The sequence below is a fragment of the Anser brachyrhynchus genome, assembly GCF_964034855.1.
Source record: "Anser brachyrhynchus genome assembly, chromosome: 1".
Lineage (NCBI taxonomy): Eukaryota > Metazoa > Chordata > Aves > Anseriformes > Anatidae > Anser > Anser brachyrhynchus.
In genome coordinates, this window is record NC_137694.1 from 118327371 (window position 1) to 118387068 (window position 59698).

Here is a 59698-nt window from a genome sequence, read left to right on the forward strand (position 1 = left end):
TTTTTGCTGTCTGGATAAGCTAGTTTATTTTTAAAACAGAAATCGAAGGGCAGACTCTTACCGGTGTGAGGTTCTGATCATTACACATCTCAGTAAGTGCCATCAAACCCTGCAGTGGATTTGTGACCTTGTCTGACCGCCCCCAAATAGCCGAGGGGATGCTGGCAGGGTAGCCTACGATATAGCTGATGGGATAGTAAATGGGATAATTAATGGGATAGTCTGTGAGATAGCTGATGGGATAGTCAGTGGGATAGCTGGTGGGGTAGTCTGTGGGATAGCCTACAGCCGTACAGGACTCTCTCCTGAAAGGGCTGCCACATGCTGGGGAGCCTGCAGAACCTCGCTGGTCTCCTCCATGGGTTGGGTGGTGCCAGGCTTCAGTTTGGGCAGGGAAGGCGACCCTGAGCCCCCGTCGAACCCGCTCCCACAAGCCGAGCTCTGCCAGGCTCTGGCACAAAGGACATCAGGACACCTTCTTGCAGCTCCTCCATCGGCAGCCTCGGAAAACACCGCTAACAGTGCCAGAACGAGCTGGTCACAGCACTCAACACAGCCTGTGCCGTGCGAGGGCGGAGGAGCCGCTCCCCTCCGTGACCCAGCCTCACCCGGTGCTGCTCTTTCAGCTCCCGGCAGGCGCGGGCACTGCGGAGTAGCACAGACACGCAGCAGATGGCACCTGGCACCCGCTCGGAGAGTCAGCCATCGGGTGCTTTCCTCCCTCCTCGTTTTTTAGCTACACCTTCAAACGGGGGACAGGCTTGCCAGGATGCTTCACATTCCCCTCAGCAGCACATGCCTTCACTCTGGGGGTGGCATGGGACGAGAGCCTGGGCTTTGCGTGTCCTTTGTGCTTCTGGTGCTCGTGGCTTTACGGCTGCTGCTTTTTCTTCCCAGCTCACGATAACAGGAGGGATGTGGAAACCAAGCTGCCGGGTTTGGGCAGAGACAGCCCCCAGCCCTGGCTGCAGTGGGTGTCCGAGGGCATCTCCAGCGCACGGCACAGCTGGGAGCCTGCTGGCAGCCTGCGGGAAGCTCACCAAAAGGGTCGGCACCAATTTAGCAATCCCGCTCCTGTTTCAGGGTAAAAACGGTGGGGGAGGTTTCCCCCCATCCGTGAGTGCCGCTTGGCGCTGTGTGCGTGTGCCCGCGAGCCCGCAGCTCCCAGCCCGAGAGCAGAAGGGGGCTGTTGCCATGGGAATGGAGAGGGCACTTACGGAGAGCATCTGGAGGCGCATCCCTGCCTGCCCAAGGCAGCTGGATTCGGAGGGGAGCACAACTAGAAGGAGGTGGCAGAGAGACAGAGACACAGCAAAATGCGCGCACGTTAGAGGAGGGACCTCCCCAGAATGAGAGTGCAGTGGGACACAGAGGAGCAGGGACACCAAACTGCCAGGCAGCGGTGGCTCGGCTTGGTGGGATAAGCCTTGTTTTCCGCTCTGTTTGACGCTGGGGAAAGGCCCAGTAAAAGCCCGGCTGTAGCAAGATGGGATCTGCCTCCTCAACTTACCGGCCCAAGTGTATTTATTTGGATGTTGATGGAAGAATTCAAAAGGTACTTGTGCTGTTTTCTCGCAAAGTGGCGTCTCCGGACGCAGCGGCGGCTGCAGGCTGTGCTAGCTGGGTGCCCTCTTTCTGTAAGGCGAGTGAGACGCGTGCCTGCATTCAGCACCGCTGCGGGCTTCAAGCCTCTTTTGAAAGGGAGGGGGGTCTCCAGCAGCTTCTGCTTTTGTACACAGATTTTAATTTAATGGGGAAGGGGCTGCTGGCAGCCTGCGAGCGCCCGGTGCTGCCGGCACTCGCTGCCTGCGCGGGAGTTTCTTAGCGTTGCAGGACCCCTCTCCGAGAGCAGCCTCTTGACGTGTTTGCAAAGTTTTGCTGGCGGAGAGGTATTCCCCGGGCTTTCAGCCCGGCCGCCGCAGCTGGAGAGCACGGAGCTGTTTTGGGATTGCCTACCAGTGGGCTTGTAGGACGGGTGCTTTCCTAGCGGGAAGTTACAGGGCGGGCAGGTGCCGGGTGCTGCTGTGCGGCTGCGGTGCTGCGGGGCCCCGCCGCCCTTGTGAAGCCGGTTGTAAATGTCGATGGATGTTAATCAAATCTTGAACTCCTGTTAGTCTGCCTTGTTTGCTTAGCCACGGTTCACAGCACAGGGGAAACTGCAGGGAAAAATGTGTTCTGGCTGAAGGGGAGAGCTCACACCGTAGAGCAGAGAGCCCACAGCTTTTAAACAGGGAAACGCCTCCGTGTTTTTGTAAGTCAGTCCTCTTTTTCTTCTTTCTGTCGGCAGTTCCTTGGCCACAGACCGAGTGCCTTTTATGAAACAGAGCGAAAGCCACCGAGAGGCTCACAAGTAAGCTCTGACTTGCAAAATCCAAATATCCATCCTTTGTGCTCCGGCTCTAAGTTGTCATTTCACCCAGCCGCGCCTTGTCTTTCTCCTTTAAAAAGAAACCAGCAGAGATGTCCTTCCCCTTCCCTTCTCTCTCGTGTATGAATGGCCACAGGAACAGGGCAAAGGCAGAGCTCACGCTCGGCCGTGCTCTACCCCGCGTGCCTCCACTGCCCACGGTCCCCTCTGTCACTGCCCGGGGGACCCCCGCCACCAGCAGCCTCGCTGCGCACTGCCGTGGAGCCGGCCGTCGGAAACAGGACCCGGGGGAGTTTGCTCTTTTGAGAGAGTACGGAGCATTTCTGTAGGTGTTAGTAAATCACATCGTTTGTCATCTCCACTGGGTTTTGGCTGGTTTTTTTTTATTCATCTGTGTTTTTTTTGTTTTCTTTTGTTTTGTTTTAAAAAGAACATTTTCACAGAGCCAGTCTCTGGAGAGCACTTTTGTCACTGAAAGCACAGAAGAGGCACAATCGCATGAACAAGCAAATGCAAACTCAGGCGGCATTAAGTATTTTTTTGCTCGATAAATGTTATCTGTTTCTTTTGTCAGATGTGAAATTCCATCTGTGCAATGTTTGGAAGGATTCCTGCTATAAAAATACCGAGTAAATGGGGTTCACCCAGGGGTAAGCAGGGCATATCTCAGATCCTCATGCCTCCTCAGTAACAACATCCCTTGGAGAGAAAAAAAGCAGCCCTTAATCTTCTGAGGAATGCAATATTTGAGGCTTCTACAGGGAACTCATTAAATCAATGCTGAGCCGGTAATGAGGTATGAGCTTCATTATAGCAGAGCTTGCTGAGTTTGAAAGGGCTCAGCTCCAACTTGCAACTGGCTTGCTGGACATGGCAGAGCTGTGTGATGGCCAGGACTGGCCATGCTACAAGGACGATTAGTCATGGTGGCAATTACTAATAGTCAGTTTTGTGTTTCCACCGCACCTTAAACCAGTGCGACCTCGGAGTGTGCTGCTGGTTTTGGAAGATGCGATTTCCCCTCTGCGCTGGAGCGAATGAAGGGACAACGCAGGCCCAGCGGGCTGCATGCCACCACTCCTGGGAGCCCACATGTTGCAGATGAGCACTTGAAAACGCTCTGCAGCAAGAGCTGAACTAAGCAAAGTAGGTTTGTGTGTCATCAGGTCCAGAGAGGCACAAGTGGGGAGGGCGAAGGGACGTGGCTCGGTGGTTTGTAGCAATGGCTGGAGCTGGAGGAGAGTTTGCTGGTGTTGAATGGACACATGGAAGGGAATGACTCCAGCACGAATGTCGCTGTGGGTGCTCACAACCAAAAGCCTGGCTTCTGTGTCCTCCAGGAGAAGGTTTTGGCCTGCTGATAGCTGTGTCCCAGCCAAGGAACAGGGGACCAAGGTGCCCGTAGGGTGACCACCTGCTGACCTGGTGGAGGCAGAGACGCAAGCGAAGCACGAGGTGGAGGGGACAGCCCTGCCGAGGCTGCTGGAGAAGGAAGATCAAAGGCTTCACAGCACTACAGCTGCGTGCTGAAGCAGTGCCCTGCGCAGACCCGCTTCAAAGAGGCCATTTGTTCTTGGGGCTGATTGAAAAATGGTGTTTTGGCATAAGGCCCCTCCTTATCAGTGCCTACATGATGTGGATGCACACCTGGGGAAATCAGCACCGCTGGATTTATCTGTTTCTAAAGGATGCTCTTGCCCAGAGACATTCAGAAGTTCATAAGCCACTTGCCTGGTCACCCACCTCCCTCTGCACTTTGCATTAATGTCCAGGGCTTCACACATCTGAGAGACATGTCCGTGCCCCACTTGTACACAGCTGGGCTTGCTGCCAGACGAAGGAGAAGACAGTGGAGTGGGGAACAGTGCCCTTGTTTCATGGAAGATAAGGAGACCTCACAGCACCATGGTGGGCAGGCATTTCTCCTCAATCCTGGAGTGCCACTAGATGGGGTCAAGCACCCACGCCCCCCAGCCTGCCAGTGGAGAAGCGAGGTTTGCCTTGAAAAACTTGAGCAAGCCACCAACAGCATCTCTGTGGTATTATTTGCCTTCATAATGTCATTAACCCTTTGGCTGCTTTTTTAAGAAAAATTCCTGTCGAGTCTGTTTCGAATTAAAAGTCCACCAGCATGGAGCTCACAGTCATTTTTAATTTTTTTTCCACACAGAAACTACTGGGGAACATTTGGTTTTGACCTTTGAGATTAAAGCGGTGAGAAAGCAGAACCAGCCAGTGGCCACATTCCCAGGTGGGTGGCTTCATGGCTCTTGTTTTCAAATGTCACAGGGTGGTGGCTTTGTTCACACAGTTGTAAGGAGTTCTTCTGAGAAAATGCTTGTCTTGAGAGGATTTCTGTTTCCAGTGTCTTAATCAACATCATATTTGTAACAAGGATGGAAAGTCAGAAGCCTACAGAGCCTGAATGAACTGGAAAAATGAGGAGGACTGCTGCTTTTGTCAGAGATTCAAGGAGATCACTCAGGGTGATATTTCTTCCCCTTCAGAAAGCAAATCAAGAATTTTGGAGTCATTTTGCTGGTTTACTGAGTCATTCTGGATGCTGAGCAGAGAAATTAGCTTTCTTTTCCTCTGAGAAATGTATTGACTCCAACCTTTCTCAGTGTCTACTGTGCTGGCCCATCAAGCAGGACGAGATACCCACAGCTCTTGCTCCCCTTGGCCTGAGGTCCACGAAGAGCAGAACAAAGTGAAGATTGCGTTTTGGTGCTGCGGTTATTGCACTGAAATGTCAGGGCATAGGAATAGTTTCTGTCATGTGAGCTTTTCTTTTTAATTAGAGCAACAGCCACTGTGGTATAAATGCCTAGACTCCAGCAAACCCAACAGATTTTTCCAAAGCTCGCCGTGCTATTTTTAACACGCCGAAATGGATTCAGATTAAAAACAAAACACAGCAGAAAAATAGTGGCATGATGATCAGTTCAAGGCCATTAAACATCTTTGCACCCCTAATTGCTGCAAGACAGTCCCCGTGACTCTCTTGGCACAGGGGACAAGCATGCTCTGCACTGCCCACATCTTCGTCCCGTGTCTGTTTAGATGAAGGATTTACCACAATACACATTGGTTTTCAGGGTGATACACCGGGGTGTGCAGAGGAGGAGGTCACGGGCAGTTGGGACGTGGACACCTCTTGGGGCTGCTCTGCCTGGCCACCGTTCGCAGGTTCCTCCAATGCCCAAATCCTCCTTGGCCTCCTTAGTGAGGCATAAATACGTTTTTGTGGGACCAAGGCCATTTTCTTGTTACTGGCAGCTCTCTGTGGGTGATTCAGGGTGCAAGGTGGCGCAGCTGGAGTCTGGCCAACCCCAGCTCTGGCTCTGCAACTGTAGTTGGCCCCGGTGAGCTCAAGGCGGCTGCTGGATGTCCTCATTGTAAAGCAGCAAAAAATAAACAGCAGGTTCTGTCAGACTCCTTCATGTTACAGCACCTAAAGAGTATGTAAACATGTGAGGGAGTAACAATGGCTTCAAAACAGGCTTTTAAAAACTGAGAGAAAATGTTGTACTTGAGGCCTCTCTCACCTTTCCTCCCGCCTTTCCTCCCCAATGAGCGTCCTCTGAGCACGTAGGAGGCCAAGCCACAATTCCAGCACAGCTCCATAATTCCAGCGTAGCTCCATCACCCTTCCACGCCCATCCACCAGGAAGTCTTCTTTACCCGTGCTGAGCTTTCTGTGGTCACATGTAGTCTGTTGTACCTATTGCAGACCATGCTCACTTTAGCCAAGACAAAGTGTAAGTTTAACACCCTCCTGCTAACACTACTTAAGGATTTAGACAAGCAAACCATAGAAACTCACATTATTTATGTGAGACTCTTTTGGTAGTACAAACAAGACAAAGCCATTTTGTTTCTAGCACCTTTCTGGTTAACTTCTACAGCTGCAAACCGGCCTTTCACCTCTCGCTGCTTTTCCTTACTCTGTTGACTAACATCACGCTTCTACCAGCCCTACATTATCAAGCATGTTGGAACATCAGGCATCATTATTTTTGTTAGTATTTTTGAAACAAGCAGCCTAGCATAGCTCACATTTAGCGAGGACATTTGGTCCTAAAGCATCTTTGTCACCCAGTTTATGAAACATTTCAAACCTAATGCATTAATGTGCTACAGGGTTAATTGCATTTAGTACTCCATTAGAAGCAATTCTGTGCCCTTTCTGTGTTAATAGAAGCTAGACTATAAACATTTTAGTTAATTGTCAAAGGTTGAAATATTTCTGTATCTTCTGTAGAAACTAAGAAACTTTCAGCTCAGCATCACAAAATCTCCCTTGCTGGTTCCCGCTTGTATTCTTCCTTTAGTCATTATTGCTGAAAGACTGAATACTGTCAATATGTCCTTTGGTGGAGTCAGTAGGGTGTACAAGGTTCTCTTTAATGTAACCTCTTTCCTCTACAGCCCCAACAACTCTATAAAGTGATGAGATCCTTACTTATAGTGCCAGAGACCACCTCTGTCATACTGTCCCTCTCAATGGATGTCCAAGATTGCCCTAGGGGAGTCACACATATCATTGCATCATGGACATTTTCCTAAAAAAGAGAAAAATCTCCTTTCTCGTAGCTTTCTGTTCAGGAGTGTTATAAAGGATGGGAGCTGCAGCTTGCCATACAACCACATGCCTCAGGATCCTGATGCATCAGCTCTGTCTGGCTCCTGTTTCTCTTTTCAGGGTAGCGTACATAATTAGGGAACTAACGGGATTCACCCCACTTAAACATAAACCACAGTCATCTAAAAGTCAGTGGTGACTGCTCCAAGCTAGTCATGTAGGTTCCCCCACAGGCACTGGGGAGGCAGGCGGTATCTCCAGAGGATGATTCAACCCATCTTAGACTGGATTTTGGAGACGCGTGGGCTGACTTTCCCTTTGAAAGTGGTCCTCTACCAGCAATAGCAGGTGCCTAGCTGAGCAACATGGATGAGACATCTAGCACGTAGACGTTTTGAGCTACGTCAGACGAATCCCACTGGTACGTTTCATGTAGGTGCCATGTTGAAACAAATGTTGCCCAGCCGCGCCACGGCTCGAAGGTAAGTGTGAACCAGCAGGGCTGCAGCATTCTGGCCATTGAAAGTGAAAAATCTGTCCTGTTCCTCACTGCCTAACACAGGCAGGGTCTGGAGAGCTCAGGCAGTTTTAATTTCTGTTAGGATTCTTTGTCGAGGGCACTCGCTTGTTCTTTCCCACACAGGCCTATGCACACACACACACATTTATTTTCTTTTCCCCTCTTAGCGAAGCTCCTACCACATCAAACAGATGGCAAAGGTGGCAAACTATTTTTAATACTGTTTAATGTTTGAAGCTCAGAAAAATGGAGTGGTTTTCCAAGTATCTACTGTTAATTAGTGCAAGAAATAAAGAATGGACAGTTTGGAGATAGCTGGGCTCGTGCTATAATACTTGTATCTGAATTCAATGAATGAGAAGCCTGGGAGATGTTTAGATGTGGGGTGTTAGGTAAGGCTTCTGTTGAATATCAAGAGCCATGCCTGATAAGGTAGGTACTCGTGACTGTTTTTTGAGGAAGATCTATTTGCTTACTTGCCTAGAAAAATGAGTTCCTTCCAGTGATTTCTACAGAGTTATCTAAGAGCTCTGTATCCTGCTTCATTTTGACATGGACAACACAGACTGCTGTAGAGAAAGGGAAAATCACCATGAAAATTTCACATCAGCCGTCTGCCTCATTCAGAAATCCTCCATGTGAAAACTACTATTACAGAAGCAGTAACAGCTTCCCTGATCCATGAGAGATACATAACTGAGTTTTACCAGAGTCTTTTCTGACGCACTATCCTTCAGTCTCGTTAGTCAAAGATCATCATTTGAGATTGCTTTACCTCCACACTTTAAGGCCTGACTCTGAACATTGCTCACTGAGCTGAATGAAAAACACCAGCAAGTGCTAAAAGTCTTGAATACAGCAGGCAAAAGGAAGTAGGACTGCAAACTGAGCATAGGCTGGCTTTGAAAATATTCCTGCATTATTCATCTACGAGTTTCACTAGGGTAAAAAAAAGAAGCCAGTTAAATACTTGGAAGGAAACCCAATTACCAACAACAGATCAGGAGAGGATAACGTTATGGACGGGGTTTGCAGTGTACAGAGAAGATTGGTTGTTCTGAGGATCAAATATAGAACAGAAATTGGATTTGTAGGCCGTGTGTTTACCCATCCTATCTCAAAGCGAAATATAATGCAATTAGTTGTAAACTGGTAGGTCACAGAGTATGCGCACTGTGGTCCCTTAGTAACATCTCCATCATGGTCCTTAATGCTAAACTGCTCCTCTAAGTGAGGACACCAGCCAGACACCAGGACTCTCAATCCCTGCTCTTTCTGAGAGGGGCTTTAAAATCCTTGTCCCATACCAGAGGTGGATACTGTGGATTAAGAGAGAATGACCCCTTATTTCAGAGGAAGACCAAAAAAATATAAATATATATATATATATATTCCAAAAAAATGCAGAAAGGACTGCAGAAGAGAAAGCAGCTGCAGTTTCAGCCCCACAGAAGTGAGCTCTGGGCCAGGAACCAGGCATCCGACTTGAGTCACGCTGTCCTACTTCACAGTCACTGCATGCTTCATCAACATCTTATTTCCACTCCAAAAAGCCTGAGTTATTATTCATTCTGCTTTTCCCCTCTTTGCTTTGCGTTTGCGTTACTCTCCCAGGCAGGAAGACAGAGTTCCCTGCTTAAATCAAATGACTACTTCTTGGTCTTGATGGAGTGTTATTAAAATGACCCAACTAAGCATTCAGGGAAGACTAGTTTTCCAGTAATTTTTCTGCACATGGTAGAAGTTATTCTAACAGGGAAAAAAAAAAAAAAGGCAGAAATATGAAATAATGTTAACTCTCTAACAGAAGAAACTAATTGTTTGCAGATGTTGCATCATTTTGGAGGAACATCTTTCCCTCCTGGCACAAATCCAAGGGAGATGCGATTAACGGGGTTTACACAGGGCTGATTTTCTTAGTGGCATTTAAGTCATCAATCTGCAAGCTGAAGCAGAAGCCTCATTTTTCCTTCCCCATGCAGTGTATCACTTCTGTGAGACCACTTACATGATTTTGGCTCTGTCTTTTCCTCAGAAGGGACTCTGACAACTGAGTGTCTTGTGCTGTTCATGGAAGACCTTAGCCTGCTACTGCAGCTCTAGAAACTGCCGTGGTCTCCTGCCTTTGGCTTCTATTTGCTCCATAGCAAGGTCTCATTCCCGTCCAAATCAGTGCTGTCTTCCAGCCCCAGGCGATACTGCAGGGAGTGAGGTGCTGGGACACGTCGTGGCAGTGCCTGGCTTGCCACCAGGATAGGAAGGGGGGTCTAAGCAAGGTGATGACTGGGTCAGAGACCGCTGAGACATCTGAGGTTTGAAGGGCAGTGAAATCCCTCGGTGCTGGCTGTGGGTCTGGATCAGACCTACAAGTGGTGCCAGAAAAGTATCGTCATGGAGACCTGGGCCAAACACCAATGGATTCAGGACATCTGCCCTGCCAATTGCATCTTCACGGGAGCGTGGAAGGTGCTCATTTCTCCACCCAGTGGCAGCAGGACTGGCTATCCTCAAAGCTGCAGGTCAGCCACCTTCCCTGGTCATGGGAGAAGCCATACGTCCCAGCTGGCTGAAGTATGGCTACAAGCCAAATGTCACTGTATCAGCTTGGTGGTGCTAATGTCCCTGCAACGAACATGGACTTGAGGCAAATAGGATTCCTTTACTGGGCTGGAGCCGTCGATAGTACACAGCACTGTCCTCCTGTCTCTCCAAAATGCATTCCAGTTGTATTCCATCAGCACAACTGACATTGGCTTTATTGGGAACATAAACCTGCAGGCAATAACAGGAACAATTACATAGTCCTGGGAAACGCTGGAGGCTGTCTGCTTTGTTTTAAAAGAGAAGGAAGTTGGTTAGAAAAGCTCAGCAGGTTGCAAAAGCAGAGAACTTTAGTAGCATATGCTCTTTGATTAGGAAAAAAGAGAAGGAAAAAGAAAAAAAAAAGAAACACAAGAGCTGGGAACAACCATTTACATCCTGAGACGAGTATCAAAGTGCAGTGGGTGATTCACAAATCCACTTTTAGTAAACCTAAATAAAAATGCCAAGTATGGAAAGATAAATAACATGTATGGAGATAGCTCATAAGCTAGAAAATAATATCTACAGTCTTTGTTTATCTTCCCACTCTTTCACTATTGCGTGGAGTAATGGAATTATTAACGTTCATCCTCAATGAAATGAAAGCTCCTGCTGCTTTCTGAGTCAGGCAGCTTTCTTACCTTTAATGTCTTTTAAATATATATCTTTTTAGTCTTTTCCTCTCTTATCTGTCCCACTCAATAATAATTGATTTCCAGAAAAAGAAGCCTCAGTACCTGAAATAACACTCCCAGAACAACACAAGCCTTTACCCTGCATTCAGCTGCAATTAACATCATCTGCTCAGCTGCAGCATATGCAAGTTGTTGGTACAGGAGCAGCTTCCCAGTACTCTGACAGCCAATTTTAGCAGCTATCACTCCAACAGGATGCTGCGTTCTGCTCAGAGCAGGGTTTCCGTGCTATCTGAACCTGATTAGCTATGTTTTATTGCTTTGATTGCTACTGTATTTTAATAAACAAGGGTCAATCACCGAGGAAGTTAGCAAAACAGCCTTTTAGAACACACCCAGGCGTTAGTCCCACCCATTTCCTCAGTAACACTTATTAACTACCTAAGCAATTAATTGCCTTGAGTTTTAGTAACGTAAATATGTTACCTAGTGTAAGTTCATCTGGGTTGGAAAACAGGGAAGGTGAGTGTATATTTCTGTATCAGTCACAGGCGTCTCTCGAGGACACGGATATCATTCAACTAATGATGCTTAGCTGAAAAATAAGGGTGCTTTTAACCACCCATGTAAAGTGAGACCTGAAGCATTGCTCCAGCATCAGGTTTTGGTGTATCATATTGCATGCACAACAGGACTGAGTCACGGTGGCCAGACCTTGTGTTTTTGTCCTGATTTCTGCAATATTTCAGGAGGAAGGACAGCGAGATAGGTTTACTTAAATCGCCAGCTCCAAAAATCATGTTTATAACAATCTCAACCTAGACCCCAGCAGGACTAGGTGGGCACAGAGATGGAGCCTGAGGGCAGGCTGGCCATGCTGGTGCAAGAGAGTAAGGAGAATTGGGGGGTGGATGAGAAAAGAAGCCAGAAAAGCCCACACTGGGACGGCAGCGTGGAGTTGGACATGGGCAGGGGGAAGTGTCAGAGGCAGTGTTCACTGTAGCACAGCCTCCCCAGGGCTTGGCACTGCCTCTAAAACTCCAAGAGCTTGCATTGTGTCAAGGCATTAGCAGATGCCTGCCCTCCTTGCTGGCAGAGCATCCCACAGCTTCGCCAGCATGGGCAGCAGAGGTCTGGGTTGGGCATCACGTAACATCCCCATACTACCAGGAATATGGGATTGTGTTACTGAGGGCTGTATGGCAACGGGGTCAAACAAATGCTGCATTCCCAGCCCCGATGCTGACCCCTCGAGGTCTAAGCCTTGACCTAGCAGCAGGAACAACCGCAGCCTGTTAGACTGCACGGAACTGGACACAACTGGAGGAGAAAAATGCTCTCTTCTGCTTACAGAGAGTTTAAGTTGGTGTAATCCAAATAGCAGTACATTTTTATACCAACCAAGGAGCTCCCTAAATTTGGGTTGTTTTCTTCCTAAATCCAGGCTGTTGCTCCATTATATTTGCGGTTGTTGCCATCCTGCAACTCTACTGCATTATGCGATACCTTCTGCTGTCAGTTCTCATACATTATTGCTCTACTTCTGAATAGTGCAATTAGGTCTCTGGAGCTTTCTTTTTTTATTACAAAATAGCAAATGTATTAAAGCGGGAGCATATAATATCCCAGCTCACGAGTCAAATCAGATAATTGGAATGGTAGGCTGAGCCTTAAAATTGGCCCAGTTCAAGCCTGAATAGAGTTCATCTCCCACTGGGAGCTAACTGTCCTTTCTCTCTTCTGTCTTCATTTTCTCCCTGCTGCTGTTTGGTTTGGAAGGTGATCTTCAGTAAATACTGCAACTCCAGAGATATTATGGACCTCTTCTGCATCGCAACAGGGTTACCAAGGTAGGCCTCTCATTTATGACATTCATTTCACTTTTGCTCCATTACTTCTAGGGACATTTTAAAGCCAGGCCCCAAATGATCTGGTTACCTGCTCTCCAGGCTTCTCTCTCATTCCAGTCTTCTGGAAGAAGAAGTTGGGGCAACACAGACAGCCCCAGCTGGAAAAGTGCACGAAGCCCTGGCAGGTGTTTAGCCGCCTTGAACAGAACAGAGCTACTCTACAAAAATAACACCAAGTGCAGAATCCCTGCCCAGAGTACATATGGGCTCTGCGTGCCTCACAATTATACCATTTTATTCCCCATATTGAGTGAAATGCAACAGTATTTTTAAAACATGCATTTTAATGGAAAAACTTGGGGCCAATGAGAAGCATTGCCACTAGGTGCTAAACTTTATATTTAGATACACTACAGGCTAAATCCCAGGCATGGGACAGACAAACTGAGTAACCCAAGAGAACCATTTTATAGAATAAAGGGAGGGCAGCCCCTCAGCCGTGCCACAAACCCACCCCTACCAGAGGGCATCTGCTGTCTGCAGGTGGGCCTCAAGCAGCACGAGGCAGATGCCCAGAAGCATGCAATAAGCCATGGTGCTTACCTCTGTCTGTGCAGGTTTATGATAAAAAAAAAAAAAAAAAAAAAAAAAAGGCACAGGAAAAAATAAGTCAGTCCTTTAATTGTGGTTTTGTTATATGACTCCAGATCTGGGGACTGAAAGATAAAATGGTCTATACTGACTCAGAATTTGCATAGGTTGCTGGACAGAATTAATGGCCTTTGCTGTTTATCCTTGCTGTTTCCTCCCATTTGACATTAAAGACATTAATAACTTTCCTTTGCCTGTGATGTCAAATACTTCCACCCCATCAAGCAGGAAACTTGGTTTAGCAGTCAGAGTCATTCATGAGTAGGGCGTTCACAGCATATTTGCCCTTTTATTTTCAGCAAAGGACTTCTGCAGTTCTATTCACTCTAATCAGGCTCCTGGAGCCTGCACAGACCTTCAAGGCCTACATTTGAACCTATGATATCACACTTAGCACAGGATGAAAATGAAGGCTCCATATTCAGCAAGACTTTTGTGTTGTTTGTTTTGGTAAGGGAGTTAGTAGATGATTTAAAGACTGGTAGTGATTTGTATATTGTGAGTCAATATATAGCTGCCTAGTCAATGTATCACAAAACATAGCTTTTCAACAGAAATTATTAGTTGATGAGTCAACAGTATACAAGAATTACCAAGGAGCAAAGTTCGCTCTGAGATCAAAGATGATCACGCTTAACGTTTTGCCAGTAACATCTCTGGTAACTGAAATGGGCAAAACACCAAGCCTACCCTGCCCTGTGCTTTGACCCTTTCTGCACCAAGTTAAAATGGGTTCGGGGCAGCATCAGCCATGCCAGGAGTGCTGCACGAGGGAAAATGGCCATGCGCCGCGCATGGCAGCACAGGATCTCAGCCAGCATTTCTCGCTCAAATAAACCTCTCTGGAACATACTTTTCAGAAACACAACCATCTCCCTCTTGACAGCAGACAATTGTATGGTATCCATTGACCCGACGATGCCAGCAAACTCAGAGAGGTAAGCCTTGCTGCAACATGCTCCTCAAGAGGGGAGTCTTGACCAAGGGAGAGGGGGTGTTGGGCTGCAATGCCTCTTGTAGGCAACATGAGGTGAGCAGCTTGCCAGGGGCAGGGAGGTGACAGCACAAACTGCCTGCTGGCTTATAACACTGATGCCGGCTGGTTTTGAAGATTTTTTTGCTTGTTATTAAAGTAGGAGTGATTGTCTGAGGAAAAAATACTGCTTTTAAGTATTTAATGTAGAACAGCTGTTCCCATCCCACTCTGTTTGCTGTCAAGGCTCCCAGCTCCTTTGTTCCCTGGCTCCTTTACTGCTCTGTTAGGACCAAACCGTGACATCAGCCGCAAGCGAAGTCAAAGTCTTTGATGAGGTTAAGCCTCTTCCACGCTGGCGTTGGCCCTTCCTGTCTCCACATCCCTTTTTCTTTTTCTCCTTGGCTCCCTGTTGCTTGTTCAGCCTTGCACTTTTATTTTTACTGTGACTGCTCACAGTTCCTACTTCTGCTGTTACTTATTCCATTGCAAATTTCATCATGACTTGTCACTGGTGTTACCTACACTGGTGCCACGTGTCAGAGCCCCAGCAGACATGATGCTACAATGCTACAACCTCTTGCTCTGGGTGCCATGAGCATGGTCCCCACCACAGGAGCTTCCTTCCAGCCTAGCAGAGCTCCTCACCATCTCAGTCTGCAAGCTCTTGAGACTTGCCAAAGAGGAGGCATATTTACCATGTTTGTTTCACAAGAAAGATCTCCTTGTATCTAGTTCAGCAGTAAACCGAGGGTTAATAGTACATAAAAATGCCCCCTCCATATTTAAAATGACAGATTTTGAGCGGGCTTAGAATATGTTCAGATATTCTGTGATTGTCACAAGTGATTGTCCTGCTCTGCTCTGCACTGGCGTGGCTTCACCTTGAGTACCATGTGCAGTTTTGGGCACCACACTAAAAGGACACAAAACTATTAGAGAGTGTCCAAAGGAGGGCTACAAAGATTGTGAAGGGTCAGGAGGGCAAGACATATGAGGAGCGGCTGAGGCCCCTTGGTTTGCTCAGCCCAGAGCAGAGCAGGCCGAGGGGAGGCCTCATGGCGGCCTGCAGCTCCCTCACGAGGGGAGCGGAGGGGCAGGCGCTGAGCTCTGCTCTCTGGGGACAGCGACAGGACCCGAGGGAATGGCATGGAGCTGGGACAGGGGAGGGTCAGGCTGGGGGTTAGGGAAAGGTTCTGCACCCAGAGGGGGGTCGGGCACTTGGACAGGCTCCCCAGGGCAGTGGTCATAGCCCCAAGCCTACTCCAAGTGGTCTTGGCTCCAAGCCTGGAGTTCAGGAAGTGTTTGGACAATGCTCTCAGCCATAAGGCCTGATTTTTGGGTGGTCCCGTGTGGATCCAGTAGTTGGACCTGATGATCCTTGTGGGTCCCTTCCAACTTGGGATATTCTGTGATTCTGTGATACTTTTCCTCCTCAGGGAATGCAGATGTGAAATACAAGCTGCTTTCTCAGCACTGCTAACATCAACCCTCTCCAACTCTTCCAGGTCTCCCTACAAAGTGATACCTGTTGCCACTGGGCAGCTCTCAGGTAAAACAACCCTTTTGAACTGAATTTGCTAAAACTGAGGTTGCAGTCATTTCCATTCAGAAATTACATGGCTGAGATGCAAGGAAGAAAGATGATTCTGTTGTGGTTGAAGCTATGGCAGAATGAAAAGTATTCTGGAGGAAAGTTTTAAAAAAAAAAAAAAAAAATTGTCCCCAAATTTCAAAATCTTTGAAGGTGAGGTGAAATGGCTGGGGTCTAGGAGACTTCCGAAGTGCTCAGCCTGGGCCTGACTCAGCACAGAGCAGCGGTTCTGCAAAGACATTGCCGACCACGTTTGAAAGCCCATCCTGCAGTGCTTTGTTCATCCCTCAGCAAACCTCTGCTGAAAGCCGCGCACTGCGTTTGAACCCTGTGTTATTTCCAAATGGCTGAGGAGGGAGCATAATTTCTGTTGTGGGCATAGTAGCTCGGAGTGTAATAAATATTTAAATACACCTGACAAGATTAAAGGAGGCCTGGATGAAAGACGACATCTGGAATACGTTCCCCAGCGCACAGCGGTGTTGTCCTCCACAGGCAGGACTGAAGTGGCATTTTTACTGTTTTTCTTTGCGTGCTGGTGTTGGGCTTAGGCCAGCAGCTCTTGGGCACTGGAGCAGAGCATTTGGTTGGGGCAATTCCTGCAGATTGTCTGAGTCACAGCAGCCCTCATCCGTGCAACTGCAGTATCTCCTGCCACTCGCTCTCAGGCAGCCTGAGCAGGACCCTGGGCTGTATCTTGTGGAGCTGCCCTTGGGAGGGAAGGGAACATCACTGGGGACACAGTCTGGAGGAGTAAAATGGGAAGATAGGAGAGACGGGGGCAAGAGGTTAAGATCATTTGGGGAATGGAGAGCACGTGGGAAGAACAGGAGGAAGCCAGGAAGTCTGTGTCTGAACAAAAATGGTTTACTGAGATGGTTGAGGCTCCTGGGACAGGGGCAAGGCAGTTTGGCAGTTTTCCTGCTAGTTGCTTTTTCTTGCTTAGGCTCCTGTGTTGTGCGAGAAAACACAGTGTCTCGCAGTGCTGTCTTTTATAGATGGGAAGGTGCAGAGAACTGAAGCCACTCTCTGAGGTGTCCATGTTCCCCACAGCAGAGATGCCCATAGGAAAGGGCACAGCTAGGCAATGAAGGAGGATGCCCGGGTTGACACGGAGAGGCAACAGCCGGGCCCTTGTGCAGGCAGAGAGCAAAAGAGAGCAGAGAGAAAACAGGGAAGAACTTTATCACAGAGAAGTTTGTTGCAAGCCATAAACTGGTCCTGTGTCACCAGCCAAAGCCAGGGGACACACGTGACCACTAAGGGGAAGGAAACTGTTTGTTAAACTATTTCCTTATTGTAACAAACTCAGCAGGGGCAGCATCACGCTGCTAGTCCAGGAGTACATGCATGCATCATCAGGTCAGACAAGGTGGGGTCTCGGCTGGAGTGCGTTTATCTGCATATACCACCCTGTGTGTGTAACCAGTATCCACATACCCTGAGATAGAGAAAGGTGAATGCTGGTGGGGCTGTGCCGGGGAATGCCACCATGGTATACCAGCAGAGAAGCCGGTCGAAGAGCTTACTGAAAAAAATGCCTTTTTTTTTTTTTTCCTCCACATGAAGCTAGCCGTATATTTTTATAAGACCATATATGACTTCTCACACTTTCCCAGGGCCCTCATTTTTCAGCCCGGCTGACAGCACATGGCTCTGCTTTGTGCTGAATGAAGCTCACTGTGTCAGCAAGGTCTCTGCTCCCTCCCTGGATTTTATAAAACAAAGATTTCCAAAGATCTGAGCTGAAAAGGGCAAGAAAAATTCTGGTGGTAAGTTGCCAAAGCATAAGACAGAATCTGCTGTGGAAAGAGGCAGAAAGTTGAACTCTGTGTGATGGAATGAGTGTTCCTTGGTGTCTGTTTCTCTTTCACATGGGTTGTCATTAATCTTAAGCATTCCTGACATTTTGCTGAGAGTAGGAAGAATGAGCAGAGTGGGAAATTGTTCTTCTTCATTAAAAGAAAAAAACATATAGAAAAGCTCCGTTCTAGCCATCACTTCTGAAACAACTCTGCTTGTGTGATTCTGCCTCCCAAAGCAACTTCTTCAAAAGCGTGCCAAAAGAGGGTCACCCCGATTTCCACAGTGCTGGGAGCTGACGCACCTCTTTCCAGCAGTCTCCCAAGCAGCTGGAAGAGAGTGGTGCATGCTTCAGCAGAACAAAGGCTGTAAAAGGTGGGACTGGAAAATACAATCCTTCGGGAGGAAAATACAAGCAGTGGCTTTCATCCAGCAGAGGAGATATCCACCAGAGTCCTGCTAAGAAACTGTTCTTCATTTCCTGGCTGTAGCCAGGGGAGAGGGTTGGGATTACAGAGGTTATTACTCAGTGGCTGTTGGAGGCAGTGGTGGTCACTGCAACACTGCGGGGCCAGTTGTCTGCAGGGCCAAGCCTGCGGGGCCGTTGCATTGCCTGCTGTCTTCTGCTTGTCACCTTCTTCGGAGTGGTTAAACTCCCAGGCAGATACCATGTTCACCTGGCCTGCAAAACCACTCTGAGATGGCATCTTGTCCCTCCTGACACCAGAGAGGCTCTGGTCTGCGTCCTCGAGTTGGAACAGGCTCAAAACTCACAAACCGATGGCTGCGCTGTAGCTGTACTTGGAGTTCAGGCACTCTGCAAAATTGCTGAAAATGCCAATTAAGGGAACAAATCCTGATGGCAGCACGCTCTTGAGAAATACAACTGAAGTTTATTTTTCTTCTGAGAGCACGGAGGAAGGAGTTATTGTGGTGCTCAATGGGCCTGACCCACAGTGGTCCTACCTGGGGGGAAGCATGGGCTGAGGCTTTCCTGCCGCTACAAGGTTGAGTGAGTCTGTAAAGCCCTCATGAGGGACATAACCCAAAAGTGCATGAGATGTGCTGAGCTTGGTCATCACTCTCCCCGTACCACCATCTACGGCTCCTTCTGATGGGGCCTCCAACGTGAGCAGCCCCTGGAAAGCAGGTGAGAAGATCCAGAGAGAGCAGCACCCTTGCTGCTGCCCTGATGGGGGTGGAAGCCACAATGCAGGGAGGGAAACCCACCTTTTGTCCCCAGGGATGTTGCTTGACGTGGGAGAGCTGTCTTGACAGGTGCAGGAGTCTGCTACAAGACCCATGCCTGGGGCAAGGCCAGCCCACCAGCCATTTGGGCAGCTTCAGCAGGGAAGCACTTGGGTTTCCTGGACGACTCAAAGCACAGGCTCTTGTGCGGGTACCTGTTTGTTGCTGGTAAAGCCACAGAAGCTCATCATTGTGTCTAAATCTTCATATTCTGGGATCTCTTTTCCTTTTGGGGGCACGTTCACGCCCACGGCTCAGGCAAGAGAGAAGAGGCAGAGGCAGAAGTCCCCCCTGCTGCCCCCATCGCTGCCTGCCGCGCAGCCCGGATGCTGGCGTGGGGAGCAGGGCAGCTGCGTTGGGATTATTCACCTAGCGAGGGCTTGCACGCGGCAGCCCAAATTAACCCGAGCTGCCAAGCGAATTTGGCACCTGGTGTGATGCGACTCATGGACGTGGGCTTTCAACACGCGCCTTCCTGAGGCGCGTGTCCACCTGCCTGTTTGTTTGCTAAATTCCACTGACTGCCCAGATCCAAACAAACCACAGAAGGGGAAACACAGGCAGGCACCTGAGCCAAAGGCACAGGCACACCTGAGAACAAGACAGTGTGGAAGAAGAAGGGCAGACGCCTACGACCTCACAGCATCTCTTGGCTGTGGCGGAAAAGACGGGGGAACCAAAAAAGGCATGGGGGAAATTGCAGTGAAAAAATAAAGCAGCTGAGGAGAAAGGGAGCTGGGGAGACCTGGCGTGTCAGCCCTGCCTGGAAGCGTGGGGAAAAGCAGTCAGACAGTAGCAAAGAAAGTAAAAGGACACCTGGCTTTCCTGTTTGCAGAGGAGGGGATGAGCAAGACTGAGTGACATCGGTGAGCTTGTTCATTTTCTTCACAATCGGGGGCTACCCCTCTGAAAGGAGCCGGGCAAAGAAAAGGCTCGTTGTCCCTTTAAGATGAGACGAGCTGCCACTCTTAGTCATATATCTGTACTGCACCCTAGGGTTATAAAAACATACATCTTCGTTTTGAAAGTCTTTTATTACATCCATAAACATCAGATTGCAGCTGACTGTTCCTGGGATGAGAATGTCCTAGTACTCCAAGTGAGTTTTGACAGGGGGAGGGAGTGAAAGTAAGATTGGTTGTTTTTTTACCGGGCCAGTGTTTATAGGGGACTTGTCAGCTTCCCGCACGCTCCAGCCGCTGTCAGCGCTGAGCAGCAGTGCAGGGAGAGGGCACGGGTGGCTCTGATAATCCCCGCCGCCGGACTCGCCTGTCGTCCCAGGTGCTGCCTACGGTAAGCTTTCCTCCCGTCTTAACTAGGACGCGGTGCTTGCTCGGTTGGGTTTTCAGCGGCAGGCTTGTTTTTGTGCGTGCGTGAGAGTGAGGAAACTGGAAAATGGGTCTGCGAGATAAGAACTGATCTCGTCTGCGCTGCCAGCCGCTCCACTGGGAGTCGGGTCGCAGCAGAAGCGAGGGGGCTAGATGGGAGCCCTCCCGTGCGCAGAGCGCTTGCTCCGGTTTGGAGACCCGGGGGTAGCAGCCAAACTGCTTTGTGCCGAAAGCTGAACGCTCTCGACAAATATTTCTGGCGTCTCCGATGTCTGAGTGACTGCAAATCCTTTCAACAGGTACAAGAGCTGTCATTTAGGAGAATGTTGTGAGTGCTGGGCTGCATTTCTTTCTGATGCACTCCGTGCAGGTGATTGCACTCATGAGGGGCGCTGTGAAAAGCACAAGAAGGAGCTCCCGAAATGCCACCGGGGTGCTTCTGTGCAGGGGATAAGCGGGCGCTCGGTGATCTGCGTAGGAAAAGCATGCAAACATTTCCGCTCCTGGAGCACGAGAGACCGGAGGGACGTGCACACCGCAGGCAGCGCAGCTGCAGCGTGCTGTGGGTTACACCCGCGGGGCTTCCCCAGGCTGGCTCTCCTGGCCCCATGGCCCTGCTCAGCCGCCCCGGCAGCCGTGGGGCGCCCAGCACAGCCCCTTCCCCTGGGCACTGCCCCACGGCTCTGCGGGGAAGTGGGGCTGTGAGCTGGTGCCATACGAAGGCACCCCACGGTCCAGGACAGGCGCAACTCACCCTGCACGGGCGCACCGGCGTCCTGCGGCCACCTGGGGTGTGCAGGTAGCCGAGGGAGTCCTCGGGAGCTGGTGGACCCACACGTCCCACCCAGGAGATGCCAAAAGGGTCTCCTTCAAACAAGATGCCTCTCAGAGGTCCAGCACCCCCAGAAAACTTCTGGGAGAGCTTGCCTGTGCTCTGCCAGGCAGAGGATGGTAGGTGAAAGGTGGACTTAGCTGCGTGCCCAAATGCTGACACCGTTCAGGGGACCAAGAATGACTTTTTGGCCGAGTGCCTCATCGTCAAAGCCCTCCTTGCAGGGATGCTGAGTGTGTCTCCTCTCTTTTCATTTTGTCTTTTGTCTCCCTTCTGTTGTTTTAGATAAAGAAGAATTGTTCCAGAATTTATTGGGACAGATTGCTGAGCAGTTCTCAAGGTAGGATGCTGAACATCATTATTTATTTAAAGTTTTGTTTCTTTTATCAGCCAGAAGTGAAATTTTCACAGGAGGTAGAGAGGCATTTAAAATCTCTTTCAAATCCCTCTCTTCCTGCCGAATTTAGGCCAGGTACACACGTACCTCCTGCCGAGAGCAATGCGGTAGCTTAAACCACGAGCAATTCTAGCTTATATTTGGTCTAAAATTAAATGTTCTTACTGTGCTTCTGCCCTCTTAGGAAGCAAATGAAACGCTCCTTTGTAGAACACAAAACCCAACTGATTTGTTCCGTTTTTTCCCTTTATCACATGCATACGTCTCTCCTCAATGAGGATTCCTGAGCGTCAGTAGGGCTGCTAATTTCATCCCAGCTAGTTTTGGTAGGACAGATCAACTCCACCACGGCTCAGCACACCACCAGGTTAATTCAGAGGAGAGCTTCAGCGCATGCCAGCACCGAGGTGCTGCTGTTGGGCAGAGCATTATCAGTTTCACATCGCTTCCCGAGGGGGGGGTTGCAGCAAACAGCAAGTCACTGTGGAGAGGGGGGTGCTGGAGTGTTGCAGAGCCGCAGCAGATTCACAGAGCCACAACAAAATCCTTTGGTTTTAATTATTTTGTTTTCTGAAGATGAAACGTGGATTTTCTGCCCCAAAGTTTGACATTGCCATGGAAAATCTTTCCCTTACGGCAGCCACAAGTGGCCCTGATTGATCCTCTGAAAAGTTTCTGGCAGTCTGTAACTAGGGTCGACACGGCGCTAACTGTATGACATTAATACATGAGGGTTTTCTTTCCAGGGTTTTTAAAATCAATGAACTGAAAACGGAAGTAGCTAATCACTTGGCAATGCTGGAGAAAAAGGTTGAATGTGAGTGTCCCTGTGCTCGCGTCGCAGAAACCCTTGCTCTCCCACCCCGGAGCACCCCTTCCCCTCCTGCATCCCCTGCCCTCCCCGGCCCCGGCCCCACATCTCCCTCCTGCATCCAGCAGCCACCCACCCCTCTGCGGGGTCTCCCCCACAGCATCGCTCTGCTAACACACCTGCAGCCCGAGCTCTCCCTGCTGCCTCCTTAGCTAACTGCAGGAAGGTAACGCAGCTGCCTTCTGCTTTGGGTCAGCGCGCTGGGTATTCGCACGGGTCGTACATTTTGTCTTTCGGTGAGCTTTTCTCCTTTGGGAAGCACTGCCTATTAATCAGGCTGTCGTCAGGCTTGTTCTTGCTGATGACAAAAAGCCGGCGTTGGCGCTAAGACCTGAATACATTTCTGGTAATTGTATGTCGCACACCTCCTTCTGCTTTTTGCCTACTGGGAACGGGCCTGAAATGGGGTTACGCTTTTCCCTGCAGCACGATCACATCAGCATGCCTGCACACAACGCATGAGGCACAAATAAAGTGTGACCTCAGAAGTATCAATGAATGCATAACGTAGCATACTCCGAAACCCACCTGGGGGGTACTGCTCGTTGTCCTGTGATTTCTGAGCCATGAGCACAGGGGTCTGCACCTCCTTGGCCCTGGCCATCCCCTGGCACGTGCAAGGCAGCAGCAGCAGCATTTCAAGCTCGCCTTGCTTGTTTAGTGTGTTGACGGTGACACGGTTGGTTTTAGTTACTGTGCAACAACAAAGTCAAGTTCATCTGGTCAAAGAGCTCCTTTTCTGATTATTTTTTTTCCAGGCAGCATCCAACTTGTCGTTTTTCAGTATATTGTGCATAGAACAGACCTGGGAAAGGCAGGGTAGGGGGATGAATAAGGCGCCGTCACACGGCGCAGTTTCGACACCGAAGGCCACATCGTCATTGATATGCAGCATTTAAACTTCCCCGACACTACAGCTGCAAAAAGCGCTTTCTCACTGGGGCTGGCTGGGAAATAAAAATAAATAAATAAAAGAAAGAAAGAAAAAAACCGCCAAAGTTTCTGGTTCATGGAAAAAGTTGTTTTCCTGAAATTTCCCTCAACCAGAAGCTACCTTGACCCTGCAGCTGCTCAGCAAAAGTGATGCCTTTGTCAGCAGGAAAGGGAAAAAAAAAAAGCAGTCTTGTTCAAGGAGCAGCTGCAGGGGAGCCCACCCGGGGCCCCCCCTTGCGAGGAGCCTGGCCAGCCACGGGCTGGCCAAGGCAAATGCAAGACGCGGCGACCTGCTGCTGTTCTGCTAAATGCTGCTCCCCATGGCACCTCTGGCAGCCCCCGCCTGGGGGAAGGAGCTCCCTGGGTTCCCTCTCTGCGAGGGCACCCAGCTGCTCAAGGTGGGACCTCCCGAATTCGCCAAGGAGCTGCATCTGCAGCTCCCAGGCTTGCACGTTTGCAAAGCAAAGCGGAGGGGGAGGGAGAGCCCAGCCTTCTCTCTCAAGCAGGGATCCCAGAGGTTGCTCGGGGCTGGATGCAGCCCAAGGATTTCTTTAGACAGCACAGGGTCTTTTCAGGAGGTATTTCTTGCTGCAGAATAATATAATGGGCCCTTCATCAGCACACATGACAAGGCCATTTATCATTTGCAAGCAGAACGGGAAAAGAATTGTGCTTTTGTTTTGCCTTCTCTCCCGCCTCCTTCGGAGATCCCTTTCCCACCACTCTCACGTGTGATCTCCAGGACTTCTTCCCCGGCGGGGTCATGTGTGCAGGGATAAGTGCCCATGACAGCACAACATCTGCACCTCACATGGCACATTTGCAGCTTCCTTCCCATTGCTGTCCAGAGACCGCATCGCAGAGATGTGTTTCAAGGACCCAAAACTTTTCAAGTGAATTTTTTAGATCCAGTCTAAAGCTCGTGACTTCCTTGGACAAGGCCTCCATGCAGGGAAGGCGCTGGGAATGCTTTGTGCAGCAGCCTACACATGGATGAGGGAGCTGGCAAAACCCTTTACAATTTGTAAGCGTCTCACATCTACCTTAAGAAAATAATTATGTAAATTCCCTGCTCCCCTGGAGAGGATTTGGAAGCAAGCTGAAGAGACGCAACAGGGAAAAACGCTCAGGGCTGCCATTTTGCACCGTATCTCCTCTCCCCTCCGCGGTTGCCTGCCCTACCACCCTGTGGGTCTGGTAACCCTGCTCCGCTCCCGCTGCTTTGCACAGGCACCAGCCACCACTTCGGCAGCCCCCAAGCTTCCCCCAGGTGGATACCCTTGAATATATAGCAGTGCAGCAACTGGGTATCCAAAAAAGCACAATGTGATCCCCAGAATGCAGATATTGACTAAGCAGGACAGCGTCTTGCTTCTATTGTCACTTTGCGATCACTCAAAGAAATTGCTTTCAACGGTGCTAGACAAAAATACATGTTCATCTGGAAATGGGGTTTTTTAGCAGAGGGTATCCCTGTGATCAAGCATAAATCAAACTCCTTTTCCTTCCCTCTCCTGGTAGATGACATTTTTGGCTTGGTTCAAAATCATCTGTTTTTTTTTCCCCTTCCCTGGTTCTTCATCCAAAAGCAATCTTTGTTGTTACCAGCATAAAGAAATGAGGTCTCTGCTTAACTGCAGAGCTGTGCCCTTCCAAGACAGTTTTTCATCACGTTCATGTTCCCCTCCAGGTCAGTATGATTTCGGTGCTTATCTTCTAAGAAAGTGACTGAATGCTGATCGGCCCATTGCACCTTCCCTCGAGCTCCTTGAACCACAGCTTGGCCATGCAAGCGATGAGTTCAGCACACAAATGAGCTGTGAAATGACTACCTGTGAATGACATGTTCCTAATAAACGGTGCCACGTTACGTCCTTGGGCGTGCTGGCAGTTCACAAGAGGGGAAGGGAGAGTATCCCTGCACTCGCCCTGCGCAGGGGTGTCCCAGCTGCGTGGACCGAAATGCATTGCAGCACGAAGAGGCAATCAAACTTTCTGCCTCGTGGCTCTCCTAATTACACAGAGAGGGGGGATATAGGATTTTCTGTGCCGCATGCAGAAATAACCTTTGATTGCACAATTGATTGGCAAAAACATGTGACAGATCTTCAATACCTATAAAGATGAAATCAATGGTTGCAGTCAAAATTTTTCAATGTTCCTCTCTCACTCCTGCAGTCTCGCTTTGGCTTCTCTGTACCCAGCAATGCCTCTCAGTGCTCCGCGTGAACTTTCAAATTAAAACCTTTTATCTTAATGGGAATTCGGATCCTTCTGGGACACGTTTGTCTAGCTGCGCTTACCACCCCATCGCGGGAGGGTTTTTTTTTTTGCTCAGGATTTCCTTTGATTCGTGCTGTACGGCAGAGAAGTCAAGGCATCAGAACAAGCCGGCTGCTGCTAGCAATCGTGGAAAAGCCGAGACGTTGTAGCCGGTCTGTGAATTAAAATACTCGAGCTATTATCTGAAATTGGCAGCCAAGGATGCCTATGGGTTTTCAGGACTTATCGCTTTGGCAGCACCTGCGTGTGTGAGAGCCGGGGCGGGCTGTCGGGGCTAGCTCGCTCCCTGGACAGCCCCCCCTCTTAAAGCCCTTTGAAATTTTGCACAATTGTGAAACCAGAGCCTTTGGGTTTCGCCATGGTAACACCCCTGGTGTTTTCCTTTGTTGACAGTGGAAGGCCTGAAAGTGGTGGAGATTGAGAAATGCAAGAGCGACATTAAAAAGATGAGGGAGGAAATGGCAGCAAGAAGCAGCAGGTAAGTTCTGCGCCAGACCTACCCAGAGAAATAAGCGGCTGCTTTCAAACCCTCCTGCAACATTTCTGCAGGATCGAGTTGTCCACTGGGTTTAAAAGCAACAGAGCAAGGAAAGAAACAACAAATTAATTTAACATTTGAGGATCCGGTGCCATTCATCAGTTAAAGTAGCTGGGGCCACATGAATAGAGAAGCAGGTCTTGCTACAGAGGGTGATTTTTCCTGTGCTTCACTGTGCTGAATGGCAATGCTTCGTCCAGATGTACAGAGAGAGAAGGAATGGGAAAAGACCTTTTGCAAAATGTAGTGCTTGCTTGGGATCTGGCTAGAGCTCCAATTAGCGCCAGTAAGATTCAAACCACGTTCTGGAAAACAGCAAATGTATTTGTAACTGCTCTTCTAATTATGATCTCATGTTGTTTATAAAGCATCCATTCCAATTTTGACAAGAATTTGGGAATTTACTTTATAATTCGAGGGCTCGCCACAATTGTCAGGCTTGGTTTTGCAGTAATTAAAACAACACCAGGAAAGAAATGCATTCTGTAGGGTATGCGGTCTCAGCTGGTGAGTCTGCCCCTGTGTCACTGAAGTGTCCTGTCCGGACAAGCACATCATCGTTGCAGGATGATGGATGGGGAAGGTTACTGAGCGGGAGGCACCTTGCTCTGAGCGGGGGTGAGGGGGTTTCTCAGCAAGTGTAACTGTGCTGTGCTGACAGCCACACGCTTCTTCTTCATTTGGGGTCAAGCTCGGTGACCTTTAATCAAAACTGTTTCCTATTGAGGGCAATGGGGGATTTGCTAGAAGAATTAGGCTTTATAATCGCTTGCCTTTATAAATTTTACTATCCAGATATTCCAGGAGGCAGGGTATTAATGCAGTCCTGTTCAGTCTAAGGCCAATTTCACCTGTCGTACTGGCATAAACGCAGAGTAATGTTATTAACCTCGGGAGACCTGCTCCAGATTCACACCGGTGTGAGAGACTGCAGGTTGCTTCACGCCTCCTTCAGATGTGTGAGGAAAGTTCCTTAGAAAAGGCAGAGCTCAGATGGGCAGCAAACGCAAACGCACGTATGCTGACCTGTGCCCGGCGCGATGCAAGTAACATACGTGGTTTTTTTTTTATCTCTGCTGCTGTGGGGAGCTGGGAGAGCTGCATTTAGGAGCGCAGCGATGCGCGGGCAGATGGCTAAAGCCAAAAAAAGCAGCTATTGCAGGCTCCCTTTCGCAGGGTGGCTGCCAGGTGCTTCAGGAAGTACCAGGCTGCCCCAGCAGCAGCCGTGACTCATTCCCGTCGCAGGCTGTCCTTTTACAATCTGCATTCTGTAGCACAAACAGCAACCTGCTAACAGAGCAGAGGGAGCAGGGAGCGCTGTGCCGGCCCCGTGCAGTTGGCCCCGGGCCAGGCTGGCTGTCCCTGGTGTTGCTCATCCCTCCGTGGTGGCCAAGAGGGCTCTCGGTGGCCTGGCCACCAGGAGGTCCCCACTGGGATCTGCTGAGGACAAGCCCTGACTCCCCCTTCCCAGGTGGCCACGGCTGCACACGGGCCATGTCCCTACTCCCTGTGGTGTACGTTAATATACACAAACGTGTGAGCGCATATATCCCTTCGGTAATATCACAACATGCATAGCTATACTCGTGCGTGGCTACCTATCCTTACGCTTGCTGTGACCTAACAGCAGAGTAAGGAGGAACAGCTAGGTCTGTAAGAGTCATCACGCATGTGAAATGTGCATCTCTACCCTGCAGAAGAGCAAAGCAACTCCACTTGCGCCCACTCAAATCGCTTTTCTTTTTTTTTTTTGCCAGTCTGCTTTCTGTGCTCAAGCTAGCAGATGCTAATAACATTATAGTGCCATTTAAAAACACGATCATTTGCAGATACAGTTTCACTTTTGTAAAGGTCTGATGCATCCCAGCTCTGATGTGTTCCCCAGCTTGGCAGGAGGAAGGCTTCAAAGTTTTACAGCAGCTGGGAAATAGGGGCAGTCGGCTGGCCCCCAGCTAACCCTGGCAGTCAGCTCCAGTTAGGGCAAGGAATGCCCCAATCTCACTATTTTTATCCCACTAACACCCCTCACAGTGAAGTTTTGAGGAAGAGGATTTAGAGGCGATGGAGACAGCGTTTCACCAGCTGAGAATCCCCTTGCGCAGGGCAGGGGGAGGCAGCTGGCTGAAGCCGGCTGAGCACTGTGAGCTAAAAGATGACATAACTTTGCAGAGGATTCAGACAAAACCATGAGAAATGATAGCAGAGGTCAACGTTGAGAGGAGAAAAGTCAAGAGGCTGGGGCCAATTCCCAATAGAGAAGAAAGAAGAGAGGAGAGAGAAGAGAAGCGCTATCAAATCTGTGAATCCTGAAAAAGTGACAAAACATGTTAATGGACTACTTTGGTTCGCTTCACTCGTCAGGGGGGTTGAAAAATGAGAAGGGATGATCCAAATGTTAGGACTGCAGGGATAAATGCAAAATGCAAGGTCATCATCGCAGGACAGTTACCAAAGCCCATGTGATCAGCCACCAGGGAACCACGTGCCGAGCTGAAGCATTATCTGATTGCTGGGGGTGACACCATGGAGCGATCAGTTTTATTGTGCCCCCGTGGCTGTGGGGACACTTCTGCTGGCAACTACGAGTTTCTTGCCCTCATGCTGTGGTGCAGAAACATAGATGTCCTGCAAAGGCAGGAGCATCTCCCAGCATCACAGCCCTCTGCTCAGATGGGACAGCATCAGCTTGGCTCTTCTGCACTCAGAGGAAGAGTAGATAGCTGGCAGCTGGTGTTAGTAACCAGGAAAGTGTTAATTAGTTGTAATTGCTGGCAGTGGCTCCCATCCTCCAGGACTGGGGAGCCAAGCAGACTGTATCTGCTAAGCCTTGGTGCCTCCGTGCTGTTGTCCCAGCTGAAGGACAGCAGGCGAGATGGTCATGCCTCAGAACAGATGCTCACCCGCCCTGATGCAGCCTTGGAGTCTGCAAATGTCTCCCGCATGGCATGTGCAGACACAAGATGCCCGCTGAAAGAAAAGTTACCTTGTTCAAGTATCTATGGATAGATATCTATGGATACCTGTCTGAAGAAAGATGCTCCTGGGTTGAATTCAAATACACAGAGAAGGGTAAGGGGAATGTTGCACAAGGGGAGAAGATCCTAAAGATCACACTTTTAAAGCTTTTGAGCAGCACCACGTTAGAAAGAGGTTGGGAGGCTGCATGGTTCTCCAAGTGATGCCTACCGAGAGACCAGAGCACTTCTGGCACTTCTCAAGGCACCATGGTTTTTCATTCCCTGAATATTTAATTTCAGGACTACCTGTCCCTGCAAGTACAGCTTTTTGGATGAAAACAAGAGGCTGACTCCCCGGCGGGATGTACCATCCTACCCAAAGGTACGGTGCAATGCTTGATCTTACCAGAGTCCTGCCGCGTGCTTGCTGCCCTGACAAGTGCTGGCTTACAAAGCCTGCCTCCTCGCTGCCTGCCTCCTAGCTCTTCTAAATCCAGGGCCTGATCCAAAATCCCTGGAAGCTAATGGAAAAGCTTCCATAATGTCATTGCCTGCGGTGAGCTTAGAGTTGGTTCCTCAGTAGTCTTTAATACTTGAAAGCTCATTAGCGTTTGAAATGTTAATGAACATTTTGCATTTGTCAACATTTAACGCTCTTTTGTCTAGTTATATTTGTTTATTCTGCATGCTCGTAGTAAACAACCAAAAAGGCCTATAAAGCTCTACTGTAATTGAAAATAGTTCTGCTGCCTGGTTTCTCCTAATGGATTATTTTTTAATTTAAAAAGTAATTTATGGGGATGCTTCACCTAGGGAAACAGAGAGAAAATGCGACATTGGATTCTCTCCAGGATGATTCATTGTCCCTGAGAAAAGAAGTTAGTGTATTTGCTAGACAAAAAAAAAAAAACAACAAACAGTAATGCTTGAAGAAAAATGTCTACTGGGTACATACAAGTAGAAACCCGCAGTGATAAATGGGGCTGGGACCATGAAGCACACTGGATCTTTGCTCTTTGCACTGGCCACAGTTTTTCAAAGCTACCAGGTGTGCTCTGCCCCATGCCCAGCCCAGGCCTTCACAAAACACCAGCGCACATGCATGCAAATCACACTTTAACAGCAGGCATTTGCTTGCACACATCAAAGCTGGCTCGGTCACTTTCGAGTGCACATGGTCACCCGCGATGCAGGTGTATGATGTGGACGTGCATCCTTGCACATTTGTCTTCAGAGCTTTAGAGAGCAGCAAATTGTAAGTCCTGCCGTGTTAGTAGAAGGAAGCTGTTTATTCTGTTCTGCCTAGCAAAAGCGACATCTAGGTCTCTGAAGATGCCTTACATTTCTTTTCATTAACTTTTGCTCGACAGGCCTGTGTTCCTGACATTAACATATATTTCCGTAAAACATCAGTTCTAAAATTGTTTTTTTTTCCCTTGATAACTTCCTTTGATAATAAAGTAGATTTAAAGTCAAATCAACCTTAGATCTACCACTATGGTATTAGAACCCTGAGTTAACAACTAGAGCTGTACTGAGTGACTACGGGGTGAACCACTAGTCTGTATTGCCACGAGACCAAAGCTCATAGGCGTTTTGGTTTCAGAAGAAGTTTGCCTTCTGTCTGATAGATTTGTAAAATTTGTTATCAGTTGTCAGGTGCTGGATTTGTCCAATGTTAAGAGAGGCTAGGAAGTGATGAATCCACAGAATGAAGATGTTAACAAACCAGCACTGGCAATTCACAGACTTCTTGCAGAACATCATTATTAAATGTACATTATATATTCAAAAGCATCATTGCCTTCTCAAGAAGAAAAATTTGTCTTCAGTGTTATCCTTCCTTGAGTATCAACAATTTGAGACTCGGGTAATTTCATTCACCTGCTCAGCACAGTAAGCCCAAACTAATTAGAGACAGCTATAGTAAATGTGCCAATTAAAGCTACAAGGCTTTTCTGTCCCAGAATGACTCTGATCAACAGAGTCTCGAAAATGTGATTCAGGAGAGTGCAGATCTAGCCTGTTTTTTTAACCCTCCGTGCTCCTTTTTTTTCATTTTGTAAACAAATTGCAACTGGCCGATGAGCTCAATTCTGTTTTGCACCTCTGAGCGTAACAATAAAAAATCACTCAAATCGTGCAGGCTGACAACCACTTTGAAAATGTAGGCGTTCTTGAAAAAATACACAAAGTGGGAGCATAAATCACCCGAAAGATGATACATCACACCCGGCAGCTAATTTAGTGCTACAAGCACAGACGCTCCACAGCATCCTGCCAGGACTGGCTGCACCGCATGTCGTGATGCTCAGCCGGCAGAGGAGTTGGTGCAGCCAGGGACAGATCCACACCCATGCCCTTTACATCCCCTTGCTGGATTTACCTGCAAGCCCACTCATAACACCTCCATCCTCCTCCGTCTCCTCCCAAACCTCTTCCTCCCTAGTCTGCAAGGACCTCTGCCATTCAGCAGCCCACTGCTAGGCAGGCAGAGGGAGAGGTGTGTTGCTTTTTCCTTGGGAAATCCAGCTAAACCCCATGTGGATGGGAACTGGTGGCAGGGGACCCTTGCTAATGCTGGCTGCTTTTTTATCTGCAGTACATGCTGTCCCAGGAGACCATCGAAGCACTTCGGAAACCAACATTTGACGTCTGGCTGTGGGAGCCCAATGAGGTACCGATGTCATTCTAGCTGGGTTTTCACTTTTTCTGAGAGCCACAAAGGCCAGAAGAGCCTTTTCAGATAGTCCCTTCTCTGCACCTTACCCGATGTATTTTTCTCATCTTCATATCACAGTACTTTTCCCTACCAGATGCCAGAGAGATAATGCGGGTTATGATATTCTGACTCCTCTTTCTTTTCCCCTTTAATCTTTTCCTAATGTCCCACAACGACCAGTGCACTATCATTGCTGCCACAGGAGTTCTCCTGTGCCTTTTCATCTGAAAAAAAATCAATCCCCAGCAAAGCACATGCTTAAGGGCATCAGCAATAATCAATGAAGCTGAGTGCTGCTGTATGAAGGCAGGCAGAGGTGCATGCGTTGATTCACACGCTTTTAGGAAAGGGTTGTTCTGCAGTGTATTGTGAAGAGGTTGCAAACCTGTATGCATGACCTATCAGTATTTTCTTCTTGCTTTTTCTTTTTCTTTTTTCCTATTGCTGTTGCAATTTTTTATTGCTATTAGTGTTATTCTTTGTTTGTTGCCTGTATTGCAGAAGCTCCTAGAAAGCCCATATGTAAACCTCTGTAGAAATATGAAGGAGAAGGGTGCCTCCATAATGGTCAGCTTATAATACGATCTAAAACAAGGTTCAGTAAATAAGAGCAAATGTCACCTAGGAAAAATGTAAGGGAGAGCAGGACTAAACCAGGGGTTTAATGCTGGGCTTTTCTCAAGGGAAGGAGTGGGATGTTCTAGCAGCACCTCCAGCAGCAATTACCTTAATTACTGTCTCAATAAGATGAGTACAAGAGTCATTCTGGCTCAGCACCTCTAGAGCAACATGACATGGAAAAATACCCCACACCCTCCCACAGGAACAGCACGTTTCCTGTCGGATATTGCATCTGGCTGGTAGAAGAACAGAAGGACTCTCCGGTGGCTTTGGGTCGGTCTCCCACTGGCAGAGGCTGGCAGCACATCCCGTGGTCCGTGCCAAGCTGGGGCTGGTGCTCAGCAGTTACAGCTCCCTCCCCAGCCCTTTTTCCCTGTATCACAGCCATACGACTGCCCAGGCGAAATGGCTCGCCCCCAACTTTTCAGCACTTGTCAGGTCTAACACACGAGAGAATTACGACCTGCCAGGTGGACCACAACACTGCTGGCTCGCTGCTCTGACTGTTAAGAAAGAATAGGGACAAAACAGAGACAAAAACCATTATCCACGGATTCTTGTGTGCTGAGGCATGGTGTTTTAGCACAGTGACTCGTTCAGAGTGCTAGGAAACACTATATGGTGGCGTGAAGGAGGCTAACAAGAGGGTGCGGAGATTAGGCATGCCCTGCAAGGAGGCGTGCTGCTCAGCAATAAGATACTGTGCAAGGTCTGGTGAGCAGAGCACCATATGGGTTTGTCTCACCCTTTCAGCTCTGGTTTATGTTTACAGAGAATATTTCGATTTTGTCAGTGCTTGCTTAGCAATGAGCATTCGTCTGCATGCCCCACGTGGAGCAGGCAGATTATAAACCTTAGTTGCTCTGCTTTAGATGGGCTAGGGACAGGACATGGTGGTCTACAGCGAAATGCTGGCCATGTGATGTGAGCACTGATCAGCTTGTGGCATTGTCCCTCGAGTCCTGTAGGAAAGACTTTTTCTTCCTGTTTGAATGACTCAAAATCAGCCCCCTTGTTACTGCATGAACGATGTATATTCCCTGGATACATATAAAAATTCGTCAGATGAAGTCATTTTTCGGGAGTGTTTGTAAGAGCCTAAATAACAGAAACCTAGCTAACTAAAAATATCTCCAAGGCCACATTTGTGACATTGCACTCATCGTATTAAAACTCCTGGATCGGTCTATAGCGAGGACTGCAGCGGCTCATATCATGGCTGCACTTTACCCCCTGCAGATTTTGCCCTCAGAAACGGGAATGCAGATACGCAGGCTCCTGAACTCCCGGAAATCTGTTCGTGTCTGGCGGGTGGCAGCTGTTATGTGCCCAGGCACATCCGATTATCGATACCTTTCGTCTGCAATGTTTTCAAACCCAGAAGACGAACGGGGAGCGGCAGGGCTGAACTGCCTGCATCCCCTTCCTGCCGCAGAGCAGATGCTGCCTCAGAGGAGCAGCCCGCCCTCGCCTTTCAGCTGCTGGGAGTCACAGCTAGAGTTCAAGGGAGCGGATGGATGTTCCCAAACCTGCTGCAGTGTTGTAGAGTTAGAACCAGAGCACACGTTTCTTGAGGGATAACTTTCTGCTGTCATTTTCTGGACAGCTAGGACCTCAGCTGTTTACATCCCTGATTTCATTGAGAACTACAACAAGCCCATATCCCACCTGAATTAGAAAAATGGCTATACTTTTTCACGAGAAGAAATTGCTGTGATATGTACAAATCACAATTACTAAAGAGAGCTGGTGTGATTCAAAGCCCAGCACAAAACCTATGAAGTCCACAGCGATCTGCCTACTTCAGAAAGCTCTCAGAACCTCTCTGCCTCCCCTCTTGCACTGTCTTTAATCAAGCAATCTTTGAACATCTTTCTTTCATCTTAGCAAGAGGGCCCTGCAATTATTCAGTGCTTGCAAGGACGAAATTCACTTCGCAACATATTGTAAACTCAGCTGATATTTACCAAGCCAATAACCCGTCTTTTCCTGGCTACAGATGCTGAGTTGTTTGGAACATATGTACCATGATCTTGGGCTGGTGAAAGACTTCAACATCAATCCTATCACGTTAAAGAGGTGGTTGGTAAGTATTTCAAATTACTGATATTTGCCATTTTTCAAATTTAAAATCAATAAGTGAAACACGCAAGGAATTAATTTGGCTTACACAAGTAATACCATTGAAATCAGGCAATCTATACAAATTCTTAAAGTCTAAGTCCTTCAGCAGATGTTTGCATTCTTGTGGTCACAGATGACAATTCTTAATGACAATTTTTTAACTGCCTTGCATTTGTTTGTTGGGCTTTCTAATACTGAGAGCAGTTCATTTCCAGTGAACGCTCTTGGTAACAAATGTAAGTGGAGACAAGATGAGTGGCTTCAGATATGGTCAAAAAAAACACAACAGTCTTTGCAATAATCATTCAGTGTGTTTAACCATAGGGAGTAAAAGAGCAAGGCAGGATGGAAAAGGAAATTCTGAGAAGCTAAATAACCTTTTTTTGCCTTGGTCTTTAATGTTGAGAATTTGACAGAGATGCAAATCATGAAAGACAAGATCATACCAAAACTAAGATGTCTATAGAAGAGATGCTGGAGCATTACAAAATCAGTGTTGTCAGGTCCAAGTAAGACTGCAAGACAAAATTTGCCAAAAAGTTGAAGCACTGACTTTCTCAGAGAAAAAAAAAAAAAAAAACAAAGAAAAAAAAAAACCATTGGCTTTCTCAGAAAAACCTATCATATTCCTAGAGGACGTGGAACAGTAAATGTTCTGCTGATAGTTTAAGAAGGATTTAGGGATACTCTGAAGAATTGCAGTTAGTTGAACTTGCTCATCCACCTGGAAAATTGATCAAAACGAGAATTAAAAACATCATGTTCAGTATGTGTATGTCTCGTACAATTTCTGTAGAGAAGAATTATGTCTTGCCAGTCTCCTCCTGAAGACTATGCACAGAATAGAGGGGACAGTTTGACTGTTTTACATGCTTGATGTAGACCCCCAGGAAGGACTGAACAAATTCCACACTTTCAGAAGGTGGCTAGAAAACACAAAGCATCGTTTCAACAAGAGCAGAAGCACCTGGGCACCAGCACGCACAGGGCAGAGATTGTCACTGCTTGGGGTGCTGCTGCAGGCTGGAGGCTTTAGGGTTATTAGAGACTGGAAGAAGGGACAAAGTGGACCGAAGTTACTATGTCCCTAGATAAGGCATAAAACTTAGCTGGAGTTTATGTGTAGGACTGGTTAAGCGATTTTAGAAAAATAATATGTCTATATTAAAGGGGAGAGGAAAAAGGATCAAGAACTGGGAAATCTCTCCCCGAAGAAGGCAGATGAAAAGCTTGGTGCTGCTGACCTGGGAAAGCAGCTGAACGGAAGGGGTAGGATGAAACCCAATACAATCAGGGCTAGCACAGAACAGATGAAACAGAAACTTTCCTCCTCCTGTCTCACAGCCTGAAAACACGGGCAACAAGGTGATACATCAACACACACCAACATGCCACCCACAAGCACTAGGGCAGGCAGCTTCCTGTTAGCTTGCATCTCCACGTAGTTTGTTACCACTAGTATTGGAGAACAATGAGGGGAGGGTGGTTTTTTTTTTTATGTATTTTCCATTCTCAAACACCAGCTTCACAGAAAGATGATTTAAAAAAATCCCGGAGGACTTTGCTTCCACCTGTGCTACCTCCCCGGGCACAGCGTGGGCACCAGTTTGAACTGAAGTGGGTGAGGAAAAGCCGCCTCTCGCGCACGCTTGCCTTCCTGCTCCCACATCCACTGGCTGCAGAAATGCTCCAGAAAGCGGAGGAAAGGATGACTAATGCAGCCCAGTCACTCCAGCCCTCCAGTGCTCTGAGTCAGGACTCCCCTGGGATGCTCGGGGCTCTGCTGCTGGATGTATACGTTACAGCCCCGCGGTGCTGCACGGTGCCTGGGCACGACCGCGGTGTCGGTGCGGTGGCTGCAAGATGCCGCCCACCAGCCCGGCTGTCAGCTATAGCGGGGCATTAGTTATTTGTCGTAAAATGATGTGACATTTCTGAAGTCCCTGCTGCAGGATAAGCTGAGCAGATTTTTGCAATGAAGCCCCCAAATATTTAATAAGCATCAAAACCCCACAGCTCTCTTGACTTCATCCAAAGTCTCATGGCTTCCCAGAAGTCAGGTCCCTGGTTGAAGGGCTGGATCCTGGTGGGACTTGAGGACTCTTGCAGTAAATTCACCCTTTATAACGGTGATTAGAAGATTGCAAGAGAGGGCACTGGCGATGTACTTTGAGCTCTTTCCACGCCCCAGCGCTGCCGTTTACCCACCAGTTCAGGATGAGAGCACGGAGCCCTGTCGCCAGCCTGAGATGCACCTCCAGCTGTGCTGGGATGTTTGCCCAGGGCCAGCTGGTCAGAGGGAGAAGCTGATGCAGGCTTTACCTGCTGGCAGACTCTTGAAAGGCAGTGACCTCTCATCCTCCCCCCAAAAGTCAGCGTCAGGTCCCTGTGCTGTCACCCTGTCCTAGCAGAGAATGATGCTGGGCTCCACAGGACTCCTGTGGGGACACAGAGTGCCTCCAGGGATGGCACGAAGCATACATACACACATTTTTGTAAAGAAAGAGCTCTCCTATCTCTGACGACTCCGCTCCCTCTCTTTGCAGCTGTGCATTCATGACAACTACAGAAACAACCCCTTTCACAATTTCCGGCACTGCTTCTGCGTGACCCAGATGATGTACAGCATGATCTCGCTCTGCAGTCTCCAGGTATGTGTATTTCTGCAGAAACCAGATTTGATCCAGTCAGAAGTCTCCTTTTTTCATCCATAGTTATACATCTCAGTTCCTGGCATTTCTTGTCAGGAGTATGGAGAAAAACTTGTTTGAATGAACTTGCTGAAGTTCATCCTATTCAGAAGCTGTAGAGATACTGAGTTTTATTTTTTCCCACTCTTTCCATGGCTTTAGTTAATACAGAATATAATGGCAGCTATCTTCTAGCCCTACCTTAACTAATCAGGATGCTCAAATGACCTGTAAGGGGCTGTGTTACTATATCTGTGCTTTTATATGATCTCTGAAGTAATAGCGAGTTTCAAGCAAATTGGCTCCTTTGAGCTGATGCTATTTAATGCAACAAAGTCAAATCTGAGTCATTTTTGCTGGAAGGGAAGGCAGAATTCTCTCTCTTGACTGAAGTAAATGGATGTATAGAAAAATTCTTCATTTCGCTCTGATTTGCTGCTCTCCGAAATGTAAATGTAGGTGTTTTTTTACTTCTTTTCATTGCTGGGGACAGGGGAAGTAGAAATTGCAATACTACATTAATGCTTTGTATTTTGCAGGAGAAATTTTCCCAAATTGACATCTTGATTCTCATGACTGCAGCAGTATGCCACGACTTGGACCATCCGGGCTATAACAACACGTAAGTCTGCCTTGTGCTTGCCTTAGAGCCTATTGGGAAGGCAAGGCCAGCTGGCATTTTTGGTGGATCAGGTTTTCCTTCTCACAGCTTGAGCTGGCAACGACCTTCCCCCAAGGCCCTGCCATTCACTCATGCATGGGCTAAGGCAGAAAACTCAGGTCTGGATTGGGGCTGCCAGCTGGCCTTGGCTCTGTAAGGGAAAGGCTTTTGCAGATCTCTGCCTCAGCTAGTCCCCCCACTCCTGAGGAAACAAAGTAAATGTTTCACAGCTGAAAGAATGAGGGCGTAAATGGGTATAGCTCTGCTAACCAAGATGGAATAATTGCACTAAAATGCCAAGGGTTATTTGACTTTCACATTACTTCGTAATTATAAATTATGAAATGTATGTTTTTCTATTTAATACCGTGTCAGAAAATTAGATTTGTTGACACATGGTCACTTTTCTGTGCATGTATGTGTGTGTGAAAAACAGAGGAAGATGATCTAATTTATTTGTAGCCACTCATTAAATAAGGGCAGAACTCAGTTCTGACTGAGATCTGTGAGAATCTGTCCATCAGCATCAGTGGGGGTTGGATGAAGCCCAGACAGCTCCTTCTGTGTTTATTTTATGTGACTTTAAGCTACAGAGACTTGGTGAAATAATAAATAAATAAATAAAAACATGGAGGAAGAGTGCCTGAGATGATGTTAAAGTCATATCTGTCTTCTCTGAAAATCTGATTTAGTATTAACAATCAAAAACCAAACTGCAGCTAATTGAATAAGTATTCAGAAGAATGTAAATAAAAGGAAGCAGCATGATTTAGAGCAGCTAGCATGAGTCTGCAGGAGCTCTCATGGTTTTTTTCTGTACATTAGCTATCAGATAAATGCACGAACGGAGCTGGCAGTACGCTACAATGACATCTCCCCGCTGGAGAACCATCACTGTGCTGTGGCTTTCCAGATCATTTCCCAGCCGGAATATAACATTTTCTCCAATGTCGACCAGGACCAATTCAAGCAGATAAGACAGGTATGAATGCTGGTCCCATCTGTGCTATACAGACTGTTCCCGCAGATGCAGCATGCACATCCTCCCTGCTGTATGCTGCAAGTGAATCATTCCCCAGAAGGTAAGACTGAAAAAGCCCCTCGCACTGGGAGGATCCAAGAGGGATTCTTGGAAAATGTCCACAGGAGCACTTCCTGGAATGTCTTGCTGAGAAATAATGAGCACATCCTAACTGTTAAAGCCCATGACATTTTTTGTGTAGTTATTTATATTATTGAAGGAGCCGATTAGCTCTGTCTGGGAAAGGATCATGCTCTCATGGTAGAAGTTTATGCTTTAAGAGAACATTGCATTAATTTTAAAGCGGGGATTCAAAATGGGAAAAGATTTGCAACAGCAGAGCTCTTTTACTGTTGAAGAGGCTCTGGTGGACTGAGAGTTGTCACGGTTATCCCTGAGAAATGAAAATATGCTAGAATTCCCAATAGAGCGCTAAGGACAAAAATTTTTTCTTAGTTTCTACATTACAGCTTCCTTCACACCAGCTGAAATTGCAGACCAGTGTGAGGGCTCACATGCTGGTCCATTTGGAGTCACTGCTCTGTCAGTGCAGGGGAAGCAGGCATGGGCCCAAAATGGACTGATTTGCATAAGAACCCACAACTTTAAATTAACCACATATTTTCCCATCGTAAGTCATGCCTAGCACAAGGATATGGAGCTCCTAACACATTGGTTGTGCTTGGTTATTTCAAAGCCCTTCATCCAAGGAGGATGAGCACAGAGGACATCCACATCTACTGGCCTTTCTCTCGTCCTTGTTGACTCCATTAAGAGTCGGAACCGAAGTGTGCACTGCTTTGCAAGGGACCAAAAGTGGATCTTGGCAAATAGAGAGTGGCTTTTCACATCCTGTTGTAAAGTTTGTGTTTCCACACTTAGTCAATCAGAAAGGAAAAACCTTAGCACCTTCAGGATGTCACACTAGTGTTACAGATCTAGCCAACCCAGATCTGCATATACCATGGTCTTTCTATTACCCTTTTCCAGTTTGCTTGGTGGTTCCAAGTCAGATCAGTGTTAACAATGTAATACACGTGAGGTTTTTCTTGTGTGAAAGACCCTATTTTTCTCTGTAATAATAGACTTTGTAAAGAATGTCAAGTTGACAATATGAACATGTTTTCTTTGCTAGGGGATAATTACGTTGATCCTGGCTACAGACATGGCGAGACATGCAGAAATACTGGACTCTTTCAAGGAAAAAATGGAAAATTTTGATTACTCAAATGAAGAACACATGACCTGTGTAAGGAGATTTTGTGGATTTTTCTGCGCACGGTGTGAAATCTTGTAGATGAATGTTCATTTATTTAAAAATCAAGAATCAAGATTCACTGTTAAAAAGGAATCCCCTGCCCCACCAAAATGATTTTAAATTTGGAATTACTCTTTATAAAATAGACTATTCCAGCTTTAAAAGTCCTGGAGTCTTTAACATCCAGGGAAGCCTTTCCCCACAGCCTCTAAGCCCTGCTTCACAATGAGCTTTATGGTCTTTTGGGACCAAAACTCTTCACACAGCAGGGAAGCACACATCCTGCTGGATCTCATCCCAGTGTTGCAAGCAGGGCAAACAAGGCAGAGAGCGGATAAGTGGTTTACATGGGGTAAATGGGAGAGTGGAATAGAATCCATTCGAGACCCCTGATTTAATTCTAAAGCTGTCCTTTCTGTCTGAGAACATTCCCTCCCACTGCATTGTAAGGACACGGGTTCTGGCTAGGGGAAAAAGGGCTGACGTGAAGACTGGAGTATTAAAGGATTATCCTCTTTCAGCTGAAGATGATACTGATAAAATGCTGTGATATCTCCAATGAGGTCCGCCCGATGGAAGTTGCAGAGCCCTGGGTAGACTGCTTGCTAGAGGAATATTTTATGCAGGTAAGAATGAGGGAGCGACGCAGTTGCACAGTGGGCTGCTGTGGCCAGATCCCACCTCAGTTCTGAGTGCTCAGCTGCCTGACAGCCCGGGCTAGCTCTGAGACAGAAAGGCTTCTTTTATGGAAAGCCGAAGAAGCAGGTCAGCAAGACAAGCTGTTCAGAAAGCAAATGAATGCAATTGACTGTAATTCATAGAGGAAAGACAACACTCTTCTAGCTCACTGCATCTGCAGCTTTTTCCTCAAAATTACAATTTCTCTGTGCCTTATTGTTTTGGCCACCCAACAAAATCCCTGTGCCCACAGAGCCAGTAGGTGAAAGTCTGCAGTGGGATATCTTTTTTGCATGTGCAGTCTGTGACTCCCCTGCCCATGAACCCGCACAGAAACAGTAAGTTATGGGGTCAGGTAGGTAGCTTGGGAAACTCCTTTCAGTCAAAGGAGGTATTCTCCATTTATCTAGCTAGCCAGAACTGGTTTGAAACATTATTAAAGAAGAACAAGTAATTTCTGAAGGAGTACCTGGAAAAGAGTCACTCTCTGGTGAATGAGGAAGTCAAAGACCTACTCCTCTTTCGGAGTGGTGAGAGCCATTAACACCTTTCTGAATGCTCAGAAATATGATACCCCACTATTCCCATGGGATTGCAGAGACCAGGTGGCCTCGTTGCCCTGTAAGCCTGGAGGTGAAGGCTTCCATGCCCATGCTGCATAGATGTAGCTAACTGTAGTTCTCTTTGTTCAGAGGCTTGCTCTCAACAAGGCAGGATATGTCGGCCTGAGGGAAGCACATTGCTATTCCCTGTTATCTTCAGACACCACTGAGATGTGCGCCTGAAGGCTACTGCCCTTTAGCTAGTCGTCTGCTTGGTACATTGCTCTCCCTATGGGCTTCCAGCCGAGATTAATGTCCCTTAACTCTGGATTTGTTCCAGAGTGACCGAGAAAAATCGGAGGGGCTTCCTGTGGCACCTTTCATGGACCGCGATAAAGTGACCAAGCCAACGGCGCAGATCGGCTTCCTGAAGTTCGTTCTCATCCCCATGTTTGAGACAGTAACAAAGGTGGGTCAGCCAAGGCCAGGGGCAGAACCAGGAGCGTGCAGTGCTTCATCACAGGCTCTGATGGGTGTTGAGTTAGCCAGGGAAACGAGGATGTTTGCTCCGCACCCTGCCTTTTGTCCACTTCTAGCATGTACAGGTTAGTGAATGCAAAAGGAGATGTCAACTTTCTCTCTTGTTTTCATCCAGCTATTCCCAGAAGTGGAGGAGGTGATGCTCCAGCCCCTTTGGGAATCCAGGGACCGCTATGAGGAATTAAAACAGATAGATGATGCTATGAGAGAGGTGAGCCATAAATATCTCCTTGATAAAGCAAACATTGTGATTTAATAAGTGAAACACTGTAATTTAATAGCCCTTTAATTCCAAAACAGTAGGAATGTTTAAAGCATAGTCATAATCATGAGAAACACATTAATCACGCTGAGCTGGAGGCAGGCACGTGCCACCAGCAGCCTGCGTGCACACAAGCATCCTGCACCCACCCCAGCACAGCTGTGGGGATGGAGATGCCTGCAGGAGGGGCACCTGGAGAACAAGCCCAGGGAAAACAGCCTGAGGGGAGAGCAACAGCAAACTCCTCTTCCAGGAGGGAGCTGCCTTCCCCTGGGAAGGAGATGGCCTGGACTGGGTAGCAACAAATTGTCCTGGGCTCGGGCAGTTCAAGGGACTGCACCACCGAGGCACGGTTTTCTTTTCTGGAAAGGGACCTCTGCTCACAAGTCTGTCAACAGGGGGGACGGGCTTGAATTTTATGAGGGGTTGCTCTCAGATACACAGCATCTAGTGGGGTTGAACACAAAACAAATGAAGCCATTTCATGGCTCAGGCTGATCGGGGACCTCTGTTTACAGAGTACCTCTTGTTTTGACGTGTAAGGCTTAGGGAAGGTTGGATATACATATAACAGCCTTCGCTCCCTCTGGCCACATCTGCGTGGCCTCCGGACTTCATCAGCAGGGCAGAGCCTGAGGCCAAAACCCAGGAGTGGTTTCCCCAGCCTGCCCCAGGAGGCCTTCCTTGCACGCCTTCCTTACGCGCCTCTTCCAGCACTTCCTTTCTGTGCTGAGACAGACAACAAAACCTGCCCGAATGGCATCACACTCCAGGGTTTTCTCAGACATGAACAAATTTATCATGTAGACAGGCCACTATCCGTCACTGTGTCATTAAATACATTGGGAAGTGCCCTGGAGCACTAGTTGTGCTGATATGCTTTGCTATGGGGAAAATGAAGGTTCATTCACATGGAAGTCCCAGGCCGGATCAGGAGGATGGTGGTGGCTTTCTGCTGTAGTTCCCACTTCCTCCCAAATGGTTTGGAGGAAAAGCCTCTGAGCAGCACAAATACTAAGTCTGGTTTATCAAAGACCACGCATTTTGAGAGCACTGAGTTATAAATGAGAAGAAAGCCTTCAGCTCTCTTCAGTTTAGAGTGGAGCATTTCTCAAAGGAGGGAAGAAGAGCTCAGAGATGAGTGCAAGACTTTCCAAGACCTCTTCTTTTTTCAACCTGAGCTGAAATTTTACTTCTGCTTTACATAAGCTGTCAAAACAGAAAGTTCATACAAACCGATGGAGCTTTAATTATGACGTGTTGACACAAGAGGTCTTAGGAAAATACGAGCTGCCTGAAGTCAGAAATAACCTGAAACAAGAGGGGTTAGCAAATAGTCCTAGAGCATAACAGGGCAGATGATAGGAACACCGAGTTCTGTTTCCTCCAGGCCTAGCCGCAGAGCTGTTTGGATGAAATGGTGCCTGCGATATAGCAAGCTGTGGGGAGATGAGTGCTGGATTCACAGCAGCTGCGCAAATCCACGGTGCTAATGCTGCTTTGCTCTTCCTTGCAGCTGCAGCAGAAGAAAAGCGACAGCCTGACCACCGGCAGTACCGAGAAATGAGAAGAAAAGGACTTTGAGCAAAACATAACCCCTAAGGTTATTTTCTTTTCGAGAAATACTGTATTTGCCAACCAGACGTGGCGGCTACGTCGAAACCCAGCGGGGACCACTCAGGAGGAGAGGTGGCCAGGATGGATGCCCTGCCCGCCCGCCCAGGCGCTGCCACCCCTGCGGACGCCGCGCAGGTCACAGCACAGCTCCCGTCTGCAGCGGGTTTGCGTTTTTGGCCACCACTGGGAATTAGGCCCGCTGTCTTTAAGGGCAAAGTGGAGCTGAGTAAGGAGCTGTTTCTGGAAAAATGATCCACTGGCGTCCAAAAACAAAAGAAAAAGTTGTTTTAGTCAAGATACTACATACATGTGTACAGCGGTATGCTAATTACGGCATAGCTTAACAGATGCTTGTATTCTGACAGGGCCCTGGCAGATATTTTTGTTTGCCAAGTAGGCCCTAATGACACATTTCTCTGTATTATTCTCTGAATTTTATAGTGTTCACAGTACATTCAGAAGCCCAGCAATTTTGTTTTTCTATACTAGAAGAAGTCAGAAAAAACCTTCATGGGTTTGCGGGTTCGCTTTGTGGCCCTGTACAGCTGTCGTCAGGGGGTCCTTCAGCACAAGCAAAGGGGTGGAGCACCACGCTGACACCACCGTGCAAGCAGACTTTTATCCTCGTGAAAGCAAAAAGCAACACCACCAACAAGAAGAACCTTCAAAGATGTACAGATTTTTTTTTTTTTTTACTTTTAAACTGATCTGCTAAATAATATATTCTTCTACAGAAATGGGTGTCGTACCTGTTTTCTTTTGCGTATGTGTTCACAGAGTGAACACAAGTGAAGAGAAGGTGAGGGGCTGTAAAGGAGAGGGGAGGGTCTGGTCTCCTTAAGATGAGAGGTTTCAGAAACAGTTTTGGTGATGCAATCACACCATGAGAGCAGCATGGAAGGAGCATCCCTCTCAGCGATGACTTGCAAAGGCTGGGAGCCTCACAGAGAGCAGTATTATATCAAAGCAGCCATCCCTACCTGATTCCCGCTTGCACATTTCCCCAGCTCCATGACAGAGCCCCAGCCTGCTCTCTCTGCTGGTGCCCCTTCCTGCCCGGGCTGCCTGCTGCTTTAAGCGTCTGTTTGTGTGCATGCTTTGGGGCTTTCTGCTGCAAGCTGGAGAAGGGTCTGGCCCCTGGATTTGCACAGTCTTGGGGGACCCCAAGGTAGATGGGAAGATCCAAGCGCGGGGTCAGCTCCCAGCTCTGCAGGCATCTTCACGAACAAATGAACTAAGCCCTAGTTTTGATTAACCTCAACACTTTCGGTCCTTGAAAGTTGGATTTGAATTGTGTGGTTTGGACCTCTTCTTCCGCACTAAATCTTATAATCCAAAGTACATTGTGACCCAGATTGTTTTGCTGAGGAATTCTCCACTTCTTTTTCACTAATAAATCAAATTTACCATCTCCATTCAAGCAGATTTCCGTCACAAATCAGCTCCCAAAGCAGATGTGCTGTGCAGGAGCTATAAACAATTGCTTAGGACATGCCAAGTCCTGCATCGAGCTAGTTACACTAGATGAGAAAACCTGCTGTAGGAACTCGACTGCACCCTCCTCCCACTAAAATTGTTTAAGGGTTAGATCCTGATAGGAAGTTTTGTTTCAGCCAGAAGAACTTTCTCTAACCATAAGCCCTGATCCAGCAAGTATTTATGCGTGCGCTTAACTCCCACGCGCCTCATCAGGGACCCTGGCGCACAGTAGCTAATTGCAGAGTGCAGGCTCCTCAGCTCTCCCTAATTGAAGCGCATGGGAGCTTTGTAATGGATGGTTCTTGCTGCCTGCTTTGGCTCCGTCATTTTTTCAGAGCAAACTGGAAAGCGTGCACAGCAGAGATGACCAGAGGATGCTGGTGCGATCCCGCTGACCTTATCGGAGCTGCATCAGGCACGTGGAGAGCCCTACTCGGGGCTGCACGAATGCATGCCATGGTGCTGCGATGCTCTCTGTGGCTCGCTGAAAGAGCAGGGAATGTCCAGGCTGCTATTTACAGTCTGTCATAAAAAAGACCACAATAATCATGACCTACTGGCATATATGGGAGTGCCACAGCATTCTTTAATCTCATTTTCCTTCATAATATTAGATTTCTGAAGAGACAATCCTCCCGACATACACTTAACCAAGGGGATGGTAAGGCATTCTCTCATAATTCTAGTTTCTTGCACTTTTTTTCCAAAATATTTGATGCTGTGATTCATATGTAAATGAACAGATTTGAGGATCTTGGCAATCAGCCCACTAAAATGTCACACGTTTTCAGGGTGACATTTTAAAACTACACTTAGCACGAAAACAAAGTTTTCGGAGACAGCCAGACAGATGTCTGAAGTGTGATTCAATCTTTTCTCTCCCTAATCCGATGACTAAGAATGGATGTTTTATCTCATTGTTATTGTTTTACCTTATGGTAGGCGCCTTGCAAAGAACCTTATGTGGTCTGCTGCATGCGTCTTTACGGCATCATGACAGCGATGCATACCGCTGTACACTGCTGCTCCTGCACAGGTGGGGAAAGCTGAACATGAAACAGTTTGTAACTACTCCACGCCGTTCGGCTTGAAAAACTAGCGATGAGCCCTGGGAATTCACTTCTTTTTATTTTTTAATGATGAGATCCCACAGCCCCATGCGCACTTCATTCGTGAGTGTGGCTTTCATAATCGGATCAAACCAAGGCCGTAGTGTAACTACACGTCTTGGGAAGGAAGCAGCTTTTTTAAAACCTGAGTGCCCCCACGGCAGCCAATTTGCGGTGAAAATTTAGTGCGTGTTAAATACACGGGTTATGTAACGCCAGAGAAATATCTGCACATGGAAATTGTACGTCTCGGTGCTGCCTCTGAGCAGCAATAACAGCGGCATCTGCTCCATGCGGGAGCGAAGCAGAGCGCTGGTGCAGAGCGCGAGCCCACCAGGGGAAGCACTGTCAGGCAGCATTAAATTCTCCTGCTTCAACAGCGGGCTCTGGCTGCAAGCTGCTTGCTCCCTCACCCTGGAAACGTCCAAAGATAGAGCAGGGCTTACCTTTGTGCTTGGTTTGCGGCATTAAAAGCATGCACACTTCTTATTTTCCTGTCCTTATTGTTCTGGTTTGCTGTGAGGGCTTCTGCGAGGCAGATCCTGCCCTCCTGGGCCATGCCCCTGCTTGCACAGCCCCCTGCCCCCTTGCTATCGAGGCTGTTCAGTGCCAACAACATGAAGCAAAGACTTTCTAAACAGTGTTGTTAAAATAGGTTGGGTGCCGCTTTTCTGGGCAATGCAACAATGCAGCAGGGGATTGCTTCTTTCTTTCAGCCCTCCAGGGGAATGCTTAGGTGGAGGTGAAGTTTGTACTGTGAAAAACTTGGTCATCAGACTCCTGGTCCATGTGTGAGTCCTACGATAGTGCAAGAAATCAGCAGTGGTCTTAATAACGAGCCTAGCTCTGCCACTGGCTTCAAATACCACCTGGAGTGAGTCGCCAAGCCCGGGCTTCCCTCTCCATTCAATAGGAGACCCGCCTCTGTGCAGCACCTTGGCTGCCGAATGCTCCTCAGAGCAAGAACCCGGAGTCACTATTTTCAGAAAATATGACTTCAGAGAAGCTTCTGGCCAAAAAGCTTACTAGATGTTCTCATAACCGAAGAAGCTGTAACCAACAAGCCAAGCATCTCTTCTTCATCAGGCGGTGGTAGATCTGGACCCTTCCTGGATAGAAGTCACACTTCTCACCATCTCACACACACCGCAAGAAAGCCTCCTGACTTCTTTGGCACGTAGTCAAGAATTACAGGTGTGCTCAGGCACACGCACACGCACAGGATTGCTGTCTGTAGACATTTTTATAACACTGCTCTTGGCTCTGGTGCAAGACAAACGTAGAACCAGGAGGCCTTGGAAAGCGTAAACTAGCCCGCTCGCAGCCAAGGCTGGCTACGATGCCTCTGAGGAAAAATCTCTGTTTTCCAGATTGTGTGGAAACACGCTTACTGCCTGGCTGATGGGCCCGGCAGAGCCCCGTCCCCGAAGGCTCGGAGGCGGCAGGAGCCTGGAACAGCTCTGTTTCTTTCCAGAAGAACAGCCCTGGTGGTGTCCCAGGCGCAGGCTAGCTGGATGTGCTCCAGGCTGGAAAACACAACAAGAAAAGTGGCATAGAAATGTATAAATCCTCCTCAAACCTGTGTCTCCGAGCCATGCCTTCTGGCATTTCCAGTTAACAGAGGGGTATTACGTGGGCATAGCATCCCCTCGTAATTTTTCAGCCTCATTTTCGTTTTCATCCCAGTTCGGTGTCTGGGTACCTGCTCCTGGCACAGCGTCCCCGTGAAGAAGAGCACGGCGAGGGCATCGTGATGGGGACCGCTCTGCCCCTGTGCCCAGCCACGACCGCCCCGGTGACACTGCGATGGCTGTGATGCGGGTGCAGACACCTGGCAAGGTGAAGGTAACGCCAACAGGGCATCCGCTCTGGGGCCCTTTTGCTCCTTCCAGCCTCTTCTCCAGGGGCTGGTGGTCGGTGGCGGTGGCATTTTGAAGGGGAGCTTCGTTTGTTTGTGCTGGGTGGTTTTTGTTGTTTTTTTTTTCAAGCACGTTTCCATCTGGCCCTGCAGCGCTCAGTCTGCTTTCTAAATCGACATATTGCAGTGGCAGCACTTGTGCACTGCCATGGCCAGTGCCTGGGGGCCAGACAGGCTTTCCCCCCACACCAAAGCCATCTTGCAAGACCTTTACATTTGGGGCCATGGAAAACGGCACCGGAGGCTGAAATCACCTCTTGTGGTTTGGTTGCAAATGTAGCTGGGCAGGCTCCTGCTGGGCAGTTCAGAGAGCCCAGCACATGGTGCACCTGGGGGCATCCTTTGGGAAGGATGGGAGCTGGGAGAAAGCCTCTGCTGGTCTCCTCTCAGCTGTGGCAAAAAAAGAGTTACAGGAATAACAGATTTTCCCATCTGATGAGCAAGCTCCCTCCTTCCCCCCCTAAAGATTCTGCACTAGTTTGAAAGCTTGATGGTACTTTTTTTTTTTTTTTAATTAATAAACCCACAGTTAAATGAAATTAATATGCAGAGCAGTGTTTGTGTTGCTTTGATCTCAAGCTGTTATCTTCCTGTCCCCAAAATGTTATGAACCTTAGGCAAAATCACCCTTGACATACATAAACCCACCGTGTTCCTACTAGAAAACACTGTGCGGGGTGGTGGCGGGGAGATGTTTTCCGTGATGTTTCCTTGCCCTGCGTCAAAACAACCTGCCCGATTCCACCCCCAGCCCAGCTCCTGGTCACCACCGGGGTCCCTCCGCCACCTCCTTCCATGCTAGCAGAGGAGCAAGAAGGCAAGAACCCAGGGAGGCAAGGGAGGAAGGGAGAGCCCAGAAGGCAAGAAGCCCCTGGGCTGGGCACTGGGGAGCCCAAACTGCATGGACAGGAGGACACGGCGCTCCTTTCCCCCATTACCCCGCCAGCACCATGGCCGGGCCACGTGGCGCCTGCAGGGCTGGCCGGCAGGATTTGGGCACCAGCAAGCTCTCAGCTGCAGGGAGGCAGCCACGTATCTCAGGGAAGAGCTGGAGGAATCTGCTCCGAAAGGTTACAGGTTAACGAGTGAGTCTAAAACACCGTGTACCTCAGAAAGTTCACCGGGGCGATGTGCCTGTCATAAATGACAATTTTATTTCTTCCAGGCTGTGCTATTTTTTCCCCCCAAGACTTTGATCCTCCCAGTCGTTCTGGCTACTGTGTGCATTGCCAAGGGCAGATCTCCAGATGCAGTGACTTGTCCCGGCTCCCTCGCTTGCGGAGGACACACCACCCATTTTCAGGAAGGTGACCCAAAACTGTGCTGCCACTTCCCAGCCCCGCACCACGCCGAGCACCCATGCCGGGGATGGGGCTGCGGAACAGCACCCAGCCTCACCCGCTGGAGTATGTTTCAGGAGGAGGGAAAATGCATTCCTATGCCTACGGCTGATTTTAATTAAGTATTTAGTGTCTTAAGCTACTGTGACTAAGGGGGAAATTGTGGACGCTCGGGTAGGGGCACCCACAGTTTTGAACTGCGCTGAACTATAGGCACAGCTTCACTTCAGTGCTGTACACCATCAAGACTCATCACGTGTCTTTTGTGTGAGAATACATAAAATTAAATCAAAAACTTTATAAATGGATTAATACAAAGTTGCCTAATCAGTATGGCAGAGCTCTTTTTTTCAAACATCAGCTCTGCAGGCTAACTCAGGAGCCTTACTTATTTCAAAACTGAGATTAAATCTATTATTTCCAGTGTAATAATCTTATAACACCTCTGAATTTATCTCTAGGACAAAGGTCTTTTCTCATCCCAGCTGTTAAAATTTAACTAGGGAGACAATAATCATCTTTAAAGACACACTGTACACAAAGAGGGACTTGGTGGCGTGACTTACAGGAGGAACTCAGAGTTTGCAGAGTAAGAATGGTGTTTGCAGGCTGTAAAAGAGAGTGACAGTCCCAGGAACATTCTTTCGAAAGAGGGTGCACGCTCCACGGGATGACTTGCTCCCTATTCACCGGGGTCAAAATCAGAGCCCTTTTGCCTGATTTTTATTTTTTTTTTTTGAGCCCTGCTGTGTTTCGAGCTCAGCAGAAAGTTTCACCGCCGTGTCTGAATTTGCCCTCTGAACGAGAGGACAGCACAGCTGCGGGCCTGTGTGGTGCAGCCTTCCTAGGGCTGCGTGCAGGTGCCCCCAGCAAGTCACCTGAAAACCAGCTTCTTGGTAAACAAGCACGATAACCAAGGGCAGATAAAGTCCCTGGGTTAGTCCTGGGTATGTGTGAGCTGCCTCGGTGCAAAGCTGCCCTTACTCTACCTTCCCAACCCCTGGGACAGCGTGGATGTGACCTTGCTGCCACTGCCAACATGTGGGGCGGCAGCGAGACTGGAACCCCCAAAACCCAAGCCTTGCGGCCCCGCTTCACCCCCAGCCATCCTGGAGGGGAAGGGGTCCCAGCCTTGAGGCTGCACGTGTCGCTGAGACCCCTGGGGGGAAAACCAGACTTGGGCAGGGCAGGGGGAACTATGCTGAGGCTCCCCACCACGCACCTCCCTCTGTGGTGGGGGTGAGAGCTGGCACTGCAGAGCCAGAGGGAGATGGGGCATTGCCCCCTGTCTGGGCTTTGCATTTGTGGAATAAAACTAGGGACTGTGCTGGCCCTAACCAAGGAACAAAGCGTGGGACACTGCTGCCACGTAACCAAGCCAGCAAAAAAGAAATCTAGAAAATACGAAACCACATGGATACAGAAGTTAAATGCCTTCAGGCTTTCAGCGTGTTTTTGAAGTCACAACGCAGCATCTAACAAAGAAGGTTTAGCAGATAGATCTGCATACATATTTGCATACGGCCCTCATTAGACAAAATTCCAATTAAGCATTCAGTGCATGCAAGATTGGCAGATACACAAGCCTAACAGGTGGGCCATTTTATGCTATGTGATGGCACAATTAAACCCTTTTCTGCCCAAATAAGGATTCGCTAGCTTGCATCAGCTCCATCCATTTCCCAGATCGCCCAAACCTGAGACCTTTTGTCTTCTTCCGTTTCTCACTTTTTTTCAGAATTATGTTACTACCTACTCCATTAAGAACCCTTTTTTATTTAGCCCATCTAAATGTATTCTCATCTATGTAAAAGCACCGTAATAATAAGGAAGCATATAGGAGCCTGACATTTCTTTTCATGCTGGTACTTACCGTTCAAAATGTCCTAGAAGAATATCAGCGACGTCCGTCTTTTCACAGGTGAAGGGGACTAATAATCCGAAAGGACTCTCTGTCTTTGGCAGCATGATGCACCAAGCAGACCATTTCATTACCCTTTTGCAAAATACATTGAGAACCCTCTGATAACACCCAAATCAGTCGCCTCACTCCCAAATGCATGACCATTGCATTGAAGAACTGACAAGGAAGGGTGATGGAAGAAAATTAGGCAAAATTTTTACATTTTCTGATTCTTAAGGAATTGTCAGTGTGGATAGGATAATAGCCACTATTCTCAGGTGAGATGGTGCTAGCAATAAACAATTTTTGTAACTATCATACGCCTGTAGAAGCCCTTGAACACATCAAACCTTTCTGCCAGGAATACTTTTCTGTAAGTAACGTGCATCAGCCACCTGTAGGCTCCAGCTCTGTGTCCCTGGGCACAGCTCCCCAGAAGGACATGCAAACTACATGGCCACAAGAGCTAAAGATGGAGTCAGCATTTATCCTCTCAAGACTGAGGCCACTATGAATATTTCCTCCCCATTTTTTTCCTCCAGATCAAGTTGAGACAACCCATTGGACATTTCACAGTAGTCACTGATGGCAGCAAGGGTCTTAGATGCAAATCGTCTCCAAAGAGTTCAGCTCAGTTACAACCCTGACCTCAACTCCTGGTCTATAGCTATCACATCTAAGCACCGCTTCTTCGGTTTAGCTCCAGAAAGGACACTTGGACAGTGGTAGTGCACAGGGATACATTAAAACAGGAACATTTAACTTGGAAGCCCCTCAGTTTAAAACTTATCCAGCCTTCGCTAGAGACAACCACATTCCACCAGGAAAGGAATGTCTGTAAGGATGAAACAGAAATGGCTGTCTCGTCTCCCAGCCTAAGGGAAGTTAAAGTAGGTGTCGTTAGTCCTCTCTTCACTTCTAATACCACATATTACTTTCTGCTGGAAGATGACTTCATGCTGTGGTAGCCTTGAATTGCTGGGCAGCCTGCAAACACCGAGGAACATGGTTTATACCTCAAGGAGATGACAGCATAATCAGAAGTGGAGCATAAGTGACTTCAAGCGGTATGAGGAAGGAACAAAGCGTTTTGTGATGTACACCCCAGGACGGGTGATGGCAGTGCTCTGATGATGCTGAATGCTCTCATTGCTCAGGTCCTGCTCGTTAACCCTTGCGCACACAGTACCGGTGCCACCTTTGGCCACCAAAAACTCTGAGAGAGAAAGACAGAGGAAGTCACAGGGATGAAGAACCCAACCAATAAACCACTAAATTACACTTCTCCAAAATAAAGTCACCGCTGCAAACCCATCTGCATCTATCAGCTGAAGTTTCTTGCTCGGCTTATGGCAGAGATGCTGATAGCATGTTTCTTCTGCTGCGGTTCAGGCAAGATGTACTGGCTGCACGAACCCAAGCCATGGAAGCACGTGCTGTGTGGCTGGTGCAGCCCCTTCTCACCTGGACAGAAGCCTGCTAGATAGCTTGGTGCAGAGACGATCCGGTTGCTTCTCTGCAGAGCTTGGCTGAACGCTTGGATCCAGAGACTTTCCCTCCCTCCCCTAGATCTTGCCAGGCCTAGCGTTAAACCTACATGTTCAGCTTATCTGTTGACTTTAAATAAGGATAATTTAGATATGTTTTCCTCCTAAATTACATAGATTTATTGTAAGCTGAGAACACCGCGCTCTGCTCGTATAAGTGCAACGAGCCCATTAAACTCTGAGTAGGACGGGACAAATCACGCTAGGGCAAAAAGCAGCCCGCCTTCACCCCTCCCTGGGACGGCTCTTCCCGTAAGCGGGGACGTGCCGCTCCAGCCACCGGCCTGTGAGCTGCAAATCCGTGACGTCCCGGCCTGGGGAGCATGGCAGAAATGTCAGCACAGGGCTGTGCTCGTGTATTTCACCACCTCCCTTACAGCACACCCCGCGTCCCCGCCTGGAGGAGCCGGCCCGGCTAAAGGCAAGGGGCCAGCGCTCGCTAGGCCTTGAGCCCCTGGTGGAGGTCAGGGCCTGAGGGACCTCGCTCGGCCAGAGCCGAGGCCGTGCTGAGGGACGCGATGGCTGCAGGCAGGGAGAGCTGGCCCTGACGGTGTGCTGAAAGTAAGAGCAAGTGGGCTCACAGTGACGCTGCAGAAAGAGCCGAGATGTACACGCAGCATGCAGGCCTGGCTACGCCCTCAGCTGAAAGAGGTGGCGTCTCTCCTGTCCCGTCTGTCGCCAACAGGTGAAGGATGGATGGGGGATGCAAAGAGTACGTCCTGGAGAGCACTAACAGAGAGACGCACTGTGCCCGTGACACCAGCGGGGAGAGTCTGATTCCTGTCACTCGGTCAGCGTGACACCAGGCACCAGATGGAGCAGGAGCACCGGGTGCCATGCCAAAGCACAGGCGGTGTGCATGAAGGGAAATCAAGCAGAGAAGACATCAGGAAAGCTGGAGACAGGGCTCTGGTGAGCCATGGGGTCCTGTGCTCCCCAGCAGGCAGGCACAGGGACTCAGCAGGCAAGGAAAAGCAGCTGCTGCTGCCCCAGAGCGGGACGTAGCAGGACAGGGTCCCCCAGCCTTGTCCCCATTGCTCCAGCACAGGGAAGGTGGTGGAGGTGGACGGGTGCCAGCGCAGGGTGGCACGGGACGGGCAAGGAGCGAGACAGGGCATCACCTGTGGGGTGCTGGGAAAGCCCCACACAAGGCCACGGGGCAATAAATGAACAGGAAGCCTTCTAAGAATCACAGTTGTTTTTAATTTGTAAACGGGTTTCCCCCACACTATCTAGATAACGAGGCACTGTATTGGGCTTCCCAGAAAGCATAAAAAAAGCAGATAGGGTGGAAAAGGCTTTTATTTATTTATTTATTTATTTATTTATTTATTTATTTATTTATTTATTTATTTATTCAACGCATTTCCAGTGCCTTCCTGAACATACACAATGCTTATCAACAGGAAACAAAGATTCAGCAGCAGCTTTTCCACACTTGTACCTGTCACTCCTGAATGGAGCGGCTAAACCCTTCTGTTTGCCAAAGCTACCTCTGACTTTTCCCCCTCAAACAGGGGCTTTGAGTTTGAAGCTATTAACCTTTTATGCAGAGGACCACCTCTACAGCTGCAAAGGTGAAACAGAAGGATTTTTTTTTCTTTAATTTCTTTTTTACTGTGGATCCTACTTGTGCTGGGTCTATAAAACCAAAACCAGACAAAGAGATGGCTGAAACTTCCTTCTGGCTGTACCATGGACAGTAGACAAGGGACAGAGCCTGATTTGATGAAACTATTTTTGACAAGCAATTTGAAATCTTAGGCAGCTGGCTTTACACCGAGAAGAAGGGGATCACTGAGGTCTTCTGCCCGGGTTTGGGTGGTGGGTTTTTGTCATTTCTGGGTTTTGGAGGTTTTTTTGTTATTATCATCACTATTTTTAAATGAAGGTAGTGGCAAGAGTAGGAAAAGACTGAGAATGTGGTCTTGTGACATAATGACAAAATTTTCTATGTCTTTGTATTAAAAAAAAAAAAACATTTAGGAATGAATCTTTTCTCTAAAGAAGATCTCTTAAGAAATTTTGGGAAAACTGAGAACTACTGTCAATTTTATTATTATTATTAATGTTCTTGCTAGAAGATGCCCCAAATGAAAAACAAAAACAAACACACAAAAGTGTTGAGTTGTTTACGAAACAGAATTTCCTGTTAAAGTATTCCACAGAGTATATGCGAGTCTTAAGGCATTGGTTAATTATCACAAGTAATATTTCCTTGAAGATAAGAAGGCTTCATTTTCCAAAGGCCATTTTATTTGCTGAATACTGTTGGCCTTAAATATGATAAAGTATTATTTCAGGTAATTCCAAATGGTACATAGATAATTATACAAATTCTTGGACAGACCGGGAAATAGGAAAAATCAGATCTAAGTTGTTTTAATTTAAATAGCTGGTGTGTCTCAGCCTACCTTTCTCATGCTTTGGAATATTAGAGAGCAAAGGAAGCAGTCCAGTGTGAAATACTGTGATTATAAATGGGAAAAGTCAACAGAGAAATCTAAGACACCCAGCATTGCACGAAACTAGCCTGACTTTATACAGGATGCTGCCATATTGACAACGCGCTGATGAAAAAATATAGTAACATGGTTTTTATTTAAAAGCAGAAATCCCTGGTGGGCTGCAACACAGCTGTAAAGATAGTTAATCAGGCTATGCTCCTAAAAATCTGCACAGGTGGAATACCGAAATGGATGTTTAAATTGGCATTTTTCACACTGAATACTTTGTTTCATAACTGCCTTTCCCTGGTAACAACTTCGGAAAGGACTAATAGCAGCAGCGACTTTCTTACAGGAGGCATAGGAAACAACTGTATCACTCATGGCTAAGTCTGCTCAGCTCTTCCAATGCATTTCCCATATAATTCACCGCTGGAAAATCCTGATAGTGCTAGCTCAATAGATGTTGAACTTAAGAGTAATGTACACTCAAGGACATTATTTTAAATATTAGTGGGAAAATACACACAAGAAAGAGAGAGCTCAGGCTATTTGAGGATGTTAAATTACAGAGACGTGCATCTAGCTCTTTCAGTTTTGTGCAGTACGCATACAAACATTAAGGCCTAGCCCACCAGATCACAAACTTTAGCAAAGTTGGAAGCTGCAAGACTTTGCATTTATCTCCAATCATCTAGGCAGGGAAAATACAACACAGGCTACTACCCTCTCCCAAGGAAGCCTTTTAAAATTGTTTTTAAATCAGTGTATGCCTCCCTGAGTTTAACCGTCCCTGAATTACCCCATTTACTGAGACTCCCAAGACTCGAATGACTTTCATGGCAGTGTTGGGTGGCAGAGGGGTTCCAATGCAGCAGTGAACACCGTGAGCTACTTCCTCCACTTGGCAGCAGCAGAAGGGGCAGGCTCTAAGGAAATGATGCTGTTGAACTGCTCTCTGGCCATCGCGCAGGGTTTAGGCTGTCCCCTTCTCCTCCCATCCTGGTCCAGAGGGGAGAGGGCCACGGGATGTTTAATGGTTCTTGTTCCCTTCCCTTATACAAGTGAGGTTAAAGCCAAAGTTTGACAACAAGATACAATACAGGGTAAAGGTCTCCTTGCTTTGTGTTAGGAAGAACTTTGGGTTTCCTTACAATATATTATACACGCATAAATGGTTCTGACAGTGTCAGAAGGTGAAGTTTCCATTCCAGATGAGACTTAAATTTCCTTTAAATCTCCTTTGTATCCCTATGGACAACGCTCAGAGGTACTATATACTGCCTGTAGATCTAAACACAACAGATCTCAGGCAAGCGAACAAGCAAACAAAGCTTTAACCGCAAAGCTCTAGCTCACGATGGAAATAGAAGCGCAGAGGCTCCATGACTGTGTTAATGTCACATTGGCTTCAACCGTAATTAATTCATGCTGATTCTCTGGAGCGAATACATCCACCTAGCTATCAAGAACTGCTTGAATTAAAAACTGAATTAAACAACCAAAGAAACCTAACTTCCATTTCCCATAAACACCAGTTAGCCCTGACTTCAGTAAAACCCTACTGAAAGTCATTGAGACTCGAGGTGTAGGCACCAAAGGGAAAATGGGGGCAGCTACTCCTAGATGTTCAGGTTTTGCATCCAGGAACATCTCCCTCATGCACGTGCAAATGCATCCACTAATCCCATTAACAGAAAATAGAGAAATAAGTAGTGTTAAAAGAAACGTGTTGCTCATGCCATGAACATTCCTCAACACAAAGCATCGTGTCACACAGCCCATTCTTCATCCGCGTTAATGATTGTTCACAGATGTGGTCCAGCCTCTGAGGCACCCCTGGTTGGGATAGCTCAATTTGCAGGTGAGCTCTGATGGATTTTAGCTGCTAATGCCTGCGAGATACAGTGGCGTTACAGCACAGGCTTCCAATGTTAGGCATCGCATGATTTGCACAGCCACCTCTCATGGCAAAATGCAAATGTCCGGCATGCCCAGCAGAGCTGCTCCACACACGGTGTCCCCATCCCTAGCCAAAGCCATGACACTGCTGCTTGGGGCCCTCAGCACTGAAACGGGGCTTGTGTGTGCAAACATGCCACCAGCCACGGCCTTTGCTTGCTTGTCCCTCCCCTCTGCACAGATACCTCACCTGCTTGCAGCTCTTGGGTTAGCCCTTGGCTGCTCCTTCACCTTCCAGAAACCCAAGAGGTTTTTCCCACATAATTTCTATGCTGACCTCAACCTGACTGAGAGAAGGGGATGTGCAGGACACTGAGAAAAGCGCTGGTATGGGTGTGGGCTACCAAACAATGACCCACTTTCAGGGTTGGAAGAGCCTTTACTTAAGCTCCTCAGTTCTTGCAGGACTTTCCAGAACCTCAGTGTCCAGAGGTGCATGATAACCTGTACAAAAACACCGGAAACCAAGAGCTGTTGTCATCTAAACCCATTCAATTCCCTAGCCCTCTTTCTTTCCCATCTCTGCATCTACAGCTATTGACAAATTGCGTCCAGGCTGCTTTTTCTCATTTGCGAAGCACCAGGCTCCACTGAGTCATCCTGGCCTCATTCACACCACCTCACCAGGACTGATGGCAGCAGAGACAACCGGTACGTCCAGCCTGTAGGGCTTCTCCTTTTCAGGTCAAGGCGCTTGGTAAAAAATATTTTAGCAATAGCAAAGACAACTGAAGCAGACTTTGGAGTGTATAAAAATCAACAGAAATTTTTTATTAGTCAATGTAAAGCAACTGTATGGAATTAGGTTTATTTTATTTACATTTTTTAAAATAAATGAACTTTTTACTTATAGCTGTTTTTATTTGCAGAGTAAATATGCTTTTTTGTTGTTGTTAAAAAAAAAAAAAAGACCTTTCTAAATGATGCTACTTGGCTGCATTCAGTTAGGATCCCTTTGTGCTAGGACACATAAAAGGTCACTCTCTTCAACGTGTTGCTGAAAGGGTTTCAATGACAATCCCAGCAATGGGGGGAGGACACAAACACTTCAGTATAAAATGCTACGGAAATAAAAGTCAGTATTCTTTTTCCATACCTGTATTGTTAAAGACTCCTTGGACTGTAGCAGTGGCATTTTCTTTTTTCTTTTTTTTTCTTTTTTTTTTAATATTTACAAGCATCTAACCATTTTCCATTCAAGGCGTAGGCACAGTTCTGTGGATTTAGACCTTCCAGCAACAACTTGCTTCCTCTAATCAATTTCCGTAGTCCCCTTCAAAGGAGTCCACAGACACTCACAGGCTCACAACTTAAGGTCAAGAACTGTTGCGTGCAGAAAAGGAAACATTGAATGGAATAGGAATGGACAGGGTAAACTCGGGGAAAAAAAGCTCTGAGTCATCTGCCAGGTGTCTCATCTCATGCTGCTTCCATACACCACAGCCTGACAGAGTTCATGTTCGAAGAGATCTCAGGTTTCTTCCAGGACAGCAGGCAGGGTGGGGATCACAAGGGTATCCCACAGACAGCGAAAACTGCTGAGCTCAATCCTGTGCTGGGAGAACAGCTGGGGAAAATATCCCATAGGCACAGGAATTGGTAACATGGAAGTCTCTTACCCTTTAGAAGTGTAGCAACATGGACATTCATGCTGACTCCCCATCTAGGATCTGCAACCTACCCCCTGAAAGCAGCCAAGTGTCCTCCTCAGAACATTTTCCTCTTCTACAAGTAAATAGTTTTGTTGGTGCATGTGAACTCATGATACTCACCATCAAAGCTGCTAAAGAGAAGGTAGGGTTGGGCAAAAACCTCTGTGGTGAACAGGATGTGTCACAAAGAGCACACAGCCTGCCCTACCCATCCCTGCAGGTCAGCACTGCGTGCTCCCAGCCTCTGGCATCTCTGTAACTCTCCTGTGCTCAGGAACGAGCATAACCAGCAGTTCCTGGGACCAGCCCTCATTATCTCAGCAGACCCGGCTAAAGTACTGGTTGGGTGACACACAAGAGACCTGCCTTCGGCTCACACCGCTACCTTAAACAGCATTACCTTGTGACATGCAGAAATAATCCAATACAGACCCCTGCCGAAGACGCAAATTTGTTAGGAAATGTTGCAGTTTGCTTTGCACACGCAGGGCCTGTGATGGGTGAGGAATCATTTCCTCACCAGCAGCCAGCAGGAAAGCTAGGAGGAGCTTTTTCCTCCTGTCCTGTTTAGTTCACAACTAGTGGGATTACTGGTAAGGTCACGCTACTGAATCTGTGCACTACCAGCCTCCGCAGCTGAGCAGTCACGAAGCTGC

The 59698-nt window shown here is 47.9% G+C and overlaps 1 protein-coding gene and 1 long non-coding RNA gene across 15 annotated transcripts; one reads left to right on the forward strand and one right to left on the reverse strand.

Moving 5' to 3' along the window:
* The first annotated feature begins 493 nt into the window (after window positions 1-493).
* Window positions 494-44422, forward strand: PDE9A (phosphodiesterase 9A). Of its 13 annotated transcripts, none has more exons than XM_080577764.1 (19): window positions 494-1555; window positions 2288-2350; window positions 12471-12541; window positions 14053-14130; window positions 15605-15717; window positions 21256-21310; window positions 22114-22184; window positions 25848-25932; window positions 29250-29331; window positions 31552-31626; window positions 34292-34378; window positions 36963-37067; window positions 37646-37728; window positions 38593-38749; window positions 39924-40037; window positions 40568-40672; window positions 41607-41735; window positions 41922-42017; window positions 43585-44422. In XM_080577764.1, the coding sequence occupies exons 1-19, from the start codon at window positions 1487-1489 to the stop codon at window positions 43633-43635; spliced, it is 1689 nt and encodes a 562-aa protein (XP_080433890.1). In that variant the 5' UTR covers window positions 494-1486; the 3' UTR covers window positions 43636-44422. The 13 variants fall into 13 exon arrangements, with proteins under 13 accessions (XP_080433890.1, XP_080433896.1, XP_080433895.1 ...); XM_080577770.1 differs by having other exon boundaries at window positions 496-1555; window positions 15674-15717; XM_080577769.1 differs by lacking the exon at window positions 2288-2350 and having other exon boundaries at window positions 496-1555.
* On the reverse strand, window positions 5808-11043 carry LOC308188604. 2 transcript variants are annotated; one of them, XR_013945635.1, is made up of 3 exons: window positions 10794-11017; window positions 5917-10245; window positions 5808-5822 (listed from the first exon to the last, which is right to left on the reverse strand). It is a non-coding gene; the product is annotated as an uncharacterized lncRNA (long non-coding RNA). The 2 variants fall into 2 exon arrangements; XR_013945636.1 differs by lacking the exon at window positions 5808-5822 and having other exon boundaries at window positions 6278-10245; window positions 10794-11043.
* Window positions 44423-59698: the final 15276 nt, after the last annotated feature.

Coding starts and splice junctions, on each gene's coding strand:
- PDE9A (XM_080577764.1), top strand. CDS start 1,487: ATGGGATCTGCCTCCTCAACTTACCGGCCCAAGTGTATTTATTTGGAT. Junction 14,131..15,604: donor ATGCCAGCAAACTCAGAGAG/GTAAGCCTTGCT, acceptor TTTCCTCCTCAG/GGAATGCAGATGTGAAATAC. Junction 40,673..41,606: donor TAGAGGAATATTTTATGCAG/GTAAGAATGAGG, acceptor GATTTGTTCCAG/AGTGACCGAGAAAAATCGGA.